At 50.0% G+C, this 53,601-nt stretch overlaps 1 protein-coding gene across 3 annotated transcripts; it reads right to left on the bottom strand.

Annotated features, from left to right (window-relative positions):
- Positions 1 to 13,360: 13,360 nt before the first annotated feature.
- Positions 13,361 to 45,391, bottom strand: FAM167A (family with sequence similarity 167, member A). Of its 3 annotated transcripts, XM_010840272.1 has the most exons (4): positions 45,009 to 45,391; positions 39,293 to 39,392; positions 30,005 to 30,802; positions 13,361 to 16,367 (listed from the first exon to the last, which is right to left on the bottom strand). In XM_010840272.1, the coding sequence occupies exons 3-4, from the start codon at positions 30,374 to 30,376 to the stop codon at positions 16,104 to 16,106; spliced, it is 636 nt and encodes a 211-aa protein (XP_010838574.1). In that variant the 5' UTR covers positions 30,377 to 30,802; positions 39,293 to 39,392; positions 45,009 to 45,391; the 3' UTR covers positions 13,361 to 16,103. The 3 variants fall into 3 exon arrangements, with proteins under 3 accessions (XP_010838574.1, XP_010838575.1, XP_010838576.1); XM_010840273.1 differs by lacking the exon at positions 39,293 to 39,392 and having other exon boundaries at positions 13,369 to 16,367; XM_010840274.1 differs by lacking the exons at positions 39,293 to 39,392; positions 45,009 to 45,391 and adding an exon at positions 36,923 to 37,672 and having other exon boundaries at positions 13,369 to 16,367.
- Positions 45,392 to 53,601: the final 8,210 nt, after the last annotated feature.

Genomic DNA, 53,601 nt, shown 5'->3' with positions numbered 1-53,601 from the left:
TCATTACCATCTTTCTAAATTCCATATATATGCGTTAGTATACTGTATTGGTGTTTTTCTTTCTGGCTTACTTCACTCTGTATAATAGGGGAAACTGTACGGTAGAACATATCTATAGGAAAGTGCATACAGTTCAAAGTCCAGTTTAAGAAATACTTATAAAGCAAAGTCCTGTGTGGCCACCAACCAGCTCAAGAGGCAGAACCATGCCCGCACCGGAAGCCAGTGTGGACCATGGCCTCCCAGCAGGAGACCACGCATGTCCATGGTACTTTCTTAGGGTCCCTGTTTTAGGCAGGAGGTTCAGGTAGGTTAACTATCTTCCCAGGGTCACACAGATCATAAGCAGTAGAGCCAGAATTCAAACCCATGCGTGTCCGACTGCAGAATGGTACTAAGGAGCAGGGCTCCTGCATGGGAATGGGGCAGGACAGGGGCCCAGGCCAAGGTGAGGTGGACAGGGTGAGGCATGGACCCAGAGCCAGAGCTCCCTGAGCAGGGCAGCATACAGGAGAGGTGAAGGGGGAGCCCACCCCACATGCATCTGTCCTCAGGTCCCCCAACTGTGCCTAGCATCCTTGCATCTTCCTAAAACACAGAGAGCTTGGCGAGCAGGTCTGGCCCAGCCAGATCACCAATGAAAGAGCGTCCATGGGAGTGACAGAAAGCCCAGAGGAAGGATGGACCTTCCCCCCAGAGGGAAGGGTCCCAGGGGCTTCAGGGCCCCCTGCTCTCAAGGGAGCTGGGCTGTTTCCAGAGGAAAATGCTCTGCTGGTTTGTTTGAGGTTCATGCTGGGTTTCAGGTGAGATAAGATGGATAACAAGGCCCTGATCAATGGCAGGTCAAGGTAAACCCCACTAGAAAGAGTTAGCATTCAGAGGTGGCCATGTGGCCATTACGCAACCTTCAGATCTGATTTCTGCTTTTCCATAAGCACCTGGGAATTTCCGAGACTTGTTTATATAAAATTAGAACCTCCTATAAGACATGTGACAAATGTCACACCCACCTTTGCCTTCCATCTGCCCACTTCCCACCCAAGCCCTGCAAAGTAAAGTTTATTTTTAGTTTCTTATGCATCTTTTCAGAGCTTTGAAAATGCATATCCATGCAAATAAAATACTGGAGTCTTATCCCCTCCTCCCTCCATTTAACATGAGTAACCAATTCTATACTGGTTTCACCTTGCGTTTTTCCCCCTAATTAAGAAAAGGTTTCGGCAGAATACATGCAACATGAAATTTGCCGTCTTGACCATTTTTATGTGTACAGTTCATTGGCACTAGGTACATTCACAGTTGTGCAACTGTCAGCATCATTCACCGCCCAGCTTTTTTCATCTTGCAAAACTGAAACTAAACTATAACCCCATTCCCCGCTCCTCCCGCCCCTGGTGACCTCCGTTCGACTTTCTGTCTGTATGCATTAGACTCCCCCAGGTACCTCACGGAATTGGAATCACACAGTATTCGTCCCTTTGTGACTGGCTTATTTTGCTTAGTGTACTGTCTTCAGGGTTCATCCATACTGTAGCACGTGCTAGAATTTCCATCCGTTTACAAGGCTGAATAGTATTCCGTTGCATGAGAGACCACATTTTGATTATCTGTTCCTCCATCAATGGACACCTGGCTTACTTCACATGGTAGCTCTTATAAATAATGCTGAGTATACAAACATCTGTTTGAGTCCCTGCTTTCAATTCTTTTAGTTAAACACCCAGAAGTGCAATTGCTGGACCATCTGGCAGTTCTATTTTCAAATTTTTGAGGAACCTCCATACTGTCTTTCACAGCAGTTGTAACTGCTGTTACATAGAATGTAATATACTATGTTACATTCCCACTAGCAATGCATGTGGAGAAGGCGATGGCACCCCTCTCCAGTACTCTTGCCTGGAAAATCCTATGGACGGAAGAGCCTGGTAGGCTGCAGTCTATGGGGTCACTCAGAGTGGGACATGACTGAGCAACTTCACTTTCACTTTTCACTTTCATGCACTGGAGAAGGAAATGGCAACCCACTCCAGTGTTCTTGCCTGGAGAATCCCAGAGACGGGGGAGCCTGATGGGCTGCCGTCTATGGGGTCGCACAGAGTCGGACACGACTGAAGCGACTTAGCAGCAGCAGCAGCAGCAGCATCCTCATAGGTATGAAGTGTTGGTTCACTGCAGTTTTGATTTACATTTTTCTAATATTTAGTGATGTTGAGCATCTTTCTGTGTGCTTATTGACCATTTGTATATCTTCTTGCAGAGAAGTTTAAGCCCTATGGTCATTTTTAAAAAGAGTTGTTGCGGGTTTTGTTATTGAGTTTTAGGAGCTCTTTAAATATTCCGGATATTAATCTCTTATCAGATATATAAATTTCAAATATTTTCTCCCATTCTCCTAGTCTCTTTCATCTGTTAATCATGTCCTTGGACTGCAAAAGTCTTTACTTCTGATGAACTTTATCTTTTTTTGTTTGGTCATCTGTGCTTTTGGTGTTGTAGCCAAGAAATCATGGCCAAGTGGAAAGTCATGAACTTTAAAAAATATCAAAATTAATACAAAAAAGTCCATGTGAAAAAATGATCAAAATCTGACCAAGATGGATATTGCATGATTTAACCTTCTTCACCTCACTGTGATCTCAGCCTTGTTCAATCCTGTCTTCACTGAAAATGTTGTTATTTTCTTCATATAGAGCTTGGGGGCATTAATTTTGACCTTTAAAAATATTGCGTTAAAAGTATCTGTTGTCTTGATTACTGAGGTTCCTGACGCCCCTAACATTTTGTGCCTGAGCTGAGTTCCTCCCTCCCCTCACCCTAACACAGCCCTGCTCCAGACACAGAAGCTCTCTAGTCATCTTCATGTGCGGCCAGCTCTCCTTTAAGGCTGGACACCCACCTCTGCAGAGAAGCCCTCTGCTCTGCCAGCAGTCAGTGGACAAGTGTTCACTGCACTAACTCATCCTGATCTCCACCAGGGGTGTGTTGGCCTGTGTTTAACAGCTGACTCTTGGCAGAGTAGGGATGGGCAGTGTGAGCAGTTTTCCATGATGTAGTTTCTTCCATATGAAAGTTCAAGCCACAAAAAAAAAGATGTTGCTGAAATCAGAGCTGGGAAGAGCTGGCAACCGGCAGATCCAAGCCATAAGAGGTATTGAAGGGAAAACCCATGGCCAATGGGAGAGGGAGCAGTGCCTCTCCAAAGATGTTGTCACTGGGCTTTGAAATTGCAACACATCAGCCAAAGGTTAACTGGGATAGCAAAGGAGATTTCATGCAGGAACTCGGTTCTGCAGGGGATGGAGAGGTTCTGAATCACCCAGGGACCATGTAAGTCCAGGAGCAGATGGACTGCCCTCCATCCCTGGGCTGAGAGAGAGGAGGAGGCGATGGTAGGTACCAGAGCCAGGGGCTTGCGTGCAGTGCTGGAACTGCAGACGAGATGGAGATGCTGTTGGACATGCTGCCAGAGGGAGGGATGAGAGCAACAGCCTGGTGTCTCTTCTCCTCCTGAATTCCCATCCCCACCAGCACCTCCCATTGGGCTGAACACAGCTGACAGCCGAGAAGGGGGTTTACAGGCTTCAGGCTGCCCCTTCGAAACACAGCAGAGCAGGGAAAGTGTGAGGAACAGGTCTGAGGGCATCCAGGCCCAGAACGGGCACATCCAGGTGATGGGTATCTAGTGCTGGTCCATTCCCATAGTGCCCATTGCAAGAGTCAAGGGTACAGATGGTCTGGCTCTGTGATTCTGAGTGCTGCTGCTGCTGCTAAGTCACTTCAGTCGTGTCCGACTCTGTGCGACCCCATGACGGCAGCCCACCAGGCTCCCCCATCCCTGGGATTCTCCAGGCAAGAATACTGGAGTGGGTTGCCATTTCCTTCTCCAGTGTATGAAAGTGAAAAGTGAAATTGAAGTCGCTCAGTTGTGTCCAACTCTTAGGGACCCCATGGACTGTGGCCCACCAGGATCCTCTGTCCATGGGGTTTTCCAGGCAAGAGTACTGGAGTGGGGTACCATTGCCTTCTCCGGTGATTCTGAGTATTGAGTGGTAATTAGATTACCTACAGAGGGAAAGGAGTGTGGGGCTTAAACAGCTGAGGACTTTATATTTAAACGTGAAACTTAGATAATTCTTGTAGAGCAGGAAACTGAAATGGGAGTGATTAAATATTTGGGAAAAAAATTTTAAATTAGAGACTTGGCTTGCTGCTCCTGCTGCTGCTAAGTCGTTTCAGTTGTGTCCGACTCTGTGCAACCCCATAGATGGCAGCCCACCAGGCTCCTCCGTCCCTGGGATTCTCCAGGCAAGAACACTGGAGTGGGTTGCCATTTCCTTCTCCAATGCATGAAAGTGAAAAGTGAAAGTGAAGTCGCTCAGTCGTGTCAGACTCTTAGCAACCCTATGGACTGTAGCCCACCAGACTTCTCCAACCTAACATACCTCAAAACTTTGTTTTGTTTTATAATAAAGAAATATTTCAGTTATTAAAGCTGAAAAATTATTTTGATGAATGATAAAGTTGTTACAAACATTGAGAAAGAGAAGCAGAAGATAATGCAAAAAGATGAGATAATGAAAAATATAAAAGTGAAAGTCAGTCAGTCTGACTCTCTGCAACCCCATGACTGAAATCTCCAGGCCAGAATACTGGAGTGGGTAGCTGTTCCCTTCTCCAGGGGATCTTCCCAACCCAGGGATCAAACCTAGATCTCCCTCATTGCAGGTGGATTCTTTACCAGCTGAGCCACCAGAAAAGCCCAAGAATATTGGCATGGGTAGCTTATCTCTTCTCCAGCAGATCTTCCTGACCCAGGAGTTGAACCTGGGTCTCCTACATTGTAGGAGGATTCTTTACCAGCTGAGCTACTAGGGAAGTCCAATGAAGATATAGGTCATATATAAATACATATAGAGAAAAAAAAAGAATATTTAAAGTAATGAAACATCAATTGTAAGAGAAAATTATTCATTTTAAAATAAATTATATATAAATGCACATTTGATGACAAAAGTAAAAACCATCTTGGAAGTTCCTTCCATATGGCTGATTGATAGTCAGGAAACTTCATGGGCTGCAGGTGAACATAAGTTGATAAAATTAAACCAATTATTTAATAGGACATTTCAATAAACATTTTTATGACTTAGTTGGTAACAGAAATATTGAATAAATAGAAGTATCAAGCAGTACCATAACGGCTAAGAAATTCTTTAGTGACATTCCTTAGTTCAGTAGAAGATTCAGCACAAAAAATGAAACCATTGATACTGAGACATTTACTTAGGATGAAAGTCACCTACCAAATATCATGGTTGAGAGTTTGGTATGATTCTGTAAGTCAAATTATGGTTCAGACAATTACAGTTTCATCTAGCAGGTAACAGCTTGCCAGCCAAAAAAAAAAAAAGGGCAAAACTTTAAAAGATCAATGCTTGAAACTGCTAAAATGATTTATTGATTTATTTTCTCAGTGATTTTATATTCCTTGATATGTCATTGTAGCAGCTCTATTAGTTTATTTTGATATTAGAATACATTTTGCTGATTTGATTTGCATTTGATTTACATGACTATTCCTGCTGCTAAATAATATTTTCAGATCACATGGGGAACTCATTTATAGAGGAGAGGCTGCAGCTGAATTTCAATTGGTAAGTTGGGAGGGGGCTTCAGCCCATAAATATGAACATAAACCTTGCCCATAAATATGAACAGGGACACGTGAAAGAGCCTATGTGATGCGTGTGCTCAGTTGCATCCGACTCTTTGTGACCCCATGGACTGTAGCCCACCAGGCTCCTCTGTCCATGGAATTCTCCAGGCAGGAATACTGGAGTGAGTGCCATTTCTTCCTCCAGGGAATCATCCCAACCTAGGGATCAAACCTGCATCTCCTGCATTGGCAGGCAGATTCTTTACCACTAAGCCATCTGGGAAGCTAAAAGAGCTGATACAGAGGCTCGTTTGGACAACCAAATGTGGGCAGGGAAAGCTTCCTCACTGTCATTCACTCGACAAATGAATACGCCAAAATTTTAAAAAAGATTGAGATGCACAAAACCGAGGTGTCCTTCATGAGAATGCTTCTCATCACGGAAAAGAAGAATAACCGTCTTTGCTTTCTTTCCCCTGCCCTCAAAAGCAGGACATGTGTAAATAAAAGGTATGTATCACAGAAGTGCCCCAACCTACACCACCTCCTTCCCAGAGAAATGTTTATAATTGGAGGTATTTGTGATGATTTATAAAAGAGTTGTTTTAAAACTTGTGAAAAAAGGCAAAAAAGACCTGTGTTTTCTTGACTTTTCAGATTTTATAATTATGCTAAAAAGCATGTCAAAACTCTAACATTACCATTTCTCAAGCAGGCTAGGGCTGTCAGGCTGGAGGCTGACAGCCCTATTAAAAATGGTGCTGTGTGTTCTGGATCCCACAAGCCAGCTCTGATTTAAATGGCTCTTTCCTACTCTGAGCATCAGCGCCCTTGTACTAGTCAGGTTCTTCCTCCATTTGACTTTGGAAAATGCCATTGTACTTCTTGGAAAACAAGACAGTCCAGACATGGTGCCCTACCTTGTGCCCATTCGGTGAGTCACTAGGAGCTGATGGGATTTCGGTAGGAAGTAACAGCTGGTGTGAGGATCACACACAGGAGAAAACAGTCCTGAGCTGAACAGGGTTTAACACTGGCTTTTAAGTTCCTGGAAGGCCAGGACTGTGTCTTAATCCTTTCTGAATGACATGTTCCTAACAATGCCTCCCCACCGCAGAGTATTTGTTGAAACGAAATGCTCATAAATAAAGCATTGTTAAATACAACAGTCGGTGTTATAGTCATTCTATCGCTGGAAAAACACGTGTGGACTGCTGTGAACAAGAACATGAATGTTACAGCCTAGTTCTACTTCTTAGATCTGTTCCTGTTGTTATTGATACGTTATTACTCACAGTGATTTCAAGTGATTTCAATTAATTAACATAGTAACTGAGTTACATTTCTTAGGGCACAAGAGGTGACCGAATTCAGAAAACAAAGTTGCTTGGCACTTGAACTTGAATCCCAGGTCTATCATCTTCTATGCGGCCCTAAAAAAAATAAATCACCGATTTCTGAGCCTCAGTCTCCTTTTCTGTAGTGATGAAGACAACAATAATACCTAAGTCAAGAGTGAATGGGAGTACTGTGAAGACGTCTGGTCATAGACCATAAAATCCCGTGTGGATATGAAAGGCTCTCTGCAAAGATTGTAACCGTGTGTAAGCACGGCCTGCACTCGATTCAGAGAAATAACCAACTGAACCTCCTGGGGGCAGCATATGACTTTGCTCCACATCATGAACATTTGGTGTTCCTAGTCTTTTTTAGTATTTCTCACAGGTGTGAAGTGGTACGCATGTGTGCTACGTCGTTTCAGTCGTGTCCGACTCTTTGCGACCCTGTGGTTTGTAGCCTGCCCGGCTCCTCTGTCCACAGGGATTCTCCAGGCAAGAATGCTGGAGTGGGTTGCCATGCCCTCCTCCAGGGGATCTTCCCAAGCCAGGGATCGAACCCACGTCTCTTGCATTGGCAGGCAGGTTCTTTACCACTAGCGCCCCCTGGGAAGCCGGGGAAGTGGCGCACCATTGTGGTTTTAGTTTTCATTTCCCTGATGACAGGTGGTGTTGAGCATCTTTTCACATGCTTAATGGCCACTTGTTTTCCTGTGAAGGGTATGTTTGAATTTTTTTGCACATTAAAAAAATTAAGTTGTCTTTCTATTACTGAGTTCTAAGAAGCTTTTTAAAAATTTTCTGGCTACAAGTTCTTTGTCAGACATATATATTGAGAATGTTTTCTCCCAGTTTGTGGTTTATTTTTCCATAAGCAATCTCTTCTCAAAGATCAGAAGTTTTACATTTTGATAAAGTCCAATTTGTTAAAAATTTTTGGTTTGGGTTTTTTTTTTGTTTTTTTTTTTTTGCGTTTTTATATAAAAAGATCTTTGCTTATCCCAAGGTCATACAGGTTTCTAAAATTGACACAAAACATGAATCTCTGTTGAGATGGCATGAATAAAACCAAAGAGCCATATAAACCTTCAGCTTCTAGTCACCTTGCTTTCCTAGAATTGGCATATTGCCTGGCACATAGTAAATACTAAAAAGTATCGGTAGAATTTAATTTAATTGTGACAGTGTATTCCAACTAGACATTTCTGTTTTTGAGGGACTAGCATTTGAACTTTCCACCAAATATGTAAAGTGATGACAATCATAAATGGAAATACCAAGGTGTAAAGTCTTGACGATGCTACAGTCTTTGGAAAACAAACCACATATTAGTAGATTCCTCTGTTTCTCCAGCAGGGGGCATTTTAGGATTTCCTTAACTCAAAAAGTGTTAGTCTCTCTCAGTCCTGTTTGCGACTCCGTGGACTGTAGCCCATCAGGCTCCTCTGTCCATGGGATTCTCCCGGCAAGAACACGGGAGTGGGTTGCCATTCCCTTCTCCAGGGGATCTTTCCAACCCAGGGATCAAACCTGGGTCTCCCACATTGCAGGCGGATTCTTCACCATCTGAACCACCAAACTCCATGTTAAAAATCTGAAAAAAAACTAAAAATTATTTACAGTACTGGGGAAGAACTTCTCAGATTTGTCTTCTCAGACCTCCTTCTCTGTGTGGGTCCCGAGGCAAGGTTCTGCAGGGAAGAGAGGGTGCTGGGAAGAGCCAAGATGAGGAGCTAGGAGGCCTTGGTGCCTTCCCAGTTCTGCATCACCCAGACGGTGACAGTGGTCCGCCACTCCAGCTCTTGGACCTGCTTCTTTGAAGGACAGGAGAAAAAAAAGTCGTACTCAGATTGCTAACGCCACCTGACTCTGACAGCATGTGGTGTGCCCCACCTGCAGCTTGGGGTTGATATAAAGCCGTGCTCTTCTGACGTTATATGATTGAATTCCAGCCCCATTTCATCAGGGCAAATCTCTCTCCTGTCCCTTCTTCCCTAAGGCTCATCACTCCCCAAGGCTGCTTCTTGCTCTCTGCTTTGTCCCTTTAAGCAGAGCTGTCACCTCCTCCTGTGTCCCAGCCCCTGGGGTGCATATCTCACTGCACATCTGTGTTCCTACGAAGGAGCCAGGCATTCAGCCTTAGAGGTCCTTTTGAAGCTGTAGAGGCATCAAGGTCATTTTCTTCAGGAGGCTTCTTGTGTGGGTGCAGTTTGTCTACCCCTCCCAGGCGGCTAACAGCACAGAGACCTGGTTCTCCTCCCCCAGGGGGATGGTCAGTGAGTCCCTCTGATCCACTTTTCTGAAAGGGACCACTCAGGAAGACTCTGTGTCTCCTCTGCTAGAAACAGAAGCGGCTGAAAATGTTTAACAGAAACCTGCTTTCAGAGCATCCCTTTTCACTTCCCGGGCACCATGCTACATCTTTAGGATGGTACATTCAGTCTTTCCTTAGAGAGAGGTGTAGACAGCTGCGCTCAGAGGCTACTATGGTTGGGAGTGGGGGATATAGGGAACGACATTTTTTGTGTGGACAGTGTCAAAATTAAGACGTAGAACACCCAGTTGGTATCTGCAGAGAACTGAAGAATTGATAGGGGTGGGAAACTCACACATCTTCTGTTGGTGGTGGGGGGCGGGGTTTGTGTGAGTAAAAACCCAATGGTGTCGGCAGGCAGAGAGGCAGACAGAAGACCTCTTGAGAGTCACCCACTCAGGTACTGCCAGAAGCCCAAAAGTTTGCCTGCTGGAATCCAGAGCAGCTCTGGGAATCACGTCTTAAAATAGCCTGACTCTTCCAATGGTTCTGTAAGCCCGGATGCCTTGGGTCAAGTCCTCCCCCGCTTGGGATGCTGGGACAATTCCACTCCCCACCCACCCTGACTGGTGCAATGGCGTAAGAGAGGGAGAGCCCTTGTTCTGCCTCAGTCTTGTTCCACCAGATGGGGCACCCTGACCAGATGAGGCTCGAGGAGCAGTGGGTGGTGCCCGGGTCCCCCTTGGGAGAGAGTTTCCTTGAGGGAGGCAGAGTCCCTTAGGTTCTTTCTCAGGCTTCAGTTGTCCCCATGTCAGGAGGAAGGGGCTGGAAGAAGCATGACTGAGGGGCTCCCTGTCTGATAAAATAAAGGTCTAGGAAATAAACACACTCCAGTCCTGCAGAGCTGAACCATGCCTTGCTGGATCACTTCCCAGGGAATTTCCACCCACTATAGGCGCCTGTCCCTGCCGGTTGGGAAACATCCCCAATGGACTTATCTCTTTGCCGTGAGTGTGGGTGACTACTGTCCAGAGCGCTCCAATGTTTGAGGTTTCTCTTCCTGAATCAACTTCCCTCGGAGACCGCCTAGCTGTCTCCACCAATGTTTGCTTTGAGCCTGTGAACGAGGGTATTTAAAAATAGCCTCGTCTGAAACCCTCCATGTGTCTGAGTGGTTCCCATCAGATTCCCATCAGATAGGTCCCTGGTTGTACTTGGCCGGTGTGTCCTGGCGGGGCCGCCACTGCTGTGCTCCCCCAGCCCTTCTTCCCCAGCCATCACAATCTCAGACTCGGGGCTTTGACAGGGAGTTAGAGTGAGAGATCCTCTGCTGTTGCAGAGAAGCCAAGGGGAATGCGGTCAACTGAGCACAAAGGCCCCTTTCTAAATAAGCCAGGTGAGGTCTGCACGGGGGCTCTCGGTCTTGACCGACATCACCTATGCCTGCAGCACACACTTAGCCAGAGCCACCAGGCAGCTAATGTAGCATCAGGCTGGGTCTCTGAAAGATGAACCTGCACTGTCCCCGAATCGTCACTTCCACTGTCCCCACACTCTGATCATTACCTGTCCAGCCTTTCTCCACCAGCCCTGTCATGCAGGGAGTCCCAGATGGCACCTAGACCTCCAGCTGTGGACCCAGAGCTCTGGCACCGGAGCTCTAGCACTCCAGTCCTATATCTCCGTGTTCCTGCTTCCCTCCTTACTCAGTTGAGACTCCTTGATTCCACCCTGGTTGCCCTTTTGCAAAACACTTAACTCTTGCTTCCCCATCCTGCCATGCACCTGCCTGGCACACCCCCTCGCCACTCTGCCTGCTCTGTGTGAATGCTGTAGCATCTAACCATTGCTGGAGGGAAAAAAACACACACACACAACCTCATTCTCAGGATTTGCATCACGCTGAAAGACCACCAGCCTCAAATGGGGAGCCAACACTGCCGGATGGTTCCACTACTCTTCCAAATAAATGAACATGCCCACTCGATGAGATAATTATTTCAAAACTTTCTTCCTGGACCTTCAACATTCCACCAACTCCACGTCACTCTCCTATTTTACAAGGACAGTAGGAAGGATCCAATGGGACTCTCCTCCTCTTCCCACCAGATTCCTTAAGCTACTCATCTTCAATCTTCCCTCTCATGACAATGAATGTCTTTGCTTCCCTCCCAGCCCAGCTCCCCCACTTACACGCTGACATTCCCCTCCTCTCCTCCTTAAGAACTTCATTGTTGCCATTACTTTCTTCTCTCTCCTGCACCATCCATTTCTTCTTTCCTAACAGATTATTCCCATTGTCAGCACCTTTATCATACATTTTATTATGATCCACTGTTAATGTACGATCAACACTCTATTATGCATTTATTTTGTTATACACTGTTTCAAGGAAACCAAAAATTGTTTCCCTGACTTCATGACTTTGTCCAGCTCCTATTTCTCAGCTCCCTTTACAGCAAACCAACTTGAAAGAATCCATTTCTTCACTTTCCATTTTGTCCTCAACCCACACAACTGGACTTCTGTGCTACCCCTGATCTGAAAGGGCTATTGTTGCTGTAATAAAGGACAAATGGGCTCTGTCTTGCTTGAAAGCACTGTTTATCTCTCTGTGTACCTTTTCTTTAATTTCTCCACAGCAGTCGATATTGACAACGCTCTCCTTGACACATTTTCCTCTTTAAGGCTCCCATGCCTCCTTCATCTGTTTTCCCCTGTACTTTACCAGCTGGTCTTTCTAAGTCTCCTTGGACTGTTCCTTCTTTATCAGAACCCTAGATGCTGGAGTCCCTAGGGTGTTGTACCTCAGTCAATACTTTCTTCCTAAATGAGTTTATCTGGGTATGCTGCTTTTTAATATCACCCAAACACCCAAATCCAGGTTCCCCAATTTATGCATCCAACATTGGTCTTTTCCTGAAGTCCAAGTTCTTGCAGCCTAGAACCTACTCACTTCCTGCTTGGATGTTTGACAGACATTTAAATATAACAGAACTGAGATGGAACTAACAACTAACTAATGTTGCCCGTCTCTTGCCTTGTGCTCCCCTCAAATTTTCTCATCTCAGTAAACAGCGACCCCCATCCAGCTGCTGACCAGAGAGCCATCCTTAGTCTCCAGCTACCAGTGGGCCCTGCTGGTTTTACCTCCGAAGTATCTAAAGGGTGTCGTGCAGTAGGTCCCAAAGTAAGGCAAACATGCCTTCCCTGCCCGCTTTGTTCCTTTGAAGGTTTCTCTAAATGTCTGTGGACCACCTATGCTGGTCTCACGGGGGTGTTTGTTAGAACAGATTCCTAGGCCCTAAGCCAGAGCTGCACACCAGGACCCTTGAGCAGAGCTCAGGAATTTCCTGGGAATACACATTTGCATCGGCTGCCCCAGGTGGTGCTTTATGCGGGCTTTGTTTTGAGGACAGCTGCTTGAGATGTTGAATGAGTCTGACACAAATTCTCCACAGGGGACAGTACATTACAAGGCAATGTACTTGGATGATGGAATTGTGATTTGAAATATACGTCCTGTGGGTCCGCTATCCAGCTGTGCTCTGAGTTTGACCCAAGTATTCTGAATCCAGTCACGTTTGAAGTGTTTAATGCAGGAGAGGGGCTTCCCAGGTGGCGCTAGTGGTAAAGAACCTGCCTGCCAATGCCAGAGATGCAAGAGACTTGGGTTCAAGCCCTGGGTCAGGAAGATCCCCTGGAGGAGGAAATGGCCCTCCTCTCCAGTATTCTTACCTGGAGAATCTCAAAGGAGCCTAGAGGGCTACAGTCCATGGGGTCGCAAAGAGTCAGACAGGACTGAAGCAACTTAGCACACAGGGTGGGAGACAGTGGGTTTGCTTTGGCTCTGGCTTTGGTCACAGTCAGGAATAATGGCTGGGTATCCTAATTTTGCATCCTGAGCTGGGAAGCTCTTGATGGCATCACCACCAAATAGCCCCCCGTGAGGGAAGGCACCAGGAAGGACAGAGAATCCTGTAGCTCCTCTTCCCTCCCCACCCTCTTCCCCACTCCCTCTTGATCTCCCTCATTCTTTCTTTCAATTCAGTGCTTGGCCCTGTGTGTGCTGTAACAGGAATAAGGTAAAAGGAAGCACATTTCTCCTCTTTATAAAGATGTCCTTTTGAAATATTTTAATTTCACTTTTGCTAACAGCAATATAGAAACAATCATAAAAAATAAAATTATAAATTGTCCATCGATTACATAATAGCACTTGGTATTGCTACAGGGAGGAGGTCCGGGGCAGGGTCAGGTCATCTCAAGCCTGTCCGGGCTCCCCAGGCCTCTGGGATCACTGCTGAGTCCACGAAGGTGTCAGACATTGCCCCGCTTGGCAGTGTCAATGCAGACTTTGAGTTTTACACCCAGGGGTTCTTGGGGGTGTCAGAAAGATGGGCAGATAATGAGTAAAACTGCAACAGGACTGTATACACATGGTAGAGCTGGAAGGCTGCTCTGAGGTGATGAAGGTTAGGCTGGGACTGACTCAGACATCTCTTGACCACACGAGACAGGGACTTCACAGAGCCGAACTGACCTGGTTAGTTGTTTGCATTCACCTTGGAAATAGGGCTGCTAACAGATGCTGCACAATGAGTAAGAAAACACACCTGTCTTTTCCCTGGGCTTCTCTTCCTGATCCCCTCCTCCCTTATCCCAAAGTAAGATTCTTTGCGGATGAACTAAGCACAATATGGGGATGAACTAAACACAATAGCTCAGACAACTAACCTATTCCAAAAGGTGTGTGCCTTGATCTCAGAGAAAGGAATCATTCGGTTAACTGAGCAACTGAACTGCCCAGTTGACTCATCCACTGACTTGATGCCATTCAGCTAGATCACTCAGCTCTGGTTGATTCCAGCTTTTGCAGTTACTGTAATGACTGGTTTCTAGAAAGAAAAATAACCAGTCGGGCACTTTTCTTCCAGAATACGGAATGGGCTTGCCCGTGTGGGTTGGGTGTGTATATGGTCACGTCTCTGTGGAGTGGGTGTGAGTGTGTGCAGGCCAGCCTGATACCCCACGACCTCAAGGGTTCTTCTGGAGGAAGGCTGGCTGGTGTGCCTCTGCAGGGCTTGGCAGCATCTGTACAGAACCCCCGAGGGAAGGCGTCTCTGGGTTGAGGACAGGAGTGGGGCTGCCTGCCCTTCCACCGAGGCCTTCTCCATGGACCTCAGGGCCTCAGACTTCTGCCACTGCTCAGAGTCAGCTTGAAACAGATCTTGGCTATGTGGTTGTAGCATCTTTGAAGGAAGCATAAACCCTCTGGCTCTTAGAAATCACAAGGAAACACCAAATTATCCTCTGTCTAACCAGGGACCAATCATTTACAAACTCCTACTCCCAGCCCACAAGAGGAAACCAACCTTTCCCCAGCATGGGTCATGGTGTGTGTGTGCGTGCAAGTATGCATGGGCCTTGATGAAACTCTACAGGAGGACGAAGCAGGAAAGGCAGAGCAATAGGGCACCTCATGTCGATGACGGAATGCTGACCGCAAGCAGAATTTCAAATTGGGAGGTGACAGGGTTGAGTGAGCCAGAGAGTAGAGAGCTTGGCAGTTCATGGTTTGGCAAAGCCTTAGTACCATCTTTGGAATTCAAGTTCATTGATACATGATCTGTGTAGGCATTATCAATAATGATTTTAATTAACACATCCATATTCTACAGCCGCTAAAGAGCTGAGGAGCCTCGGGGGTAGGGGGCCTCCCCTCCACTAGCCTCTTTTATTCCTCTATGAACCAGAGGGCTTGGCTACAAGGATCAAAGACTTTGGGTCAAACACCCAAAACCCCAGGCACAGGGCAGTGCACTAGGTTAACCTCCTAAACTGTGGAGGGCTCAGTCCTCACCTTGCTGACTCTCCCACCTGTCCTTAGGGAGAACCTTTTAAAACCAAACCCTAAACCTCTGTCAAACTTGACTTACCCACTGGTTCACCATTTGGGCAAAAATCAAACAGTTACAAACAAGCTGGCCATAGGTTAGTCACAGTCTGATTCAGTTAAAGTTAGGTGTTTAAACCAGGCACAGAATCTCAGAGGAGGCTCAGGGAGAGCTTCTGTGGAGGGCACGAAGGTGACAGAGGTAACGTCAGAATCCACCAGGAGGCCTCTGCTGGCCCCCCAGGGAAGCCCACCCCTAGGCCCTCCCAATCCCAGGTTGTGGGGTGACAGCAAAGGGGTTCTTTGGAGGTTGGGACGGGTGTATGTGGCTACACGGGCGGGACCCCACATACTGGAAACAATTTACCTGGCACCTGTGGGGCCAAGGTCCAAGACCTTGCCCAGGGCACTGGTGGCAGGTGGGGCCTGCTTCCCTAAGTGCCACCTGTTATTCCTCTTGATTTTCCTTTGCTGGTGGGTCCCTGTTGAGGTTGCTGAGTCAGCCACTTAGGGTGAAGCGAGCCTCAGAGCACAGTGACAGTGTCATGGGCGCCACTGACGTATCTAATCACCTCCCTTCTGGGGTTCGGTGTCCTTGGGGAAGCCTTCTGCAAGAATCACAGCTTTGCCCCCCACCCACTTTGGGTTCCCAGGTCATAGCACCAGTGATTCCGGGAAACAGGAATCTGGGTTACTGAGTGGGGGGATGAGGCGTGTGCGTGGGGTACCGAGGTCTCACTGAACATCGGATGGAGCAGCCCTTCTGCAGGACTCTGGGTATTAAACCAGGGTCAGGCATGGGGACACTGGGCTCCACAGCTGGGCTCCGAGAGCTCTTGTCCCAGGGACACCCTGCCTCCGGAGAGACCCACTGGGGTAGCTGGGCCTCAGCTCCCTTCCTACATCCCCGGTCCACCTCCCAAGCCCTCGTTCTGGCTCCACCGCCCTGTCTAGGGCTTCTCAGCACAGAGAAAACCTGCGGGAGTTGATGTTCATCTTGGTGACCCCGATGAGCTTGAGTGGTGCAGAAAGACTGAAAGAGGAGGCGAGGGGAGCGTCGCAGAAGAGGTCGGACAGCTCGTCCCGCTCCTCGAGCTCGTAGGTGGCGTCGTTGAGCATCCGCCGGTGGAGGTCGCAGGTCTGTTCGATCTTCAGCTTGTGGATGTCACTGCGCAGGCGCATGAGCTGCCGCGCCAGCTGCTGGTCCTGAAGCCGCATCTCCATCTGCCAAGAAGAGCCGGGAGGGGAGGCATCAGCGCCAAGCTGGAGGGGGAGCTGGGGTGCTGCACAGTCCCTTACCGGCACAGACCCCGGTTAACAGACCTAACGAACGGCTTGCATCATCATTTGGGGACCCTTCCCTGGTGGCTCAGACGGTAAACAATCTGCCCGCAATGCGGGAGACCTTGGTTCGATCCCTGCGTTGGGAAGATCCCCTGGAGGAGGAAATGGCAACCCACTCCAGTATTCTTGCCTGGAGAATCCCCATGGACAGAGGAGCCTGGCAGGCTACAGCCCATGGGGTCGCAAAGAGTCGGACACGACTAAGCGACTAAGCATAGCACAGAGAGAGTAGCCTGTTCTCAGGTCAGGGAGGTGAAAAATCATAGAGTGAGGTGACAAATCAGGACACGCTTGCCGCACAGCCCTTTGCGCTAAGCTAGACACTGTGTCCAAATCCTTCTGGAAGGCATGTGTGTCAGTCCTGGCTTGGAAGCATTTCCAGCTCAGTCTCATTGTTTACAAATGGAGTAAGGGTATAAAGAAATGCGTGGGAATGATAAATACCAAGTTCAGGAGCATGGTTACCTCTAGGCAGGACGGAGAGACTGCGACTGGGGGAGGTATTTGGGGCTTCAACTCTATTGATGCTGTTTCATATTGTATGCTGGGTGGTGGGTATGCTGTCACCTTATTCTTTAAACATTTAAGAGTGTTTGCAATACTTCTTATTTCAAAAGAGCCAAGCATAAATACATGCTAATATTTATTGGATGTTTTCCTGTGAGCCAGGCACTGTTCTAAGCTTTCTGAGTAGGTATTAGTCAGCCCAGGCCGCCACACAAAATACCATAAACTGAGGGGCTTAAACAACAGACGTTTATTTCTCACGGTTCTGCAGGCTGGGAAGTCCAAGTTCAAGGACTTGGTGTGCTGAGTCAGTTCCCAGTGAGGACACTTCCTGGCTGACAGGTTCTTCCACCTTCTCACTGTGTCCTCACATGATGCAGAGAGAGTGCTCTGGTCTCTGTTCCTCTGTAAGGACAATAATCCCACCAAAAAGCTCTATTCCCATGATCACAACATCTAATCATCTCCAAAGGCCCTGCCTTCCAACACTGTCACACTGGGGCCTAGGGCTTCAACATATGAATTGGGAATGGGGGCGGGGTGGTGGGGGGCAGACACGAACTGGGTATGTTGATACGCAACACTTAATCTTCACTACAACTCTGGAAGTAATACCACCAACCTACTCACAATTTCTGGGCTTCTCAGACGGTGCTAGTGGTAGAGAACCTGCCTGCCAGTGTAGGAGAAATAAAAGACTCAGGTTTGATCCCTGCGTGGAGAAGATCCCCTGGAGGAGGGCGTGGCGACCCACTCCAGTATTCTTGTTGGAGAATCCCATGGACAGAACAGCCTAGCGGGCTATAGTCCACAGGGTTGCAAAGAGTTGGACATGCCTGAAGTGACTTAACATGCATGCATGCACTCACAATTTCTAGATGAAGAGGCAGAGGCTCAGCAAAGTCAGTCCTCATGACAAGTCACAAAGCTCACAACTGACCGAGCTGGGATGAGGCGCTCAGAAGTCAGACTCCAGAGCCCAAACCTCTGACCTCTAAGTTCACCTCTTCAGGTAGAGCTGGAGTGTGGGGCATGGGACCCGTTTTGTGCCCATGACCTAGGAGAAGGTTCATGATATATTTAGTGGGTTTTTTTTTTTTCTACTGAGGAAGAAATGGGATAATTCCTCACCTGGCCACACATTTACAGTTTCCAAAATTCACTTATAGGTTAACTTTGTTGGAACCATACAGCCAGCCCCAAGGTATCGGTGTGGCAGTTTGGTTGAATCCAGAGGAGTTTTAATGAGGTATTCAGTGTTGCAGCTTCGCTCCCGGGGTCTCTTCAGGCTTCTAGTGGAGTGTTTTCCATTAATGACACTTGGTCACTGAGGTCACCAGCTGCTCTTACTTGGCACGAGATCTGATTCCTTCTCACTGTTTGCTCTGCTCTGCTCGCAAGTGGTTAATGTTTATGTACTTCTGTTTCTTCACACTCAGCTGTGTTGTTCAGCCAGTGCTTGGAGCCAAACTGATTTAGAAAGACTAACTGTGAGATTCCAGAGGGACTTTCCTGCTGGTTATGCAAATAAACGCTAACATTCTCACTTTTCCCTCTTCAGGCTTAGAATCAAGTGCATTGCCGAAAAATTAGTGACTCCACCAATAAGCATTTCATTGCTCTATTTTCTCTCTTTCATTGTTTGATGTACTTCTACAGATCTCTTTTATCCAGATTTTATAGATGAGGAAAATCAAGATAGGAAGTCTTGCTTGGGGATCAGCAAAGTATTTAATGACCATCACCACCAAAGTATTTAACAGCAAGTTCATAGCGTCCAGTTCATCCGTTTACTTCTCAGTCCTTGGGCATCACAACCCAGACGCATTGGCAATCAGACTACTCTAGTAGAGCCAAATTAATGATGGCAGGCTCGCCAGAGGGTGACTGGTTATTCATTCACTTATTTGGAAGCTGGGCTAGGAGCTGCCTAAGCCCTTCTGAAGGAGATGGGGGTCCAATTTTTCTGAAAGATAGTGCCAGCTCACGTCACTGCTTTATTTAACATGGTCTTCCCCTGGGTAGGGAAGATCCCCTGGAGAAGGAAATGGTAATCCACTCCAGTACTATTGCCTGGAAAATCCTATGGACAAAGTCCATGGGGTCGCAAAGAGTTGGACACGACTGAGCGACTTCACTTTCACTTTTTCACTTTCTGGGAGTTTGGCTTGAACCACTTCTTTTTTTGGGTTTCCTGTAATTTGAAGATCGATCTCTTTGAAAGCTAGGAAGCCTATGGCTCAGATGTGAACCCAGAAACTGGCCTCATTGGATCCTCAATCTGAAAATATCCTCTAAAGTTGGAGAATTTCAGTTTCGACCAGGTGTTTGCAAGTCTCTGTGAGATGTGGTGGGCAGGGATGCCTGATGGGAGAAAGGGGCTATTTTTCTATGGCAAATAGATCTGGTCAAGAGTTTGAGAACAATTTAGGGTTGAAAAATCAGCTGAAAGAGGGGTGATAGTAAGGCACCTGTCCAATTTCCTTGGACAAGGTCACCTTGGTGGAGCCACCTGCCACCCACTGAGCTTGGAGGTGTCCACCTCTGCCTAGAAGGAAGGAAACTGCTTCCGATGGGGATGGTGATCTGGTCACTACCTTTGTCGGAGCCCCAACACTGGAAGGGCTGGGAATTCTGTTTCCTCCACTGCCTTGGTCCTGAGGGCACATCGTCATGTGAACAGCCCATCCTAGGACTTGCCTGCAAGACATATTTTGTTGCGACTCCTGAATAGAAATCCACTATCTCACCTGATGCTCAAAGAAATAGTGTTTGTTCCAGGGCTTCAAGGAAAGCAGCGGTGCTGGCCCCATTCCCACCTCCTCTGCCGACCACACAGGAGTTTTCCAAGGGCACTCCACACCTAAAACCCTAAACTGAGTCCTCAGTGAAGAGGTAACTTCACTGCAATCAAACCAAATCCATATAGAAACAAGTTTTATGAGCCCCTGAAGAAACCTGAGTAAAATGTGCAGAGCTAAGAGGCTGTTTCCCTCTCTCTAGGATTTTTTCAATTGTGTTAAAATACACAGAGCATAAAACCTTACCGTCTAAACCATTGTGAAGTGTGCAGCTCAGTGGCATTAAAAACTTTTACATTGCTGTGCGACCATCACCACCAACTATTTCAGAATTCTTTCCATCTTGCAAACTTGGAGCTCCATCTCCACTAATTAATAACTCCCCATTTCCCCTCCCTTAGCCCCTGGCAACTACCATTCTGTGAATCTGACTCTCTGGTTACCTCGAGTAAGTGGAATCAGTACATTATTTACTGTTTTGTGACCGTCATATTTCATTCATTCGAGATTCATCCACGCTGTAGCATGAGTCAGATTTCCTTTCTAAAGCTGATGTATATTCCACTGAGTGTATAGCTCACACGTGCCTTATCCGCTCATCCATGGATGAATGGGTGTCTGGGCTGCTTCCAGTTCTTGGCTCTTGTGAATGACGCTGCTATGAACACAGGTGCAGCAGGCTCTGAGTCCCTGCTTTTGCTTCTTTTGGGTGTAAACTAAGAAGTGGAATTGCTGGATCATGTAGTCATCCTAGGTTTAAGTTTTTGAGGAACCGCCATACTGTTCTCCGCACCATTTTACTGCAGTTCTTGTTTTTATTCCTGCCAGTCCAGAGGCAGGAGTAGCCAGTTCCTCTTTTAACTCTCCAGGAAATCACTAATGACCCATGAGACTCGTACAAAGAGACCTCACAGCAAACCACTTACACACGCAGATTCTTCTTGTTTCCTGAGTTTCCTTGGCCGCCACCCTCCTTGATTCTCCCTTTCTATCCCCCCCACGCTGGAGCCTTACCACTCATCACACCCCCTCATCTCATCAAAGAAAACTGGAGAAATCTCCATCCTCCTCTTGCAGATGTTGTTGTTAAATTGCTAAGTTGTATCTGACTCTTTTGTGACCCCCATGGACTGTAGCTCGCCAGGCTCCTCTGTCCCTTGGATTGTCCAGGCAAGAATACTGGAGTGGGTTGCCATTTCCTTCTTCAGGGGATCTTCCCGACCCAGGAGTCAAACTTGAGTGTCCTGCATTGGCAAGTGGATTCTTTACACTTGGGCCACGGAGAAGCCCTTCCTCTTGCAAAGCAGTTTAATTACCACCTTTAGTTACATCTTCCCTCCCTTGGAGTTTCACCTTTCACCTTAAGAAATAACCAACCTCTCCAAATAAGATCATCTATACCATTTTTCTAAATTCCACAAGACATACGGATACGAAGGAGGAAGGGAGGCCAGGATGAACTGGGAGATTGGGATCGACATCTATACACTATTGATAGTATGTATAAAACAGATAATGAGGACCTACGGTATTTCACAGGGAACTCTACTCAATACTCTGTAATGACCTATATAGGAAAAGAATTCTCAAAAGAGTGGATAAATGTAAATATATAGCTGGTTCACTTTGCTGTATACCCAAAACTAACACAACATTGTAAAGCAACTCTACTCCAATAGAAATTAATTTTTAAAATCCCCTTTCAATCAGTTTGACTTAAGATAGTCAGTGGTAGCTTCTGTCGCCTGAGACCAAGCTCCATGACTGGTACAATAAGTTTTTCCTGCCCTCAAAAGAAAGAAAGAGAGAAAGAAACAGGCTCTCCTAAGAGCCATTCTTATCTGACTCAGAGAATCACACGTGTGTTGCCTGCAGCCAAGCACTCAGAGCAGCACAACCATTGCGACAGGGCCTGGGTCAGCGGCCACCCAGCTCCCCCCTCCCAACTTCAGTGCGTGTGCTTTCTCACCCCGTGGGAACACACCCTTTCACTATGCCCTAATTATAGGATTGCTGGAGTTACAGGCCGCGCCTCTGAGAATCCTGTAAGTATCTTTATCCCGCAGAGGCCACAGGCCACCCTGCGAGGGGGGACTACCAATCACATGTCCCACAGCTGAGCCTTTGCCAGGGCGAGCAATAAACCCACATGGATGGTGGAGTCACTGGGACCAGGTTTTAGGGCCAACGTCTCTGTCTTTTTAATAAAGGCTCAAAACCGGAAGGCCTTGCCCAATCTCCGTATTCCGTACCTAGAAGGACCTAGATGGTGGAATTCTTGCCTTTATTTGACCGGCATTGCTCAGCTTATGTGGCATATTACTTCTGATCTACTTGCTTCCTACAGTTCTTGGAAGGGGCATTATTCAGGTAGACAGGAAAAAAAAAAAAAATCCCAAGGTGATCAAGGACATTTTGTTCAATCCCTGTTTCTAAGGCTGGTGTCTAAGCTATTCTAGCCTCAGCTCAGCTCAGTCATGTCAGACTCTTTGTTACCCCATGGACTATTGCTCACCAGTCTCCTCTGTCCATGGGATTCTTCAGGCAAGAATACTGGAGTGGGTTGCTATTTCCTCCTCCAGGGGATCTTCCCGACCCAGGGATCGAACCCAAGTCTCCTGCATCTTCTGCAGTGGCAGGCGGATTCTATACCACTGAGCCACCTGGGAAGCCCAGCCTAACAGCTACAGTTAATCTTTGATTGATGCTGAAGAGAAACTGGGTATAAAGTCCAAGCCATTCTCTCAGAAACATGCTCCCTTCTCTATGGGACTTAATGCTGGAAACTTGGGAACAGTGTTTGTAACCTGTCTCATGATTTAACTAAAGGTCTGGTACTGTTTTAATCAGTATTGTTCAGACACACACTTAGAAGCCTGGATAAAACATGACTCATTATTTGATCTTGGCCTCTCAGAAAGAGCCAGAATCATGCTGTGAGGAAAGACAGCAAGGCTTGTCACTGAAGTGTGCTGCTGGTCGGCAATCTCAGATGCTGGGAAAAATTTTTAAAAACTTTTCAGACACCCCTAGAAACCAAACTGTGTTTGTGAATTGATTTCCAGGAGATGCTATCAACTCGGGGAGAGGGTGGAACGTGTTTCTCAGCCTCCACTTACTCTGCAGCCCCCGCCTTGGGGCTGGGACAGGTACAGGCTGGATGCCGGGTCTCCTGATGTTGCTGGCCGGGGGTGTGGGTGGGGGCAGGTACCATGGCTCCCATCCTCTGTCTGGAGGGGTTCCTCCGAGGTGCTCTCCTGATTCCCCTGGAGCCATTGTCTGCTGGGAGGGGAAGTCGGAGCAGAGCCCCGGGGCTGGGACAGAGAGCAGGAGCTGCTGCAGGCCCCACCAGGGACTCTCCATCACCAGTGGTGAGTCATACTCTACATACTCTATGATAAGGTCTTTGATTTTCAAACTTGGAAGGTCCCAGGCCAAATTACCACCTATACAGGTGAGGCTGACCTTTGAGAAGAATGTGGTGATACATTCTGCAGGCCTCCGGTCTGTACCCAGAGCCTCTGGGTTCTAGTCTGCTTTGATCTGAATCTTTGTGTCCACCCCTCCCCCAGATTCATATGTTGAAACCCTAACGCCCTATGTGCTGGTATTAGGAGGTGGGCCTTTGGGAGGTGATGAGGTCACGAGGGGTAAGGGCCCCTCATGAAGGCTTTTGTTGTTTAGTCACTCAGTCGTGTCTTACTCTTCATGACCCCGTGGACTGTAGCCTACCAAGCTCCTCTGTCCATGAGATCTTCCAGGCAAGAAAACTGGAGTGGGTTGCCATTTCCTTCTCCAGGGGATCTTCCCGACCCAAGGATCAAACTCACGTCTTTCATTGGCAGGTGGATTCTTTGCCACTGAGCCATCAGGGAAGGCCCATCATGAGGATGTTCTTATCAAAGAACAAAGATTTACTGTTCTTATCAAAGAGACCCTAGAGAGTCCCCTTGCCCCTTCCATCGCGTGAGGACATAGCGAGAAGTCTTTAACTCAGAAAAGGACCCTCTCCTGACCATGCTGGGACCCTGATCCCAGACTTCTAGCCTCTGGAACTGTGATAATTGAGTATCTGTGGCTTATCAACCACCTAGTTGGAGAAGTCTTTAACTCAGAAAAGGACCCTCTACTGATCATGCTGGGACCCTAATCCCAGACTTCTAGCCTCTGGGACTATGATAATTGAATATCTGTAGCTTATCAATCACCTAGTTGGAGAAGTCTTTAAATCAGAAAAGGACCCTCTCCTGATCATGCTGGGACTCTGATCCCAGACTTCTAGCGTCTGGAACTGTGATAACTGAATATCTATGGCTTATCAATTCCCCTGCAGTGGCCGGAATGGACACAGACAGTTCGTGTCCAGCCCGTAAGGAGATGAGGGGCTCTGGCAGGTGATGTGACCCCCTCTGTGGAAAGGGGATGCTCGTCCCCTTCCCCTACCTCATAAGAGTGCATCCTGCACAGGAGGGAGCCCTGGAAACCGTATGCCCAAGAAAGGAATTCTGTGCCCGAAAGTGAGCGGGGAGAGAGGGGCACTGCTGCCAGGGGCAGGTGAGCACGCCCACACTCACCTCTCACCTGCACCAGCCACCTCTCTGCCTCCCTCCCGCTCTCTGCGCTCAGCCCTTCAGTCAAAAGGCCAGCGATCAGGTTTCTCCCCTTCTGCAAACCCTTCAAAGGTACAACCAGCCCTCTTGGCTCCCTTGCCTCTCTCCTTGCTCGGGCCCCCATTCTCAGCCCCTGGCCCTTTGAAGCAGTCATGCTGGGTCTGTGTCCCCTCTTTCAGAACCAACCCTTTCCATGCCAACATCCTCAGGCCCAGCTCAGCCCTTGAGCCCTTGTCCCCCAACTGTGAAGGGTGAGAGAGACTCCCACATTGGACTCCTCCTGCCACAGCACCTACACACGGCACTGGCTACCTCCCCATGCTCAATCACTCAGTCATGTCCCACACTTTGTGATCCCCTGGACTGTAGCCACCAGTGTCCTCTGTCCATGGAATTCTCCAGGCAAGAATACGGAGTAGGTAGTCATGCCCCCCTCCAGGGGATCTTCCCAACCCAGGGATCGAACCCTTGTCTCCTGCATTGCAGGCGGATTCTTTACTGCTGAACCACCAGGGAAACACCTTTATCAATTCTTTCAGTTCAGTTCAGTCATTCAGTCATGTCCGACTCTGCAACCCCATGAATCGCAGCACGCCAGGCCTCCCTGTCCATCACCAACTCCCAGAGTTCACTTAAACTCATGTGCATCGAGTCGATGATGCCATCCAGCCATCTCATCCTCTGTCGTCCCCTTCTCCTCCTGACCCCAATCCCTCCCAGCATCAGGGCCTTTTCCAATGAGTCAACTCTTCGCATGGCCAAAAGTACTGGAGTTTCAGCCTCAGCATCAGTCCTTCCAAGGAACACCCAGGACTGGTCTCCTTTAGGATGGACTGGTTGGACTCTCAAGAGTCTTTTCCAGCACCAGTTCAAAAGCATCAATTCTTTGGCGCTCAGCTTTCTTCACAGTCCAACTCTCACATCCATACATGACCACTGGAAAAATCATAGCCTTGACTAGACGAACCTTTGTTGGCAAAGTAATGTCTCTGCTTTTTAATATGCTATTTAGGTTGTTCATAACTTTCCTTCCAAGGAAAGTTAATTTCATGGCTGCAATCACCATCTGCAGTGATTTTGGAGCCCAAAAAAATAAAGTCTGATACTGTTTCCACTGTTTCCCCATCTATTTCCCATGAAGTGATGGGACCAGATGCCATGATCTTAGTTTTCTGAATGTTGAGTTTTAAGCCAACTTTTTCACTCTCCACTTTCACTTTCATCAAGAGGCTTTTTAGTTCCTCTTCACTTTCTGCCATAAGGGTGGTGTCATCTGCATATCTGAGGTTATTGATCAATTCTTTAGTAACAACTAAAGGGCAGTGTCTGGCCAGATTAACAGGACAGTCTTCCTCCTGCAGGAACAACAGGCAGAAAGCCCAGCTGCCTGGAGGAACCTTGAGTAAAGGTACACTAGAGCTAGAAACCCTTGTGCATCTAATCTTATCTCAGCCAGCACCCAGCCTGGATGGCTCTGAGCAACTAATTATTCTCACCACGCTCCGGGCATGGCTCCCTCCATCCCTGCTTTAGGGTTGTTACAAGACATTGCTAATAACAGGGGTCCCATTCTGAGATCAGAAGAATTTTAAATGCAGGCTTTTCGACAACTCCTGGCCCCAGACTTGAACATCTGATGTGAACACCGGTACCCAGTACACAGAAAGAGATCTGGGTCCAAAGCCTGGAGATGCGGGTCTTGGCTTAGTCACACCCTTGTGTAAGACCTTGGAGAAGTTACTTAAACTCTCTGACCCTCAGGCTCATCATCGTTCTGAGCCTCAGTCTTCTCATAAAATGGGAAGAGCAAATACCCCAATTCTTCTCACTTAGATACTGCATGTAAAAGTGCTTTGGGGACCACGAGATGCTTCCTAGGTGGGCAGAGTTAATGTGGGTATCACCTTCATACCTCTCACCTCCATCCCCATCAGAAGATGCTCAGTGAGCCTGAATTGTCATTCGGCCATTATCATTCAGTGGCAATGGATAACACTGGCCTCAGAGGGCAGTGTGTGGACACCCTAGTCACATGCTTGTCAAGCAGGCAGCGCAGGCAAGAGAAGGTTAACCTGGAGAAGCTGGACCCGAGCTGTGGCCACGAGGGGCCAGCTGGGTCCGCAGCTACAGGACTCCTGGCACAGCAGGCCTTACAGTTATTAAAACCTGGCAGGTTTCTTTTCCTTTTTCTAACAACCATAAACACCTTTTTGGCGGGAGGCTTTGTCTGTGGGGATCAAACACCTGCGTAAGGCTAAGAGAAAAATATCTGTTGATGCTCAGGGGTTCTTGCCACAAAGACAAGCACTTAGGAAGCTGGGGTTTTTATTTATTTATTTTGGTTTTAGTTTTGGCTCTGCACAGGCCAAGGAGACGATTTCTCCTTTTCCTTTATCCTTCAAGCTGGCAAGGGGAATGTTTTAGGATTGAAGGCAGAAGGGAACATCTCTTTTTCTCTTGGGCTGTAAACTCTGGGGTCAGAGGTTTGTGACGTTCTGAATTCCAGGCTTAGCTAGAGGGCTGAGTCCCACAGCTTCAGGGCTATGCCCTTTCTAGCTGACCCCTACCCCACCACCAACTCCAGGCTCCTTCGCCACCTAGTGAGGCTGCTCTGGAGGTGGAAAGCTGGAGGCTGTGACCTCTGGCAGCGGGAGCAACCGGCTCAAGCCGAGTCACAGAGGGTCATTTCACCCGGCTCCGAGTCTGTCTTCCCAGAAAGCGAACCTGGGGAGTCAGAGGGCCGAAGCTGCCAAGCACAGAACTGACAGCCCTACCTGCCATGGCTGGGTGGCAACACCTCTCCTGGACACTTGGGGAACCAAAGGTCAGGTCTTGCTGGCTGGAGAAATAGTGCCAGCAGGGTTTTTAAGTATTCCCACCTTCCTTCTACCCACAATGAGTGACTCTGAAGGAAAACTCACTACTTGCAAGTCCCTGGGGGTGTCAGAAGTGCCTGAACTTGCCCTGCAGTCAAAGCTGAGAGGAAGGGCAGACCCTGACGGCGCTGCTAGGATCCTCTCTGGCCTTGGAAATAAACCAACATTCAAGCAGTCACTCTACCTTTGAACTGGCCTCCTAGGAGGCAGGCGTGGACACCCATCCTTACAGACCCAACTTCACCTGCCTCCAGGAGGGTCAGCAATTGACAACAAGCACCTCACTCATTCCCTGGGTCAGGAAGATCCCCTTGGAGGACGAAATGGCAACCCACTCCAGTATTATTGTCTGGAAAATCCTGTGGACAGAGGAACTTGGCAGGCTATAGTCCACAGGGTCCCGAAGAGTCGGACACGCCTGAGCACGCACACACCTCACTCCCTGCATCAACTGTCCCAGGATAAGATAGAGACCTATTCAGGGCACAAACCCACAACCAAGCCCAAACTCCCAAGCAACTGAGTTTGGCATTGCGTAGGGCAAACAGCCACATGGCTGACTGAATTGCAGATTTTCAATTGGTTTCCTTGGCCACATCAAGAGAAAAGATCTATTTGCAAGTGAGCCTGACAAATTGCCAGAGAAAGTCCACCCAGGTATAGAGAAAACTTGACTCTGGGCTTAAAATAAAACAAAGGTTATTGAAACCAATTTTGAAATGACTATTTTTTTTAATGGGTTAATTTTAATGACACCTTCAACAAGTTAACAGATGACAAATTAGGAAAACAATGACATGAAGTCGATGTTTGAGACTTAAAACCAGAGAACGGGCATGTTGATCAAATGTTCAACTCTGTTTTCAAGTCAGTCAAAGGATTTTATAGGTTGCCTCTGTTAGTGTTTAATCTTAGAAGCAGGCAGAGTTGCATGTTTCAGTTGGCCTTCTCCCCCATCTGCATTAGGGCTGCTCTGGCCAGACTTACAGTCTTCTGAACAAACTCAGTTCATAGACCACTCAGCGTGGGATGCTGTGACTTTAACTCGGGAAACCCAAGCCTATAAGGTAGATGCAGCAGGGACACGGCTTAGGGCACAAGCCTGGGGGTCCTGGGACTCCCCTCTGAGGTCCTGTCTTGGTTCTCTGACCCCAGTCTTGCCTGCTTTTCAGTCCTAGATTCTCAAATTGTGGTCCGTGGACCAGCAGTACAGCACTACCTTGGAGCTTGTTGGAAATTCAGAATCAAGGATTCCATTCCTGTAGGATCAGAATCTTCATTTTAACAAGATCAGAATCCTTCCATTAGAGTTGCAGAGTCTCTGCATTGAGAGTTTCTCTACTTGCCACCTGAAGAGGCCTGCCTGATGACAGGGCCCTATGAGGGGGGACCCTCCTCACCCACGGCCTCTCTCCCAAAGCTCTGCTGTCACTGGTAAAGGCTGAGTTCACCACTTACTAGTCATATAATTCTGGGCAGGTCGTCTGACTCCTATGAGCCTCAGTTTACTCATCTGTATAATGGAGACACTAATAGCAATTGCAAAGGTCTGTTCTAGGATTCAAAGAGACCACAGTGTAAGGGCTGGACTCTCACCAATTTTGTTTTTCCCTCTGCCCCACCCTACACATTCTGTTGACTGCCTGCCAACATCTCTTGTGAAGTGACATTTTTAGGAGTCACAGAACAAAATCAACTGCCTTTGGAAGACACCGCATAGTACAGTGGTTAAGAAGAGCCAAACGACACAGCTTTGCATGCCTACCCCCTTCTCATATGCTGAGCGCCACCACTGATGGGAGTCTGCCATGACCCTGGGCAGGAAAAGGGTTGAGCTGCTGGTCCCAGCTCCCAATACACGCCCAGTGCTCACACTTACTCCAGCTGGATGCCCTCTCACCCAGTGCATCAGCCACTCAGTCGTGTCAGACTCTTTGCAACCCCCTGGACTGTAGCCCACCAGGCTCCCCTGTCCATGGGATTCTCCAGGCAAGAATACTGGAGTGGGTTGCCATTCCCTTCTCCAGGGGATCTTTCCGACCCAAAGATCTAATCCGGGTCTCCTGAATTGCATGCAGGTGGATTTTTACATTCTGAGCCACCAGGGAAGCCTTGGTTTCTTGGCAATTTCCAGTCTCCGAGGCTCAGACCAAAGCCTTCACCCCCCACCAGGCCTGATCAGCCATGTACCCCAGGCATCTCCCTATTCACCCCTCAATGTGCATAGAGCACTGCTGGGCTGAGCCCAAGCTACACAGCCCCACTGCCCAGCACAGCGCCGTGGGGAGAGTGGCTGCCGAATAAAGGATCACAAGGGCGGATGGCAGGATGACAGGGCTTCAGACAGGAAGAGACACAGTCACAGTCCAGGAAGGAGCGCAAAGAGACTCTTCTGCCAGACCCGACTTCACCTGGCTCTAGGAGGATCAGCAATTGACAACAAGCACCTCACTCACTCCCTGAACCGCTCAGCTCTTGGACTACTCAGCGTGGAATGCTGTGGCTTCAGGGTGGCATCAGGAAGGCTGGGGACACCTTCAGAACATGGGCTCAGGCTCTCCATAAGTACCTGTGGTTGGGGGCTGATGGACACACAGACCACATGGACCTACATAATAATGAGGCCCACCCTTGTCTGAATAGGAAGATGTGAAATTAGCAGGGGAATAGACAGAGAAAGGCTTCTTTTCTGGGGCTTCCTGAAGGGACAGCCACTTACTTACCAGTTCCTTCCTGAGCCAGGCTATAGCTTCGTCGATGCTCTCAAAGCCCTCCAGCTTGCCAGTGGGCGGGGTCCCGTCGTCCTGGTTAGCCCTCCCGTTAGGTGGGGGATGTGGCCTGAGTGCCCTCGTTCGCAGGAGCGAGGGTTCCTCCTCTGCAGAGCCCCGAGGCTCAGCCGCCGGCCTTGGGAAGGGCCACGTCTGCTCCTCCAGCCTGGCCTGCCACTCCAGGTAGGAAGGCCTGCGGGTCTCCAGCCTCAGTTTCTCCGTGAGGGCCTTCAGGCTCCGGAGGTGGTCATCTGGAGGTGGGGTTGTTCCTGCCGGCCCTTCTTCCCCACCGGCCACTTCTTCTACTTGGATCTGGGGCACAGACATTCTAGAACCTGCCTGGACAGCCAGACATGAGAGGTGGTGGAAGGTGCCGTGGGATTCTTGGTGGGCAGCAAGGTCGAGTCCTGCTCTGGAAGGGTCTCATCCAGTGGGGGCCGAGGCTCCCAAGGGCATCGCTAGGAAAGGCACAGCTCCAGGAGTCCAGAGGGGGCGGAGGGGACCTGCACAGTGTCCACTGGAGCCGCTGCCGACGTTCAGGGCTTAAGAGGCTTCCTGGAGTGCTGTGGGCGCCATGCTTTGCAAGAGGCAGGAACAGACAAGCATTAGCAGGAATCTTTGGGGGCAGCTTTGCCAAGAAGATCTATCAGTGCTGGAGGGGCAGGCAGATCAGACGCCAGTGGGGATGCAGGATGGACCCCGTCCACTTCGCAGGAAGGGCAGGCGGCAGGAAGCTGCTGGCTGGTGTGGGACCTGCAGGAAGGATTGGAATGACGTCAGTGCTGACCCCTCCCTTGGACACAGCCTCAGGAGGGGACGCCGAGGCTCAGAGAGGCTTAGTGCCTGAAGTCGATGCAGGAAAGAATGGACTTTGTACCAGTGTCTTACCATTTAGGAAATGGTTCCACCCCTATTATCTCATTTAATCCTCCCTGTAAGTCTATAATTACTTATTTTTGTCTCCGTGTTATGCATGAGGAGTCAGAGTCTCCAGAGGTTACATGGCTCACCCAAGAGCTCCCAGTGATTAGTAAGGACGCAGGCTCAGGTCTCTTTGAGCTAAGGCTGCCAGCGGGAGGGAAAGGGTGGTCCCCAGGCAGCCTCTGGTGAGCCTTGGGTCCAGAGACCCCTGACTCCGCCCCACCCTGCCCACTACAGCCCCTTCCTAGGCTCTGGTTCCTCAGGGCGAGTCCTACTGCACACCCTCAGCTTCTTTCTCCAAGGACAACACCTTACCTCACCTCATCAGAGCAGGAAGCAAAGAAACCTGCAGAGGAAGAGCAGGCTGCACTCGGGTGGATGGTTAAATGGAGTGAGGCCATGACTCACCGTCTACAAAGATGGTTCTCACATTCACCTAATATGCCCACACAGCAGCACCTCCCGGGCTGGGGCTGCAGTTCTCTGATCTGACTTGGCCTTCCCACCCCCACGGAGAAGGTGAGAGCCAGGCCCTTGTCCCATCACAGGGAGGCAGGGAAGTAACTGAGCCAGAATCTGGCCCTGGGCTCCCAGCCTCCGTGTCCCACAGGGTGTGGGCAGGTGGAGGTGGGCCATCAGAGTGGGAGAGCTTTCACTTGGGCAGAGAAGAGGAGTCCTTGGTTTTCAGGGTGAGTTTTGAAAATTTGTGTGAGGGCGTGAGGTTGGGCAAAAGACTGAACTGGTATGGAACAAGGTCCAAGATAAAGCTTATGTGGGGGAAAAAAAAACAAGACATCTGCAGCCCGGAGAGGACACTTGGTATGGAAAAGGTGGGGAATGAAGAGATTTGTATTGACCTGGATGTGCCTAAGGAGAAAAACTGAAACGAAGAGTTGTGATTGTGTGTCTAGGGTGATGGGAACCAGGCATGGGGTGATGGTGTGAGGGCTGGGCCACTAGGGAGGCTGTGGGCCCATCTCCCACCTGGGCTTGGAGTTATTCAAGAGCTGAGCCTGCTGTCTCTCTGGATGGTTCCTGCAACCCCTTCCTGAGATCGCATCTGACCAGAGCGATGTACTGCACCTGGCTCCAGGAATAAAAAGAAATATTTCCCCTGCTGATGGCAGAGGAACCTAGCTCTCAGCTCCAGTCACACAGATGAGAATCCCCTGAGGAACCTCCACAACATGAGTCCCAGGCCTGTCCCAAGGGTCCTGACTCAGTTAGTCTATAGCCAGACTCAGGCATCAACATATTTTAAAGCTTCTCAAGTGATCTGAGAGACAGATCTGAGTGATCTTGAGACAGAAGCATGAGACGGAATCAGATCGCTCAGCTGTAAGTGCTCCCAGGCTTGCTGAGCGTCAGTTTCCTCATCTGTAAAATGGAGAGTGACAATACCAGCCCCCTAGGCTTGGGACACTGGCAGAACTAAGGCTTGTGAGGACTTTCTGTAAGCGTAGCAGACCCTGCAAATGTGGGGTATTCTCATGGGGGCCTTCTATGCAGCCTCACTGTCATCCAGGCTTCTCAAGAATCTCTCCAAATCTAAAGACCCATTAGCCTCTGTCTGGGGGCCCTCCCAGGAACCATCCGCCTCTTTGCTGAGGTGCCAGAGTCTGGCTGGAGTGTGCCCAGGGTGGTTTTACCCTCCAGGGCATCCTCCACTGACAGACGAGCCCTGGCGATTTCCAGCGAAGCCTTTTAAGGAGATGAACCCTGAGATCTGTGAGCAGAAGAAGCTACTGGGACGTCTGTCTGCCTCCCTTTCTGCCGGCTGCACCCTCCCTGCAGAGGGAGGACCTGTTAGGAGGCGTGCTCCTTCTGGAGGGAAACAGCTCCGACCACTGTCATGTAGCTGCCTCCTGGGCGCGGGGAGCTTATTTTAATCAGCGGTTTCTGCATCAGTTCCAAGACGGTGTCAGGACGACTTGGCGGTGTCGGCAGGAGCGTCTGTGGGAGTCAGCCCGTGCTGATCCCTGATCAGCTGAGCGTGAGCGTATAAGGCTCCCCTGGTGTGTCTGTCTTTTCCCTCAAACCTCATGGCTGCCCTGAGGAGCAGGTGAAAAAAGTGAAAGTAAAATTCGCTCAGTTGTGTCCGACTCTGTGACCCCAGGGTCTATACAGTCCATGGAATTTTCCAGGCCAAATACTGGAGTGGGTTGCCGTCCCCTTCTCCAGAGGACCTTCCCAACTCAGGGATCGAATCCAGGTCTCCCGCACTGCAGGCAGTTTCTTTACCAGCTGAGCCACAGCGGAAGTGAAGAGCAGGTGGTATCACCCTATTTCAAGAATGGGAAGATGGAGCTCAGGAAAGCTGAGGGACTTGGGTCAGCCTCCTCCAGGGGGCATAGGCCTTGACGTCAGTCCCCCAGGGGCCCAATTCTGTGATCTTCGGCATGTGGCTTCAGACCACTCCGTGCTTCTGTGTCTTCTCCTGACAAATGGGGAGAATCAGGACTCCCTATGCAATTTGCTGGGCTTGGTGCAAAATGTAAAAGGGCACCTTGTTACAACATACTACGATTTTGGGACTTCCCTGATGGCCCAGTGGTTAAGATGCAATGCAGAGAATACGGGTTCAATCCCTGGTAGGGGAACTAAGATCCCACATGCCGCAGAGCAACTAAACCAGAGCCCGTGAGCCACAACTAGAGAGTCCATACACCGCAATGAAAGATCCCACACACTAAAACTAAGACCTGAGGGGTAGCCAAAAAACAAAAAGTACTAAGATTTTCAAGACAGGACAGCAGAGCATGAACCCAAGGACAGGGCTCTGTGGGGCTGCCCAGGTCCCTTGCTCGTGAAGCTGGCTCCAAGGGTAATACTATCAACTTTGTAGGTCATTCTGAAAACCAGGCAAGGTGACAAATATCAAGCCCTTAACAGTGCCTGGTCTACAGTAAGCCCGAGACAAAGTGACATTCGTTGGAGACTTGGCAAAGACAGAGAGTCCCAGCAGAGAAGCCAGAGAATGCTGCCAGATTTAGGACCCGGGACATCCAGAAAAACAAGGCTGGACAGTAATCCCTCCAGGCCTGGGCACGCCCCGCCAGGCAGCCACTGAGCTGCGGGAGAACATGAAGTTCCTGAAGCAGAAGACAAGCCCTGGGGGCGATCAGCTCCTGTAGTAGTGACGTGTCAGCACCTGGGACCCACACCACACACAAGGACTGCTGTTCAAACACGCTCCTGGCCCGCTCTGGGCCCCTGGTGGCTGCTACAAAGGATGCCGTGCCAGCCATGAGCTAATGCCCTGGCTGCTGGGGAGTCAGGTGGGTGCAGCCCAGTCATGCGGCCAACATCTCATCCCAAGATGACCTGATCTATCCTCCTGCACAACTTCCACACCTGCTTCCTAGATGGGCTCTGAGAGCAGGAAGGATGCTGAAGACCCATTCTCACTCATCTCTCTCTCTCTCTCATGGGACACTTGTTGTCTCTCTTTTTTTTTAATACTTATTTTTATTTATTTGGCTGTTCTGGGTCTTAGTTGCAGCGTGTGGAATCTAGTTCCCTGACCAGGGATTGAACCCAGGCCCCCTCCATTGGGAATGTGGAGTCCTAAACACTGGACCACCAAAGAAGTATCCCCCTCCCGCCCTATTGCCCTGTGTTTTCCCAAGGAAGTCTCAGTCACTCTCTCCAGCAGTCTGGATCCCCAGGCTCCAGTCTGCTCCTTCTAGTCTGGGGTTCTCCACTAGAAAGGACTCATTTCTTCTCCGTGATTCATAAACCTTTCCAACACTGAATCCCGGGCCCTCTCATGGCCGTTGTGACTTTGCACAATCTGTTTCCCTCAGCCCAGAACACCCTTTGCTCCCTTCCACATCTCAGTTCTCAGGAATTTTCCCCCTTCAAGTTTTCCTCGACTTGCCCACCCTGCACGTGCCCCCGCAATACCACGAGACCACATCGGGGAAACAATTATGTCATCACAGCAACATTAGGTCACATCTCCTCAGAGCAGCTCAAGCCAGGCATTGTTCTAAGAGCTTCACATGCACAAACATGTTCAGTCCTCACAATACCCTCACGAGGCATGCATTATCACCATCTCCATGACCGAGATGAGGAGATCAAAGCCCTGAGAGGTAGAGTAGCCAGCCCCAGGTCACACAGCCACCTGGAAAGGTGGGAACTCAACCCCTGTAGTCTGGATCCAGGTTGGCTCAAAACAGTGGGCTCAGTGGCTCTCTTAGACCACAGCACTTCTACCAGGAATTTTCTCCACGGTCTCCTCCACTGGACTCTGAGCCTCATGAGGGCTGACTCTTGGAAATGAAGGGGGCAAACAGTTCATTTGGGGAGCCAAAGCATATAACTGATATCTAAGCAGTGTCATAAAATAAGATGAAGACCAAAAGACTCTCCCCCACATTTCTACGTTTCCTTTAGATGGGGTGGTGCCACCTCCAGTTGAGGCTGGATGACTGCTGTCCACTCAAAGAAGCTTTTACTGAGTCCATCCGGAGGGACTTTCCTGGTGGTCCATTGGCTAGGACTTTGCCCTCCCAACACAGGGGGCCCAGGTTCAAACCCTGGTCAAGGAACTAGATCCCACATGCTGCAAATAAGAGGCAGTGTAGCCAAATAAATAAATATTTGGGGGGGAAAAAAGACTCCACCTGCATCCATAGTTGATTGTTTCCTAATTTACAAGCTACTATGGGTAATGCTTGATGAGGATGCAATAAGAATTTTCCATACGGGTAAATTTACACTTCTGCTGCTCCTTCTAGTAGAAGTGCCACCCATGGGTCCCTGTGCCTCAACTGACATGCTCTGGTTTTCACTGGGGTGATACCCACAGCACAGGCTCTTCTGCACACGTGTATGAGGCTGGCCCTGGCCTCCAGCAGCAGAGCACTGGGCAACACGCAGGAACCGGAGTGGAGATGAACAGCCCCATAAGGCATCCCATCCCGGCCAGATCTGCCTTGCTGAGGAAAGTCAGATCCTGTGAGGGCCTCAGCCACAGTGTAGCCAGTTCTTCACTGTGGAAATGTTTCTGCAGAAGACAGACCCAGCTGTGGGGCCCACTCCAGGGGCCGGACCTCCGGCTCTGGGTCCACTGCTGTGCCTTCCACTGCCTCTGCTCATCCACCTTCTACTCCTGAGTCAGGCTGGACCCACCAATCCCTAAAAGAGAGCCTCCCTGTGGGGGTGTTTTATGTGTCCTGAGGCCTAAAATACCTATCGGACTCAGGCCCAGGGCTGAGGGGCCACCTAAGCAGGAGGGGAGCGGCAGCACCCATTCTGGCCTTAGCTGGGCCAGACCCGCCGGCCACCTCCCAGCAGGGCCACAGAGCCCCACCTTCCACCCGCAGGTGTGCCCTGAGAGCAGGTCAGAGGCTGCCGGGGCTGAAGACAAAGGGACCCCTGATTCCTGCTCCAGGTCTTTCCTCTGGGAGGGGGGGGATCCCTCTCCAGTGGGAGCTGGGAGACTTGGGTCTCGGCCCCTCTTTTGAAAATGAAGTGGCTGCAGTGTCTGTCCACAGCCACCCGCAGGGCTGAAAGCACAGAGTCGGGGAAAAGCGCTCTGTGGTCTGCACTTCACATTATGAAGTTCCAAGGTGGCTGAGGCTGCAACTCACACCTGAATCTTTTTCTTTCCTCTTCTAAAGCAGCGAATCCCTCTTTGTTCCAGGTGAGTGACAGGTCAGTAGGTGTGGGACACGGAGGTGGAGTTGTGATGAGGCTGGCTTTTCAGTACGGGGTTTCATCATAAAACCCTGATGATTATCTTAAACGGAGAGCCCAGGGCTGGGCCTCAGGACTGACCTCCTGTGGCCGATGGAGGCTGGAAAAACCCATCTGTGCTCTGTAGACTCGTGGGAGCCCTAACAACCGGGGATGAGAGGCTGGGGGACACAGCCCTATGCCCCATGGAGCGACCCACAGTCTCCAGGGCACTTCCAGGAGCTGCCAGAGATCGCGTTTTCTCACCTCCTCCAAGGTTGCCATGGTGACTGAAGCAGGAGGGGACACTGCTGGTTTGGCCCTGCACAGATCATCTTTCCCAGCTCATCTTTATTCCTGGTCTTGGTCAAAGCTGGTGTTGGGAGCACCTGAGATGGGGAAGACATGGTGCAGAGACAGGACCCTGGGTACCAACTGTGGGTGCATGGTGGGGGCAGAATGAATTGGGATATTGTGTGTGTGTGTGTCTATGTGTTTGTGTGTGCACGCGCGTGTGTGTATGGTGGGGTGGGCTTTATTGCGGTTATGCTCTGGACATGCACAGTGGGGGAGGCTGGTGACGACAGTGGGGTGGTATCTGGGTTCCTCCCATCCACCCATGATGTGCTCCTCAGGGGCCACAAGCTGCCACCAGGAGAACCCTCCACTCTCCACTTCCAGAAAGCCACCCCTTGGCTGCCTAGATCACTCCTCCTGCCCAAACCACTGTGGGACTCCAGCCATTTCCTCTAAGACTCTGAGACTGTGCCCCCGCCCTCATGCCTTGCTCTGTCAGCTGACTTCTCCCTGATCTCACACCACCACTCAGATGCCACCTCCACGGACACCAGCTCTGACCAGCCCACTGGGACGTCCCTGCTTCCTTTTCCTTTGTAGCTCTTCCCACTCACATAACTAGGATATTACACACAGATCACGTGTCACCCATGGGAATGTGAGCCCCTGAGTGTAGGGACGTCGTCTTGTTCACTCCTGTAATCCTAGCTCTCAGAACAGTGCCTAGCACATAGTAGGTGCTCAGTAAACTCAATGAACAAGTGAAGGAGTGATAGGATGAATGGAAGAAGGAAGACTCTCTGGACAGTCGTTTTATCCTTTTGCCCATCACTGGCCCTTGAGGAACGCCCTTCTCGCTGGGTCCAGAGCCCTGCTTTGAGGCTCATCTGAGGGCGAGTCTCCTCTCCAGAGTCCTCTAGGAAACCCCACCTTCCAAGCCGTCCTCTGAACATTCCCAGCACTGTTACTTGCGCTGTACCCAAGAATGGTAAGAGTGTCCAGGCTCCCTGACCACCGTCTAGCTCCTTGATGGGAAGGACCTTCCTTTCCCTTTTGTGTTCCGAGTTCTGCAGATAGTGGATGTTCATTCAATGCTGAGGATGGTGGTGCTGTGAACCAGTGAACAAATTCACACCTCCAGATGGTTTCCTGCCCAGTAGAAGACCCCCTGCAAGTTCAAGGTCAGAATGTTTCTAGTGAGTCTGAGTGGGGAGGGCAGGGGTGGTTTAGGAAGCTGGTCTCAACTTGATGTTTAAGACTTTCCATGTAGCCTCATGTTTGAATTTGACAAGTCTCTGCTGCTGCTGCTGCTGCTGCTGCTGCTAGGTTGCTTCAGTCATGTCCAACTCTGTGCGACCCTATAGACGGCAGCCCACCAGGCTCCCACGTCCCTGGGATTCTTCAGGCAAGAACACTGGAGTGGGTTGCCATTTCCTTCTCCAATGCAGGAAAGTGAAAAGTGAAAGTGAAGTCGCTCAGTCATGTCTGACTCTTAGCGACCCCATGGACTGCAGCCCACCAGGTGCCCCCATTCATGGGATTTTCCAGGCAGGAGTACTGGAGACTTGGCTTAAGTATCAATAAATAATATTCTAGCAGACAAATTAGAGACTTGATTCAAGTAAATAATATTCTGCTGCTGTTAAGTCGCTTCAGTCGTGTCCAACTCTGTGCGACCCCATAGACAGCCCACCAGGCTCCCCCGTCCCTGGGATTCTCCAGGCAAGAACACTGGAGTGGGTTGCCATTTCCTTCTCCAATGCATGAAAGGAAAAGTGAAAGTGAAGTTGTTCAGTTGTGTCCAACTCTTAGCCACTCCATGGACTGCAGCCCACCAGGCTCCTCCATCCATGGGATTTTCCAGGCAAGAACACTGGAGAGGGTTGCCATTACCTTCTCCCAACAAGTCTCTGAGCCTAGTTCAGACACCAACTCATTCTACTCTACAGTCCTCTAGCCCAGTGGACGGGTGGAAGGAGGCTGGGGGTGCTACATTCCTCACTCCCTCACTGCCTGCTCCAGGGGTCCCAGGACTGCTGCTGGGGGACAGGAATGGGTCCCCCATTTTGGTCAGGCCCAGCCTGGGTGGGAAAGAGGCATCCCTGACCTGGGAGTCAGCTCCAAGAGCCCCATCCCCACCCCCACCAACTCGAGTGACTGTGGTGACTCACTTCCCCTTAGGGTTTCGCTTCTCCCCTCTGAAATGCATGGTTTGGGGGCAATGGCCTTGACCCTATTCCCTGCCAATAAGTGCAGAGTCTAGACCACAGCACCCCATGGGGTTGTCACCTTGTCACGAAGTCACACTCACAGGGGGCGGGGACAGAGGAACCCACTCACCCGCGCTGTCTCAGGCGTTTCTCCCAGTGAAGCTTGGTTTGCAAGTCCTGTGCTAACTGGCTGCACCTCAGGTTATCACTCAGAGCTCCCTTGTTCACACCTGAAATCACAGGAGCCATCACAAACACTGGGAAATCACACTGCAGTTTACAAATGTTTCCCCATACTCACTCCATGACCTGGGGTGGAAAGACCTTCCTGAAAGTATAATAGAGAAGCCACAAACCAGAGATGTTGCAAGACTTGCCTGGGGTCACACAGCTCCGTTCGGGGAGCTGGCTGGGCTTGGACCCACATCTTCTGACTCCAAGTGGAGCTTCCAATGTCTAAAATATGGAGAAAGCTTGCTCTGTCTCTCTGGGACACTGTGAGCAGGCAAGGATCTATAAAAATCCTTGTCAGGACTTCTGTGCTTTCAAAGAGCTCGGTCCACACTGAATAATTGATGGCCTGCTCCCCGCTGCAAAGAGAGGTCGCACAGACCTCCCGCTGAGGCTGGGAATGGAGACATCTTTCCTATCGTTTTCCCCAGTGAAAGAGGTGGCCGAGAAAACCTCCAAAAAAGACTTGTGTGTCCCCGCGGGTGGGGGAGAGGTCCTGGCTCCCGGGAGCCACAGATGTAATTTACTGCCGGGCTGAAAGGAGAGGAGGGGCTGCTGGGCCACACAGCATCCCCGCCACCGTGTCCCTTCCAAGGCTGCAAGGCCCTGGGAAAGGGCTACTTGGCTCCGAAAGGCGGGAGAAAGGTGCCTGAGAATCTGAGGGTCCCTCGGGGGCGGGGGGAGCGGGGGGATTAGCCATGGGAAACACAGAGTCTGAGGCGGAGGTTCTCCTCCGTGAGAACCCTGACGAGACAGAGATGCACAGGAGGGGTGAGGCAACCCTTCGTTGCCCCGCCAACCGCTGCATGTGACCACGGGGTTCTTCTGGCCAAAGGCTGTGGCAGTGGGGATTAGGGGGCAGAAAGCAGACCCAGAGTGGCCTTTAAAGCAATTTGCAGAGATCAAAGTAGAAGGCTGTTTGAGCAGACACTCTGACTCTAAGAACAGAGAACGTTTCACAGCTGAGGATGCAGGAGCTGTGCATCCTCTCCCGTGGGGTGTATCCACCCCACCCAAGGGTCCCCTAATTGGCATTTGTCTCAGCTCCTAGACAAGTCAGATTTAGGACTATCTGAGTCCACAGGATAACAGACTTCAGCTTCAAATAAGCGGAAGCAACCAGATCAGGCTCAAAGGGGAAACTATTGGGATGACTGGTTTTCTGTTTCACTCCGCATCGAAAGTTCCAAAGCCTAATGGTTTGGCAAGGATGTCCTAAGAAGTTTCACTAGCTTCTGCATAGTCTGTCTCTGTGTGCTGACTTCTCAGTGGGGTGCAGGGCCCTCAGAGTTTCCCTGTGTTTGGGCAAGGCCTGTACTAAGGATGTGTGGGAGCTCTGTCTGCAGCTCCCCCAAAGCACAGCCCTGCACTCTCTGGGGCCCCGGGCAGAACAGAAAGTAGGATGTGTGACCCTGTTCCCCTTTGGTGTCAGCGTGAGCTGAACACAGCCAGATGCTGAGCTGCCTGAATTCACACTTCACAAAGGGTAGGAATCAGGAGTTGGAGAAAGAAATGGAGAAAGAGATGGAACAGGTTAGGGATGAGGCAGGGCTGGGTGTTGGTGGATGTGGGTTGATGGCTAAGCCCTGACACTAATTCTCTGACCTTGGGATCATAATGGAATCAACTGCAAAGGCTTGCAAGGATCCGATGAGTGTATGTGAATTCTTAATTATGCCTCTAGTAGGACAGTCCCCTCCTGCCCATGACAGTGCTTGGCTGGACTCTCCTTGGCTGCCAAACCACTGAAGTTAGCTCACACTTTTCTGTGTACCCCAGAATTTACAGAATATCACTCTACTGTCAGCCCAGAACTCTGGGCTGCACAAATGGTCTGTTCTCTTCAGCAACTCTGATCAGACTCTGCACTCCTCGAAAACAGAGCTAGCGTCTTATGCTTCCTTGGTGAGATGTCAATGATTGACCCTAAAATCCTTCACAGACATGAGATGTTCCATGTGGTATTGTGAGGCCAGCGGAAACCAGCTGCATTCAACAAGGGACATCCCAACCCCAGCCGGGAGCCTAGTGTAGGGTTCCCTACTCCAGAAGGGGCTCTAGCAAATGCTTGAGTATCTTTCTTACTGCTCAACACCAGACATTTGACAGTTAACACGGTAAACATTAGAAATGCATTCTCGTTGGTGAAAACAGAGGTATTCAAGATATGCTGGCCAAATGAATTTTGACTCATGAAAGGGCAGGGAGAAAGAATCTGGCAAGACCTCGAGGGAGGTATGATCTCTTCTCGAGAGATAGACGACTGTGAGTTGAACCAAGCTCACAGAACAGGCCATCTGATCTCTGCTGGACCCATTTGCAAATAAACAAGTGTTCAAAAAATGTCTAGATGGGCGGCAGAGTTCAGTCTGAGGCTTATTTCACCTCATAGTTTTCAGTGGCTGCCATCAAACAAGTAAACAAACAACAACACAGCAGAGCCTGAGAGTCTGGACCAAGCCCGTAGGTCAGTAAAGCCATGTCCCCAGGTCGAGACACGTGTAAATGCTCACGGGCTGGGGGAGACAGTGCGGCTTTAACTTGATGATGGACAAGGATGACGAGGGCCTGAAGTGGCCTGCCCGGTCAAGGATCCTGATCTAGAACCTTCCTGTGTACTCCTCACCATGTACCACCCCGGCTGGCCTCACGGGGCTGAATTGGCCAGCTCACACTCAGGCCCGGCTGGCTTCCTGGAATGAGGAAAGGCTGCTCAGCCTTCAGTGACCCTGAGCTGTGGCTGCCCATTATGTCCCTGGAAAACCAGCTCTGAGTTGGGCCTTCCAGGTCCCCAGGGACAAGCCTGACGACAAAGCCTCTGGGAATACATAAGCAGCTCCCACATCTGAATCAGGATACCTGAGGGAATCTCTGACCGTCCTGGAGAGATGGCTTTGAAGAAGTGGGGCTCAGTCTGTGCCTGGGAGGAGATGAACCCCACCCCTCCCCAGGGCTGTGTGAAGGCTGCTGCCCAGGGGCCTGGAGCGAGGTGGCCCATGATGGTGGGGAGTTCACTGTCCCCTACCCTCTTGGATGGTGTGCCCACAGGGAGAATAGCTCCTATCTTCTGCATTTCCTTCCTTAAGGAGCTTTTCATGGGCTAGTGTTGTTATGGGTTGGGGGTGGGGGGTGGCTGTTGGGTGGCGTCAAGAGGACAAAAGATTGATACGAGGCAGTGCACACTGCTAACTTCTCTTGACAATTTCTCTGTTTTCCTCTTTTCTCCTGCCTCTCCAGAGAGAAGTATGGAGGGTTAGGGGAGACGGGCGCAGGGGAGGGGGCAGCGATGGGCTTTCCTGCACCAGGGCAGCTGTCCTAATCATGCAGAAGCTGACATTTGCAGTCTTCCTAACTCACATTGGCAACTTGACCCCCGGGGGCAGCTCAAACGCTACAGGCTGATGACAAAGTTCCTTCTAACCACTTGTCCACCTCCAGATCCTTCCGGGTCCACTTGCCCACTGCCCTCTGTTTAGTCCACATGCACCTCCTTGAGCTCTGCTTCAGAATTTGCCTTCCCTTTCTTTCTCCTCGCCCAGGTCCAAATCCCAGAGTCCATGTGCATGCTAAGAGTCATCTTGATTAATCCTAGAAGATTTCCATTTCATGAGTGAGAACTCCCTTCCCGCCTAGTCAGGAAACTGAGGTCAAACTGTTCCAGTTGTCATTCACCTTCCACCTTTGCAAACAGCTGTATGTCCCAGGCAAACAAAGAGCGACTGCTGGGGAAGGCTCAGCTCCCAGAAGGTTCTGGGAATTCCAGACACTCCTGTGGGGCCAAGGGAGTTTTCCATGAGCAAAATTTACCTAGAGAGTGCCACCTGCACGCGTGAGGAGACTGACAAGCAGTTTCTTCCTCGCTGGGCTGGGGCTCAGTGGATCTCTCTCAGCGATACTTAGGCACTGCCTGAATTTACTTCCCTGCCACAGTCCCTCTTGGAAAAAGGCCAAGCTGGTAGATATGGAGATGGGGCTGTTAATTTAGTTGAATCCCATGCATGTAATTGGGACGACAAGACAGCAAGTACACGAGAAGTTGGGGGTCTTCGAGTGGGCAAAGAGGAAAAGGGGGTGAGGGAGGACCCTTTCCTCTCTTGGCTTCAAGGGAGTGGGATTGAAGCCAGCCAGGTGGAATGCAGAGCCTGGCTTCTCTCCTGGCTCCACAGGGCCCTTGAGACGGCCAGGGACATTCCCAGGTCACAGGACAAGCCCCGCCATGCAGCTTACTTTTCATCTGGTTTCTTCCCTCTCTGCTCAGATCTTCAAAGCCTTCCTTTGCGATCACTGTCTTAGGAGTCAGGCATGTGGGGCTGAATCTCTCTGCTCTTTCACCAGTTCCACGCGCTGCACCAAGTTACTGACTCTCTTAGAGACCCGTTGGTAAAATGGGGGTATAATGTCTCCTCGAAGGGCGATCATGAGGGTAAAATGGCCAGTGGGTGTGCAGGGTTCTCAAGCCATGCCCGACTGGCAAATGCACTCAGGGAAGAAGAGCTGTCATCACTGTGCACTCTGAGTACAGCTCCTGGCTGCTTTGCCAAGCCCCTTAAAAACCCGCCAGCAGAAGCTCCCACCCCACAGACACGGCTAGGCAGAGGCGCCCTGGCCATCTCTGCTCTCCCAGGACTTTGCCCAGCTCAGCATCCCGCCTGGAGGGCGGTGGCACTATCTCTGGGGATCTGAAAGGAAGCTGCTTTAGAACCACGCCTCCCTCGGGCACTCTAGGGATTGCCCTGTTGGCGGGATCTAGCTCATTCCACCTGGGATTCACTGGGAACTGCTGGGAGCTTGTGGAAACAATCTGGAGAGCACGGCTGTGGGTTTGAGACAGTGGTCTACCAACCTGGAATCAACTCACCTTCCAAATCTTCTCAGGAGAAACAGGGAATGAGAAAGAGATACAGGCAGTATGGGATTAAAAAAAAAAAAAAAGCAGAACAGTCAACGTGACTTGGTGCACACAGACATCTGCCTCCTGGCCACAGGCTGTACAGAACTGCCCGCCTTCTCTCAGGGACCAGGAGTCAGCCGCAGGGCTACTCATTCCCCCAGGCCCTCCTGGCTGCGCAGTTCCTGCTGACAACACCGACCTCAGCCCTTCAGAGCACTCTCAGGCCCAAGTGCCCTTGGGTCACTTCTGAGTTAGTGATTGCATCCTTGGGACAGGAACACCCACATCACTGAGCCTGAAGTAGACAGAGGGGATCAGGTGGGCTTGGAGGTGACCAGCGGTCAGGAGACCTAGAGAGACTGAGTGGGGCTCCTCCCTTTCATATCTCAAACCTCAAATCTCCACCCAGATCTTATCCCTGGAAGAGGCCAGCTGGGATATGAGAGATGCAGGCCACCCACCCGTCCCACTCCCGCTGAGGGCAGCAAGCCCCCAGGAGCGGGTGAGGCAGGACCTCATCTCCTGCGGGCGGGTGCGGGATGTCCACTCCAGGGTGCCCTGAGGTGGGTGCTCCCGCGGTCCCCGCTGCTCCCCACTACTGCCAGTTCTGGGGACCTGCGGTGCCCCAAGAGCCCCCTCCCCTGGCGGCGCCGAAGGCAAAAGACAAACCACCTCTAGACCGGCCCTCAGACCTGGAATCATCCCCACACAGCCGCGAACCCACCTTCCCGTGCGCTCCGAGGCCCCCTCCAGGGGTGTCACCAGGTCCCCGCCTTCTCCTTTCGAAGCGGGCTCCCGGCTCCTCCGCAGCCTCTGGCCCCGGCTTCGGGGCTGAGCCGGCTTCTGCCTCCCTTTCTCTCGTGCTACGGTGAATTCTCAGCACTATTCTTTTTTTTAAGGGACTTTTTTTTTTTTTGCGTTGCGTCAGGGCGGTTGCCTGGCGACAGCGGAGCTATTCCGCCGCGAGTCCTTTCAGCCGAGATCCCCCTCCAGCCTCTCATTCAAGCCTTTCTGCCCCGAGCTCCGGGGCCCGGGGCGCGCCGGGTCCTAAAGCCCTTCTAGCTGCTAGTTCCCGGCCAGAACCTCAACCCGAGCAGCAGAAGCAAACCGCACGCGATGGCCCAAACCCTAGACGAAACCAAACCCAAATAGACTTTAAAAAAAAAAAAAAAAAGAAACCAAGGCGGTTTTCCTCCAAGCATGGCAACGTGGCTTCGCCACTGTCAGCAGTTTGCCTCCGTGGAGGGGGCAGGAGAACCCCTCTTCCAGCGGTGTCGGCAAACAGGGAGCCTACACTCCACCCGCCAGCGGCTTGAATTCCAACCACCAGCAGCAAGGCCTGTATACTGAGTGCCCAGCACGTGCCACACCATCACAGCCCCTCGGTGGGTCAGCTTACAGATGAGGAAACTGAGGCTCGGAGAGGCTAAGTAGAAGCAGACGTTCTTCCAGATGCATCTCCCAGACCAGTCCGGGGACTGGGTGGGGGGCGGGGGGCTCTGCCCTAGAGCTTGTGTTTCCCCCACTAGCCACAGCTTGCCTCGAGGCACAGAATACTAGATGCCATGCCAACCACTGGAACCACTGGAGATGGGTGCCCTTGCTCCACCAGAGCCTAGAGCTCCAGGCACCTAGGACGCATACAGGACTGCAACCAGGGCTGCCCGACCCAGGCCTTTAGGATCAGTCCTGACTGCAGACGGGGTACTCCAGTCCCAATGACGGGGGCAGAAGTCCTCCTCTCCCTGGGATCTCCTGCCCCAGGGCTGATTACTGGAAGTTAGCCTTACTCTCAGGGGCAGCCTGGACACGGCCAGGTTCTTTTCCTAGACTCTTGACTCTTCTCTGCAGGCTCCTTCAAAGTTATCTCAGGACAGTCCTGGAGATGCAGGGCAAGCATCGTTATTTCCAGGGTAGATGTACACACTGAGGAGTGGGGCTGCAGAGTGGCTTGACCCAAGGTGACCTGCCTTCTTTTCTGTGGGACTCCGCTCCCAAGATGCTGGAGACCCTTGTGCTGCCCTCTGGTGCCCATGACCCTCACTGGGTGCAATTCCCCATCTGAGTCCTGTCCTACTTCCTAGGACATCCGCTAAGGATTTTGTCAAAGGAGACACCCCACTAACGGGAGCACCTCTTCACGCAAACAGGCTGACGGTGGTAAACCTGCACGTGTTCTTGAACAGGGGCTTTCTGGAGAGTCCCTGGCATTGCCCCAACCTCTTGACTCTAGCTCTTAAATATGAAAAGTGGAAGTCGATCAGTTGGGTCTGACTCTTTGTGACCCCATGGACTGTAGCCTGCCATGCTCCTCTGTCCATGGAGTTCTCCAGGCAAGAACACACTGGAGTGAGTAGCTATTCCCTCTTCCACGGGATCTTCCTGACCCAGAGATCGAACCTGTGTCTCCTATATTGCAGGCAGATTCTCTACCATCTGAGCCATCAGGGAAGCCCTCGTATGGATCCAGTCTTTGCATTTCTTTCCATCCCCTCTGCCACTGCCCTGGCTCATATCAGCTCAGCTAGCCATCCAGATAAAATTCTCAAAAAAAAACCTGATGACATAGGAAAATGCTAATGATCTCACACTAAGCAAATAAGACTGGAACATCAAATGTCGAAGTAAATAAGACAGTATGAAACCTTTAATTCTAATATTTAATATTTAATCATGGGCTCTGAGCTTGGGGTATGAACCTGATGTCTCCTGCTCTGAAGGCCTTTTATATGAAGAGCTGTGACGCTGGGCTGGAGCTCAGAGCAGCAGAGTTCCCTCAGGGCTCTTCCCCTCCAGGGGCTGTTTGGACCACAGGACACTGGGCTGGTCCAGGAAGTGCCTATCATACAGAGGCGTTGATGCTGGCAACGGTAATGGCTCTCTGCTGCCCTTATCTCTCAAAAGGGATTGACTCAGGCTGAAGCACAGAAAGGAGATGAGGACCAGCTTTCCATCCTGTAGAGAGCTCAGCAGGTCAATGAGCATTTATGGGTGGCTTGCTCTGTACCACCTAGTACCAAGTGTCAAGTGTGGAGCCTGACACTTATTGATGTAGGAATTAATTAACAAAGAGCATGCACCTTAGAACTAGAGTGGGGGGGGGGGTGCGGTGACAGAGGCCATCTAAGCCCAGATGAGGAGGATAAGGGACTTAGCTAGGAGAGGGGATGGGAGGCCTGACAAGACCAGAGAAGGAATTGCATTTGCAAAAGTGTGTGCAGGCCAGAGGGGGCTTGACCGCTGCTGAGAGGAAGAGTGCAAGAGCGCATGATGGGCCTAAGCGAGGTCTTTGAACATGACCCTGAAGGCAGGGGGTTAAGAAGGTCACTTGTCACAGCTTCTGTGTCTTAGAAAACCTGGCTGGGTGAGGGGACAAGACAGGAGGCAAAGAGACCAATAAAGAGACTGTTTGCACCTTTCCAGTGGCGAGATGTGTTGGGAGTTCAGGCCCCCAGCAGGGAGGGGCTCACTGCATTCCCAGGTGATGCTGGACCGTGGGGAGAGCAGCGTGGGGCAGAGGCCCAGCAGGGATCTAGAGGCAGGCAGTCTCAGGTTCAAGTCTTGGCTCTTCTGTGGCTGGTGTGTGCCTGTGTAGAGTCACTCAAGTTTTCTGAGTGAAGCTACTTCATCTGTAAAATGGAAATAATTTTAATAATACTTGCCTATACATGGAGAAGGCAATGGCACCCCACTCCAGTACTCTTGCCTGGAAAATCCCATGGACGGAGGAGCCTGGAAGGCTGCAGTCCATGGGGTCGCTAAGAGTCGGACATGACTGAACGACTTCACTTTCACTTTTCACTTTCATGCATTGGAGAAGGAAATGGCAACCCACTCCAGTGTTCTTGCCTGGAGAATCCCAGGGACAGGGGAGCCTGATGGGCTGCCGTCTATGGGGTCGCACAGAGTCGGACATGACTGAAGTGACTTAGCAGCAGCAGCAGCATACATGGGCAAGAGAGCCTGCCTTGGCTATATGCTTTAGATCGCCCTAATCTGGTTCTCCTCCATGGAAGAGGGCCATAAGGCCAGAGGAATCACCCACTCCAACTCCATTCCTCCCCTCTCCTGTGATCTAGGTATCCAGGACCCGGGAATTTCCTTCCCAGCAGGCCTCTTTCCTGGACTTGGAGTGGACTCTCAGGATTGGGCTTTCCCTGCTTAAGCACAAGGGCCCTCAGGTCAAAAATGAAAGAAGGAAGGCCACGGGTGGGGCTGAAACCTCACCTCTCTGCCCCGGTGTTCTAGGTGTCCAAAGATTTGCAATTGAAACCTGCCTTTGAGGTTGCTATAAAGATATGTTTGTCCAGGCAAGAGGAAAGAACAAACATTATCTAACGATTTGTTAGCTTGGTTTACAACTCTCAAATATTTGGACACATGGCGTGTGGGCCTCCGTTTATGCCTTGGCTTTAGACCTCTCAAACACTGAGGGTGGGCCTGATGGTTTGTTTAAGAAACTCAGGACACTACATGTATCTGTGAACTCTCGTCACCCGGTCACTCTCCTCTCCACCATGGCATCTCCTGCAGAGTTTGCACTTTGATCTGATGATGAACGCTTGTAAGAATCACCATCTGAAAGATGCTGCCGTGTATTTCCAGATCAGGAGGAGAAGGGGGCAGCAGAAGATGAGATGGTTGGATGGCATCACCAACTCAATGGACATGAGTTTGAGTAAATTCGGGAGATGGTGAAGGACAGGGAAGCCTGGCATGCTGCAGTCCATGGGGTCTCAAAGAATTGAATACTACTGAGCAACTGAATGACAATAACCAGCACATCCTCAGCTGCAATGAGGTCTCCCTGGGCACTCCCAGCTCTGGAAGGAAAGCAGAAATGATGACACTTAATGACGGGCATGAAGCAGCCTGCTGCCAGGAGACAGCCTTCTAGATCCTTCATCTAGAATATCATCTCACTGCCTTTGAACCCTGGAAAGAGCCCTGGATAGGAACCAGGAAATCCAGGCTCCAGCCCTGTCTCTGTAACTAATTAGACTTTTGTCAAATTCCTGGAATGAAGGTTCAAGCTCTGGCACGTTGGGACCCAAGCTTCCACCATCTTTCCCACACACCCAGTAGAATGTATCATGCTAGGCAGAAGACAGGACCAGAAACTGCGAAGTGCGAGGGTCTGACAGAATCTGCCAGTCTGGATCAGCAAGAGGTCAAGGCCAACTAGAGGGGTGAAGAAGAATCCTGGGGGTTTGCTGTGAGGCTGCGTTCCCTATATCCTGGGGAGAGCCTGATTGTGCTCTGCCCTGCTTTAATCTGGGGTGGAGGTGCAGTGAGGTGCTCCTGGCCTGAAGACAGGATGAGAACATCTAGGCCTGCAGTAGAACTCTGCACCTTAAGGGGAAGCTCCACCCGATTCTCAATTGCTTCATGAACTCAACAGCATTCCGAGTGCCTCTATTCTTTATTTTTTTCATTTCCACCAGTCCCTGATGGTATAGAGGCTAAGGATGGGTATCTGGAAGAGAAGTCTTTGTGCATGGGGATAAAATTGAACTTGACCTTTCTTTCTTTTTTAATATAGTTCCCTGTGCTGTACAGTAAATCCCTGTTGCTTATCTATTTTATTTTGTTTATTTAATGTTTTTTTTTTTGACCATGCCATGCAGCATGTGGCATCTTAGTTCCCCAACCAGGAATCAAACCTGCGTTCCCTCCCACATTGGATGCATGGACTTAACCACTGGACTGCCAAGGGAGTCCTGAACTTGGTCTTTCTATCACTAAGAAAACCAAGATCATAAACATGGGCTTTAGAGGCAGAAACAAGGCCAAGTCAAAAAAGATAATGCTGTACTTATTACCCATTACTGGGGTGGGGCAGTTCTGGGGGAAGAAGTTCTCTGGGTCTTCATATTCATCCCCTTTCCAAGAATTATATACCTCAAGGACAGACCTCTTTAACTACCCTAAACTAAACTGCTCAACTAAAATCAACACAAACTGATTGTCCCCATGGAAGTTGAAGCAAATGGGATGCACACTTTCCCTGCCACCCAATCCTGACCACCAAGGTGGGGATGAGGGGTACCGAATGCCCAGTTCTGGTTTTGGGGACCTTGGGTCTGGTTCTAGCTTTGCCAGTTGTTACTGGGCTGCTTTAGGCAAATAACTACCCTTTGGAGCTTCCATTTCCCCTTCTACACATCAGGGGTCACAATACCTATGACTATGGGCCGTGGTGAGGATTAGAATGAATGTGAATGCTTGCCTATAAAATGCCTGATGTGACGTTTGGCACAGAGTAGGCACCCAATAAAGAATGTTTTTTTAACCATGTCTGTGCACCAACTGATCTTCGATTGTGCCCCATCTGAGAAGGGTCATGCCTGTTGCTCATTCTAGTCTAACCCACAGCACAAGCAAATATTAAACAATCAAGCTGACAGGGTTCCCGAATGTCTTTGCTGCCTTATTTGCCTTCCTTGAACATGAGGTAGTCCTGTAAGGAACCCGACACTAGGAAAACAGGATGGAGCACAGAGCAGATCACATACCCCGTGGTTCAGCCGCAATCCTCAGGCACAGACTCAGGGCACTTCCTGGCAGGGATGCAGCCAGGACTTAGCATGGGCGGCTGCGACTGCCCTGGCTACTGTCTCATGCTTAGGACTGTTTCTGGTCCACAGAGAGAACTAGAAGCAGACGGGGAAAGGGAAATAGATGCAGGCACCCAGAGATGGGCTTACTGACGCTCTCAGGGACGAGGGAGACCAAGGGAAGGGTGACGGGTGGTAAACATGCAGAGCAATCACTTCTGCAGGACACCCTGCAGAAAGTGAGTCACCTTCAGGTTAATGTTTCTTCATCAGATCAAAATGTTTAGCGAACAGAATCAGCCCTCCTTGAAAATGGTTGGTTGCAATGATGCCATAGGCTTCTGAGAAGGAGGAGGAAGAAAGCGAGGGTGGGGAGGGAGGGGGAGGAGAAGGAAGAGGAGGAGGGGATGGAGGGGAGGAGGAGAAGCAGAAGAAAGGTGGAAAAGAGAAAGAAAATATTCAGAATAGTGCTGTGGCTTGAAACTTGTATGTTGCAATCCTAATTCCCACTGTGATGGCATCAGGAGATGGGGCCTGGGGGAGGTGATGAGGTCATGAGGGTGGAGCCCGCGTGAATGGGAATAGTGCCCTTAAAAGAGACCCTACAGAGCTCCCTTCACTCCTTCTGCCCCGTGAGGACACAGCAAGAAGACACTGGCTATAAACCAGGAAGCGGGCCCTCACCAAACACCAAATCTGCTTTGATCTTGGACCCAGCCTCCAGAACTGTGAGAAATAAAGGTCTATTTTTTATAAACCACCCAATCTGTCATATTTTCTTAGAACAGCGTGAATGGACTGAGATGGTGGGATACATTCTTCCTCAGTGGCCTGGCATCTTGGAGTCAGGGACTGTGTGAGTGACCGGGACTCTGCCAGGATGAGCTAACAGCCTGACTCTGCCCCCTGCCCCCCAGGAAGGCAGCCCTCGGTCCCTGCAGGCCAGGTGGCCCAGCTGTCCCAGGAAGGGTCGGTCAGCCGGGGGCCGGGGGTCCTGCACCCTACCCCCTGCTGTGGGGCACTCCAACCTCAGGCAGACTCACCATACCATACCATCTCTCACCATACCATCTCTCTTAGGACCCACTCTGTTCTCTTTGGACTTGACCTCAGTTTTCCACACCAGTTTTCCCTGTGGGCATTTCTGCATCCTTGCAAGTTAGAGCTCATACGCTGAAAAGCGTGGATTATGTTTGAAGTTTTACAAGGGAGAAAAGTAACTTGTTGGCAGTTGGGAGAGAGGAGCACCTCAGAGGAACTCTAAAATCCTCCCACTGCCCCCGCCTTCCACCCATGCCTGCAAAAGTAGCCTTTCTTACCCTGAAGTCCAGCTATGTGAGTGGTGCAGTCCTATGGGACTCAGAGTCTAAGAGAGATCAGATGGAGCCCCAAAGAAATCAGGCAGAGGCCAAGTTCAAAAAACAGCTAACGATCCATAGAGAAATAGAGAAATGTATGGGCACCAAGGACGAAGAGGAGGAGTGGGATGAACTGGGAGATTGGGGTTGACATATACACACTACTATGTAAAAATAGATGACTAACGAGGACCTACTGTGTAGCACAGGGAGCTCTACTCAATGCTCTGAGATGACCTAAAAGGGAAGGAAGTCCAAAAAGGGGATATATGTATATGTCTGACTTCCCTGGTGGCTCAGTGGTGAAAATCCGCCAGCAATGCAGGAGATGTGGGTTTGGTCCCTGGGTCATGAAGATCCCCTGGAGGAAGAAATGGAAACCCACTCCATTATTCTTGCCTGGAAAAATCCCATGGACAAAGGCGTCTGGTGGGCTACAGTCCATGGGGTCACAGAGAGTCAGATACAACTGAGCGACTGAGCACTTGATATGTACAGCAGAAACTAACACGATAGTGTAAAGCAACAATGCTTCAATAAAATTAATTTTAGACACTAGTTAATTTTACAAAGTTAATGACCCAAACATCTTAGTCTTCTAAAACATCTTAGTCTTTTCTGCATCGTGACTTCTTGCCTTCAGAAGAACCATCAGCTTTCCACTCACATACAAACATGCCCATTGAAATACATCTAGTACCTGCAAAAACACTAGGCTCTGGGCTACAGATAATTACACTCGTATCATCCACTTAAGCGTTGAAAGGAAGCAGAGAAAGTGTTTAATAAATCTGGCCAGATGTACCTGTTTGCAGGTCCTAGAATACATTGATTCTCTAATCTTTCCTTACGTGCATTGATTCTATTCCCTCTTTCCCCAATAATCACCCCTCTAACTCAGATCGGTCCCCCTCATCTATGCTTCCCTATCACTGAAGACTAAATGTTGCTCTGACACTTCACCCTGAGGTCACCTATCCTTGTCTGTCTCTCCTAATCCTAATAGAGTCCAAGCCTGTGAGGTCAGGGATGGCATTTTATCTTGCACTGGAAATGTACCTGATGCTAGTTCAGGACTGGGACACAGAGAGTGCACAATCAGTGATGCATGTGTAAGTGAACAAACCAATGAGTGAACACATGTTCTTATAAACCCTTGTCCCTAGTCTCCTCTGCCAAAGAAGGCATGGAAGAAAACGAACTAAGCCAGGGGTGCCGGAGTGACCAGGGCCACAGGTGATAGGGTGGGTAATTTGAGACCTGGGTCGTCTGTCCTAGGCATGAGTTGATATGGCTCCTTTAGTTCAGGCCACCACTGGCCTGCCTTGGCATTGACTTACAGAAAAATGACAGGGGATCTCTCTCTCCACTGTTATTTTTTTAAATTAATTTTTATTTGAGT

The sequence above is a fragment of the Bison bison genome, unplaced genomic scaffold (assembly GCF_000754665.1).
Source record: "Bison bison bison isolate TAMUID 2011002044 unplaced genomic scaffold, Bison_UMD1.0 scf7180017864143, whole genome shotgun sequence".
NCBI classification, from domain to species: Eukaryota; Metazoa; Chordata; class Mammalia; order Artiodactyla; family Bovidae; genus Bison; species Bison bison.
The sequence above is the reverse complement of the archived record's forward strand: the minus strand, read 5'-3'. Positions and strand labels throughout refer to the sequence as shown.

Coding starts and splice junctions, on each gene's coding strand:
- FAM167A (XM_010840272.1), bottom strand. CDS start 30,376: ATGTCTGTGCCCCAGATCCAAGTAGAAGAAGTGGCCGGTGGGGAAGAA. Junction 16,368..30,004: donor CCTGGCTCAGGAAGGAACTG/GTAAGTAAGTGG, acceptor TCTTCTTGGCAG/ATGGAGATGCGGCTTCAGGA.